Source organism: Pleurodeles waltl, chromosome 4_2, assembly GCF_031143425.1.
Source record: "Pleurodeles waltl isolate 20211129_DDA chromosome 4_2, aPleWal1.hap1.20221129, whole genome shotgun sequence".
Classification (NCBI taxonomy): domain Eukaryota; kingdom Metazoa; phylum Chordata; class Amphibia; order Caudata; family Salamandridae; genus Pleurodeles; species Pleurodeles waltl.
The window spans coordinates 355165883-355237971 of NC_090443.1; positions in this window are offsets into that span (position 1 = coordinate 355165883).

The window sequence follows — 72089 nt, forward strand, 5'->3', positions numbered from 1 at the left end:
CTATTCAGCAACAAGCTCAGGAATTGCAACAACTATGCAATGAAAATGCTGCGTTACGACAGGCTTTGGCTTTCCGCAGTGGCGATGTTCCGACTATCTCCGCCTCTACTCCTCGTTTCTCCGGTGAACCAACTAAACTACGTGAATTCCTTGATGCATTAACGGTGTATTTCGCCTTCCGACCTACCCAATTCTCCCATGACAGGACAAAGGTGGGTTATCTTATCAGTGCATTATCCGGTCCTGCCTTGGCCTGGGCAACCCCGATGGTATCATCCAACGACCCTGTATTGTCGGACTATTCCGCCTTCGTAAATCGCTTCAAACAAATGTTTAGTCGTCCAGGATTGGAGGCCTCTGCGGAAGAAGCCTTATGTGACATCCAACAAGGCTCACAAGATGTCCTTCAATATATTACGCGTTTTCGTCAGCTAGCGGCAGAGACCACCTGGGTGGAACATACTCTGGTGACTTTGTTTCGCAGAGGACTTAAAGAAGAAATAAAAGATGAGTTAGTACACTCCACCAGAGTTGAAGATCTTCGTGGTCTGATGGAAAAAGCACTTTCCATCGAGTACCGTCTTCAACAACGACGATTGGAAAAGAGAAAGAATAGAGGATCTTCCCAGCGAAGCACCTCACGGGTTTATCTGCATCGTTCTGAGGAACCTCGCCCTCCTGCTAGAGACATAGAGGGAGAACCCATGCAAGTGGATACTACTCGAGGCCCGCTCTCCGTTAGCGAGCAGGAAGACAGACGTAAGAAAGGATTGTGTCTGTACTGTGGAGCTGCTGGCCACATGCTTCGTACCTGCCCTGTACGTCCTCAAAGGCCATCGGGAAACGCCACTTCCCATCCTCTGTAAGAAGGGAGGGGACGGGATCATCAGCTATACCTTCCATCAGTTAATTTAAGGACAATACCACGTCCTTGTTCATGTTACCTGTCATGTTACAGCTACCTGACGGCCGTCAAGAAGGAACTATGGCCTTACTAGATTGTGGTGCTAGTGGTATTTACATGGATAAGACTTGGGCCACTACTCAACAAATTCCAACACAACCCAAAGAAATTCCAGGACAAGTGCACACAGTGGATGGATCCTTGATATCCTCTGGTCCAGTCGATACTACTACCCTGTCGTTAAGTTTACAGTTTGGTAACCATTAAGAACACATCTCCTTTGATCTCATATCATCCCCCAACCATACCATCATTCTAGGAATTCCGTGGTTCATAAGACATAATCCGTATGTGAATTGGGAATCCCGGACTATTTCCTTGTCTTCACAGTTTTGTCATGAGAACTGTTTTGCTTCCGACAAATATTGGTCACCTAAAAGAATGACACCTACTGAAAGTACTACCGGATATTCCATCAATACTGTCCAAGGAGTCCCTGAACACTATTTAGAATTTCAAGATGTGTTCCAAAAACCATCCAGACCTGTGTTACCTCCACATCGAGATTACGATTGTGCTATTCCCTTGGAACCTGGAACTGTCGTTCCCTTTGGGAGGATGTATTCCCTCACGGAACCCGAAAAGAAAGTTCTCAAGGAGTATCTGGAAGAGAATTTACAGAGTGGTCTTATTATTCCATCGTCTTCTCCGGCAGGGGCTCCCCTCTTTTTTGTACCCGAGAAGACAAAGGATCTTCATCCTTGCCTGGATTTTCGAGGCCTGAATAAGATAACTATAAAGGATCGTTATCCTTTGCCTCTCATCAAGGATATTCTAGAGGCAGTCAGAGGGGCTCAACGTTTTACCAAACTGGATCTACGGGGAGCTTACCACCTTTTACGTATTAAAGAAGGAGACGAGTGGAAAACAGCTTTCAGGACCCCATTTGGTCACTTTGAGTACAAGGTTATGCCTTTTGGTCTCACTAATGCCCCCGCTATCTTCCAAAGATTTATGGACTCTGTGTTTTCTGACCTTTTGAACCAGACATTTGTAATCTACTTAGACGATATTCTTATTTATTCTAGACGTCCCGAACTCCATTCTTCTCACGTGAAACAAGACCTTCAAAGACTCAAGGAACATCAACTATCTTGCAAACCAGAAAAGTGTGAGTTTGACAAGACGGAACTCAAATATCTGAGTTACCATTTAAGTCCCACCGGCATAGCTATGGACCAAGAAAAGGTACAAGCCATCCTAGATTGGCCTTCTCCTTCTTCTATTAAGGAAACACAATGGCCCTCATTCTGACCCTGGCGGTCTTTTCGCAAGACCGCCGAGTTACCGCCGCGGTGAAGACCGCCGACCGCGGCGGTATGCCGCTGTGCGCATTCTGACCGCTGGGAGCGTTCCGCCGGAAAACCGCCAGCAGCCACACTGGCGGTCGGCGGAAAAGTGGAGACTGGTCAACCTCCACCGCCACGCCAGCAGAACACCGCCCACAGAATTACGACCCACATTTCTGTGTGGCGGTCTTCTGTTGGCGGTCTTCTGTTGGCGGTCACCTCCCCATGGCTCCCGTCGCCTCCCGGAGGACCAACGCACAAGGTAAGTTGATCGTCCGTGAGGGGAGGGGGTGGGGGGGTGTTGTGTGATGTGGGCGTGCATGGGGGTGTGCGTGTGAGTGTGTAGAGGGGGTGTGTGAGTGCGTGTATGCGGGCGGGGGGTGCTGCTGTGTCTATGGGTAATGTGTGCTGTTCGGCAGGTGCGCATGTCTGCATGTATGTGTGCGGGTATGTGTCCCCGTTGTGTATGTGTGTGTAGGGGGTGTGTATATGTGCATGTTGGGGGTGTGTGCATGTCGGGGTGCATGTATGTGCATGTCGGGCTGGGGGTGGGGAGGGGGTTCGTACCACCTCTGGGGGGTGGCAGGGGGGTGGAGGGTGTGGGGGGAGGACTCGGGTGGGTAGTGGGGGGTGGGGGAGACCCCTATCAGTGCCAGGGAAGGAATTCCCTGGCCCCGATAGTGCTTGCCGCCATGGTTCGCACGGCGGTTCCCGCCCGCAAGAAACCGCGGCGGTAGGCAGGGTCATAATACCCTTGGCGGTCTTGGGACGACCGCCGGGCCGGAGTGCGCAAACTCCAGCCCGGCGGTCATGACCGCCGTGGCGGTCGGAGTGGAGAAGTGGCGGTAGGTCGCGGCGGGGACCGCCGCGGTCAGAATGCCATTTTTAATACCGCCGGTCTGTTCGCGGTCAGACCGCCGTCTCTCCGCCGACCGCCAGGGTCAGAATGAGGGCCAATGTTTTCTAGGATTAGTAAACTTTTATCGGCAGTTTATCTTAGACTTTGCGAAACAAACCAGCCACATAACCCACACTTTAAAGAAGGAAAATGTAACTAAAGGTTTTGTCTGGACCAAGGCGGCTGAAACAGCTTTTCAAGGTTTAAAGAAGGCTTTCACTCAAGCCCCCATCTTGAGACACCCAGATACCAACAAACAATTTATTGTAGTTACCGATGCTTCCGAAAGAGCCATCGGAGCTGTCTTACTCCAACAACAAGAAGATGATGGTCTTGAACATCCTGTTTTCTATTTGTCCCATGTACTCTCTACATCGGAACAACATTACTCAGTACTAGAAAGGGAGTTATTAGCTCTGAAAACAGCCTGCCTAGAATGGAGACAGTTTCTTCTTGGTTCCAAGGAGCCTTTTGAGGTGAGAACAGACCATCGTAATCTACAATGTTTACGTAATTTTGTATGCCAGAATAGTCGCCAGGCTCGTTGGGCCTTTTTCTTCAGTCAGTATGATTTTTACATCACCTATATTCCTGGATCCCAAAACATTCTGGCTGATGCTCTGTCTCGCCGTTATCCAGATTGTACTCCTACCCCATCTCAGTATCTACTTGAACCTAGTAAGATCATCGGAGTAGCTCAGTCTTTCCTGGATGAGGTACAACTGGAATACTCCAGCCTGTCTGACCAAGAAGTAGAGAAACTAAAACCCCTTATATGTAAAAAGCAAGGATATTATTATTATCAGAATCTGTTGTTCCTTCCTACTAACAGAGTTAGAGAAAAGGCATTACAAATGTGCCATGATTCGCCGGTTGCTGGTCATAGAGGCATCAAGGCCACACAAGAACTTCTCTCGCGATTTTTCTGGTGGCCTACCTGGAAATCGGATGTTGAAAGATACGTTCAGGCTTGTCCCATTTGTGCCCAAGTCAAGATTCCCCGTACCAGACCTGCAGGATAACTACAGCCATTGCCTGTTCCACCAGCTCCCTGGCACACCATTTCTACTGACTTCATGTGTTCGCTCCCTCCATCAGCAGGAAACAGGGTTATCATGGTCACTGTTGATTCCTTTACTAAATGGCTCACTTTACTGCCCTGAAAAGATTACCTACGTCCCAAGAACGAAGCCAGATATTTATCTATCATATTTTCCGTCTCCATGGACTTCCACATACCATTGTCTCTGACAGAGGACCTCAGTACATTTCCCGGTTTTGGAAATATTTTTGTAGGACACTAAATATCAATATAGCACTGTCATCGGGTTTCCATCCTCAGACCAATGGACAGACCGAGCGTCTGAACCAAGGATTAGAGCAATACCTTTGTTGTTTTTGTAATTCTACCCAGAGCAACTGGAACACTTATCTCCCTATTGCTGAATTCTCCTACAATAATACTGTCCATAGTGCCTCCAAGGTCACTCCTTTTTTCTGTTCTTATGGCTATCATCCTACTTCTTTTCCTACTTCTCCTCAGTCTACCTCTCCTCTGCCTGCGGTTACTTCCCTTTCCAGACGACTTCTACAAATCCATAGACTAATTCGATCCAATTTGTTGAACACCAAGAGATATATGAAGAAAATAGCAGACAAGAAACGTAGGAACATTCCAGACTATCACCTTCAGGATAAAGTCTGGCTTTCATCCAAATTCTTGCCCTTACGCCTTTCTAAGAATAAGTTCACACCCGCTACTACGGGCCTTTCCGTATCCTTCAGCTTATTAATCCTGTCACTGTCCGTCTTCACTTGCCTCGTACATGGAAAATTAATCCGGTCTTTCATGTTTCCCAGCTCAAACCTTATGTACATGACCCTTACTCTCGTCAGTTTCCTTGTCCTCCTCCTGTGTTAGTGGATGATGTACCTGAATATGAGGTACAAGAAATTTGTGACTCTCGTATTTTTCACAAACGTCTTCAGTATCTGATTCATTGGAAGTGTTATCCTCTCAGTGAATGCTCTTGGGAAGATGCATCTTCTGTTCACGCACCTCTTCTGATTCGTCGTTTTCACCGCTTATTTCCACACAAACCGGGGCCTTCGGGGGGGGACCTACTGTCGCGCTGCGTACTGCAGCGCGAGGCGAACATTCGGCTCGGGCCGCACAACGCGTCTACAGGACGCGGCGCGCCTCCAGTCTGCTGTGTACCTTGCGAGGCCCCAGATTGGGCATGGGGCCTCGCTCTGTTTATGTGCACCGCGTTTGTCATGCCCCCTGACCCCTCTTACCTGTTCTTTCCTTTTCTGTTCTTTTCTTCTTTTTCTGGGACATCTGGTTGAACCTTCCTTTATGTTTTTTCCCCTTTCCCATGTTACCTTTTTCTTCCCAGCATTCCTTGTTCCCTATTCTCTATGGTTCCTAGTCTATTCTATTCGATGGACTTTTCCCTATCTAAGATGTTGTCCTTTAACTTCCTGTTGGTCGTTTCCTGTTTAGTGGTATTTAAGGGATGTGTTTTCTTTCTTTCCTTGCGCTGCAACACTTTCTGTTTTGATGGTGTCTTCGCTCCTGATTCTTAGCCTATCGGTTCTGGATCTCGTCAATTCTGTGTATTACTTATATTTTGCCTCTGTTGTTTCCTGTTCTTTTGTTCCTGTTTCAGGACTCTATCTGTTTGGAGATTTTTTCCCCTTTTCAGTTTTTTTTTCCCTCTGGCGCTATTTCTGAAGGGCACGGTCTGTTCTTGGCGTTTCCATTGCCTACAGCACAGTGGCTACCAGAAAGAGTCGCCCCTTTCTGGGCCAAAGCCGAACATTCAAGACCCACGCCACTCGATCTGCGGATTCCAGGCGTAAGCAGCACGTGAGTCGGGACAATGAGTCCAAGGACAATATTTATCAGAGGTATTTACAAAGTACTTTTTTGGATGAATAGATATAGAAATTCTCAACAATGGCCAGTCTCCTGCGAACTCCTGCTGCTGTGTTTGGTTGTCCCCCTCAAGGTCTTCAGCTCCATCATCCTCATTGTGGACATCAACTTGTCCATCCCAGGGGACATTGTTTGTAACACAAATCTTGTGCAGGATAGCACATACCAGTATAATCTTGCATACCAGTGGGTGAGCATACAGGAGGCTTCCTCCTGATTTGAGAAGGCCAAATGTCCTCTCCACCACATTGCATGTTTTCCTGTGCCCTTCATTGAAGACACACTGTTCATTGGTTGTTGGATGTGCAAATGGTGCCATGACCCATGGCTGTATGCCATAACCTTGGCCACCTGCAAAGATAAGAGGGTGAAATTTAGTAAGGACTTGTGAGGAATCTGGAATGTTCCATGGTAGTATTTGGTTGCAGTTTGAGTTAGAGAATCAGAGGTGGTTGTGGTGTTGTATATGTTCCTAGTCTTATAATATGGTTCAATTTGACTGTGTTGATGTACATGATAATCTTGGGTACTGACTCAAGGACCTGTATATGACATTCTGGATTCCAATAAGTATGCTCATCATGTATGTAACATGTTATGTGTAGTCCATATTAGTGGCAGTGTCCTAATGTTAGATGGAGGCTAGCACCTCCTTGCAGCACAATGGTGTCAGATGTGGACCCCGTATAGTAGCGCTACAAAGCAAGGCTATTCCATTGATGTTGGCATGTAGCATTACGCATGCAGTGCACTTAGTGGGCCTTAGTGGCAGATGATGGTTGTGTCAGCCATCTTGGCCCTCACTACAAATCTGGCGGTCTCAAGACCGCCAGACTTACAGTGGCGGTTGGCCCGGCGCGGTTGTGGCATTATGACCGCCACATAATGACTGTGGTTGGACCGCCAACATTGTCAGGTTTCCAGCAGCCTGGCTGTCCCAGTGGTCTTATTCCACCAGGGCAGAGCGGATTTCGACTCCCCAATCTGCCAGCCTTTGCATGGCAGTTTCACCGCCATGCAAGTGCTGGCGGAATGGGGGTGTCGGATGCCCCCTGGAGGTCCCTCCACTGGCCATGAACTTGGCATGGGGAGTGCTGGGGCCGCCATGGACAGTCCTGTAGTGCTTTCCACTGCACGAATTAGAGCCAGTAGAAAGTGCAACCGGTGCTGCTGCATCAGACGCAATGCCACCCTGCAGCCAACTCAATAACCAATCAGCTGCAATGTTTAGGTCCTCAACCCAGCTGGGCCTGTATTGAGCTAGGCCAGCGGGTGGAAACACTGATTCTGCCTAAAGGCCCAGCAGTGAACTCCTAATAGGGCTGACAGTGTTTATACCGCAATGGCAGTCTAACGGTGGTAGAAATTTGCCAATCGGCCTCCGCCGGCCAACAAACTCATGATGAGTGCCCAGGTGTCCAAGGGTGTGTATCACATATTAGTATGATGATCACATTTGATACATGTGTATGTCCTAACTTCTTAGTAATTGGATTTTCAGCCAGACTTACTACACATGCACAGTGCAGACTTTGGGAGGGAACCCAGCTATATTTTTAAAGTGTCACATCCATTTACATTACAGTTTAGCAGTGAATCAGCACCATGGTGAACTATTGATAGTCTCCAGTACAGGCATGATGGGGTTAAGGGGTGCTAAGTGGGGCATGTGAGGTGTCAGTTGAGTAGTTGTGGCACCATTTCTCATGATTCTACCCCATAGTCTTTAATGATAGGTACATTAGTCTTCCTATGTGTGCAATATAATGCATTCAACAGATGTATGTGCAGACTACAGGTATGTCAGGTATGTGTAGATGAGATGTGGTTGTTGTTGGCACCACTTGGATGGCATTTGATGTAGATTGTGCCTGAGTCTTGCACACCATGAAAGTGGTGGGGATGTGCCTATGTGTGACTTTCTTTAGCCATGCCATATTCCACTGACATTTTTCGGGCACTCCAACTAACTATTGATGGTTTCCGTGCATCCAAAACCTAAAGCTGCATTGGGTCCTAAGCAGATGCAAGCACTTAAGACTGCGCTTTTGGGATCAGTGAGTACTGGAGCTCGAATAAGATGAAGTGGACAGGCCTCACAGGACATTCATTTATTGACTGATGATTCCTTTTGTATTACTTACAGCTTATTCATGTAATGCAAGAATTTCTTCACATTGATCGGAGTATTAAAAACTATCCCGCTTTAGGGTGAGTTTAGTTTTGGGTACAAAATAGGTTTTGGTGTGTTTGCGGTTTTCAGTATTGAGACTGAAATAAAAAAAATTAAGCATGTGACTCAAGGGTTTTCTAGGTAGACCTGTGGAACACTTTTTGAGTATGAATAGCATCTTTCAACACTCTAGTGAGATTATGGGTAGTTCTGAACTTCTATGTCGTTTGTACATTTCATTTTTATTTAAACTTTGTACATGTGGTGCTTTTAAGGTGATAGTAAGTTACATTTTTATGATTCAGAGTCATGCAGTCTATATTTATGTTTGTATTTATTATGTGTGGCTCTCTCCATTAGTCTTGAGGAGGCCCATAGTTGAAGGGGCCGAAACGCGTTGACTACATATTATTGGGAGGTTGCAAGCAAGATTGAATTTTGCCTTTAAGGACTTTACACCACAGGCCTTTCCATTTTTTCTCCTTTGAAAATAAGGATGTTTTAGGTCTGGGACAGATTAGGCAACCATCCCTTACATGTGGATTTTATAAACAGGTGTCAATGAATACCACATGCTTTCTGGAACAAGGAGAGGATTGTTGGACTAATCATTAATGTTCTATGCTTAATGTTCAGTGTTTTATGTTTAAGTGTTTTATGTATGTGATGCACAAACTAAAAGGTTTGGAAGTGCATATTTTTGTTGATATATACATAAAAGACTGATGTAATCAGAACGGTTGTCCTAGTTGGCGGGATGTGTAAAGATGTTTTGATAAAAAAGCAATTAAATTGCATGCTCAATGATTGATTTATTGCTTCATTGAATGTGACTTATGATTGTATTTTTCCCTACTATTTGACCATTCCTTTTTAGATATTAATATTCCATTGACACGGCAGAGCTATTGTTGGTTTGGTCTAATGTGTGTGAAGTATATTTAGTAGTCAACCAGTGGACACTTGTAGTGGTTTGTGGTCTTCTTCTGTATGCAAAGGGGACATAGCTCCACCTGTCCTTCACAAGGTGTGGCTGTTAGTTTGTGGGTATGTTAAGTACATGTGGGTGTCTGCGTTTATGATGTGCAATCATTGCGGTGTACTGCGGCATGTTGCATATGTGTTGTTGCCAGTACACCTGTGATCCCATACCCATGTATATTTATTGTGGTGTAGATTTTGCTTGTCCTACAGGGTTGGTGTGTTGTGTGTGTTTTGATTGGTTGGTTGACTTATCGACAAGTAGGCCATTGCCATATTTTCCATCGTGGAACGCTCATTGATGATGGATTGCCGGAATCTGAATGCATCATGGATGCTGCCAGGATACTTGGCTGAGATGTTCGTGAAGAGCCCACAGTGGTCCACAATGGCCTGCACATTAATCAAATGGGTATGCTTTCAGTTCCTATAGAGATGTTCTGTGTCAGCAGGTGGCACCAGTTGTACATGGGTGCAGTCCATTGCACCCAGCACATGCAGAAACACAGCAATTAGATAGAAACCTTGCTTGGTCTCCTTCTGCAGTTGCTGGATGTTTGGGAAGCAGATGTGGCGGGATGTGAGGCAGATGATGGAATCTAGAACCTTAGGCAGGAAAACTGATATTGATGGCTGGGAGACAACAGCCACTAGTGCCCCTGTTGTCTGAAAGGATCCAGAAGCTAGCATGTGCAGAACAGTGAGGAGCTTTATGATAGGTGGTATGTTATTGGGAGATTGCAGCCTGGCTGTGGTGTCTAGCACAATCTGGTTCAGCAGGTGTAGAATGGACCCTTGTTTGAGACTGTAAGTCCTGATGATGTCTTGCTCCCAGAGGCTAAGGAGGGGTGTCCTCTGCTGAAATATCCTCTCCTGCCTTCTGCATTGCCTTTGTGGATGCTGTGGTGGTGTTTGGGGTTGGTGTTGTGGAGGTGCAGGGAGTTGCTGTTGTTGAAGACGTCTGCAGCGTGTACCTAGCTGGAGCAGTATGACTTCCATGTTGCCCTGGAGGTAGCAAATGTTCCTTCTGTGAATTTTCCTTAAGTAGTGGTATATGTGCCTCATTTTAACACCTGGTCAGACCTAGGCATTACAATTATCCACAAAACTGGCTTAATGCCATTTTTTGAGTCTGCCTCCCACCGTGCTTCATTTTTGCACAGGGTGGATAAATATGGCGCTACGGGCTCAGATTCATTTTTTGGATGGGAACCCCTAACTTGCATCTCATTAACGCAAGGTGGGTTCACGTATCCAAAAGAAGATGTTAACTCCTATATTTTGATGCTAGAAGGGATCTAGAGTCAAATTATAAATATGGAGTTAGATTTGCACCATTTTTGCGTCAAAATTAATGACGCACAAATGGCACAGTCAGAGTATAAAAATGGCACTTATTGTTTTCATTGGGCCTCTGGGTGCTTTGCAGGATTAGCGTCCAAATTTTAGACGCTAATCCTGAAAAGCGCCGGACAAGCATAAAAAATTAGACACTAATACCCCTGAGTAGTGCCATAGTGCACCGAATTTTAAATACGGCACACACATGGTGGCATTAGGGGGGTACGAAGGGGTGCAAGAAAAGTGGCGCTGCACTAGGTGCAGAACCACTTTTCATAAATCTGCACCTTTGTTTTTAATCAAATTCTGTTTCTGTCTCTTTTCATCTATTGACTGGATTTACTATGAGTGATAGCATTCTGCTCTTCCAGAAGGAGCATATTGGCACACAAAGTAGTTTTGTTCAGTGCCAGGAACTACTGTAGCAATGTGTGCTTTTTGAACCCCAAAAACTTTTTTTTCTTTTTGCCAATGTTTGTTAAAATAGAGAGGCCCTGGCAGCTCTCACAACAATAAAGTGTTGCAAAAGCCATGTCAAGGTAAGACACGCATTCGCAAAACCAAGGCCCATATTTATACTTTTTTTGCGCTGCATTTGTGTCATTTTCGATGCAAAAGCGGCACAAACTTAAAAAATGTTGTAAGTTTGTGCCGCTTTTGCATCGAAAAATGACACGAATGCGGCACAAAAAAAGTATAACTATGGGCCCAAATGACTGAGAACCAGTGTTGGATCAGATGGTTTGCCAATGGTTGTTTATTTTCCATAATCTTGTTATAAATGGTTAAAATGATTTTCTATTATGAATATTTTTTTGGAATACTAGCATGCAACAACACATTTTAGTAAATGCTGCTTCAAAGAAATAGTACCTAAAATTTCACAATAATTTAGCAAAACTTTTTTTCCTCCTTCCAATTTTTTTCTGAACATTTTATTTAAAAAAAAAACATTCTTGCTTACAAGCTTCTGCAAACATTTGCATCTAATCAGAGGGCATTCTGGGAGGTTTCTACGTAGCCTTATATTGTTAAAATTTTCAAACGTGTACACTATTTTCTTTTACTGGAACCAATGGAAGTAGTGCATTGTGATCTTACAACATTTATTTATAGCACTCACCCTAATAATAAAGGCTTTGCACAAATGAGCCATAAATACAAGATTGATCACACTCAGTACACAGATTCAAATGTTATCTCAACTGAAGACAGTTCCCTTGCCTGTAAACTAACAGCTGGAGAGTTTGTGCTGCAGTGGTCAGGCTTACTTGTCTTAAAGACAAAATAATCATGAAAACTTGTTATCCTGGGGGTCAGACTAAAGGAATTTAACCCCCTCACATCTACTGAATTTGTGTTATTAGTTTCCACTAGAATCATATCTTCTGTGTACATTTCTACTTATGCAAATGGCAAAACAAAGTACATGCGATGTGCAATGGAGTTATTTATCAAATCTTTGTGAGTCTTCCTTAGCCCTACTCCATACTCTTCTAAATGACACTCTTATGCTCCTTCTGCAGCCGTAGGTATGGGAACTCTTTTTAATTATTTTTAAACAATAACCTGTTGATTATTTACAAATCAAGTTCTGTTCAGATAATCATATCGAGATTTTTCAAATCAGTCGTTCAATGAGAGGACAATCTTAAACTCATTTCAGGTTGCAGCTCACATTTGCGGAGGCTCAACTGGAGTTTCACTTTGGGCTTTCAAATCACAGGCACAGAATCAACCTTAAAAGATGATTTGCTCTTTCTATGTGTGCTGCAGAACGCAGCACACATAGAAAAAGCAAAAAACAAGGAGAAATGAAAGCATTTCTCCTCGTTACACCCTGCTAACGCCACCCCAACAGTGGTGTTAGATTTTTGCACTGCCTCAGGCTCACGAAAGCTTGTAAATCTGGGGCAGCATCAAAATGCAATGGGTGTTGCTGTGGCACGCCCACAGCAACACTCATTGCATGCCCCATCAACGCAAAGTGCTGTGTGTGAAGGGGCTGTACTTACAAGGTGGCGTTAAGCCATTTAAAGTGGCTCAGCGACACCTTGTAAATATGGTGCAGTGCATAGTACCACCGTGATGCTCCTGTGGCACTAAGGAGCTCTTAAATATGCCCCTTAATCTCACTCTTTCTTGCCTTCCCGGCCAACTGTCCTCAGTCTCAACACAAAATCTTTATAATGCCCTAGCGCCACCTTGTGCCACATTAATGTCATCATTTTTTACGTTAATGTGGCCCAACGAGGCTGAAATCCCAGCATAATATTTACAATGTGGCACAGTGCATGCATTGCCATAGTCTGTAACCCTTTGCGTTACATTATGCCTGCACCAGGCATAATGAATGCCAAGGTGGCGTTCCCCCGTAAGGGGAGCCGGAAAATGGCGTAAGGAAATCTATGTGATTTCCTTTCTCCATTTTTCATAGCACTTGTAATGCCTGCTCAAGAGTAGGCGTTAAAAGGGGGCTTCCATTCTTTAGAATGGGACCTTATGTACTCTGCGGGGGTAGCACCAATATTTTGGCGCTACTCCTGCAGAGTACACCAATAGCGTCATGAGAAATTATGCTATTGCCCCCTGCACCATGGTGCACCATAGTTAAAATTTAGTTCACACATGGTGGCAGTAGAGGGGCGCTAAGGGGTGCAGGGAAAGTGGTGTGGCACTCAATGCAGCACCACTTTCCATAAATCTGCCCCTGAGTTGTTCATCAGGGTCTGAGTATGGCTCAAGTAGCGGTTCAGGCCAAGTCTCCTCAAGTATCAGCTCATCAAGACCCCCCTCAGACTGAGGATGTGCTGTTACAGACTCATGCTCAGTCTTAGTAATGTGTGCACCCTATGTGGTCTCTCAGTTGTGGGTTGCACTTCAGGAAGAAGTACTGTCACATCATCACCAAGGCCCAGTTATCAGGACTGAGGTCATGGCACTGCTCCATACTTGGGCCCATATTTATACTTTGCGTCAAAAAGTATAGTGCCAGCTGTGTCATTCCAGAGTGACAGCCGGGCTCCAAATTTATGGAATCCTGCAAGTCGGCACAAAGGGTGGGTTAGCTTCTGGGAAAATTATGTTACCCGGGTGGGGGTAGGGGTGGGGGTGGCGGTATGGTGGAAGGGGGTTTTGCACCAAGAAATGACATTAGGCTGGTTAGAGGCAACAAAATGCCTTTAACCAGCTTAGCATAATTTCCTAACGCAAAACCATCCATTCCACATGACTCCTGTCTTACAAATGACAGTAGTCATGCCCATCACCCCAATGCCCATGGCCACTGCACCCAGTGGCATGCAAGGTGGCCCATTTCAGAGCCCCCAATGGCACTTACAATTAAAAAAAAAATACTTACCTCTACTTAACCTATTTACCTGGGATGGGGTCCCCATTCTCTGGTGTCCCTATGGTGTGGGTGGGGGTGTTCCTGGGGCTTGGGTGGGCACCTGTGGGCTCTCTCCATGGTGTTTCACCAAGCAAATGGGTCAACAGGTCCCCTAACGCCTGCCCTGACTCAGGCGTTAAATAATGGCGCTAACCAGGCTTAGCGCCATTATTTAGGCCTGCCTCCCCCTGCACCTTTTTTGCACGGAAGAATAAATAAGGCGCTAGGGGCTTTGAGTCATTTTTTGGACAGGAACACCCACCTTGTATCTCACTGGCGCAAGGTGGTTTCACACATCCAAAAAATACCTTTAACTCCAATATTTTGACACTGGATGGGTCTAGCGTCAAAATATAAATATGGAGTTAACTTTGCACTAAATTAGTGTACAAAAAATGACTCTAATTCAGCGGAAAGAAAGTATAAATATGACCCTCGGAGTGAATAGCTTCAACCGAGAAAGGACCACATCAGCTAGTCCCTTGCAATTGCCAAAACCATGGCAGTCGTAATGTTCACAAGTGCATTTGTAGGCACTGCATACAGTCTCATGGCTCTCCCATGATTAGCTCATAAGGGGACAACCTTGTTTTCTGTTAGGAACACTGAAAAGACTCATCAGCACAAAGGGTAAAGCATCTCGCTACTTCAGCGATGCAAATGCACACATGCTTTGGCTAATCTGGCTTCAATGTGCCATTCACTTGCTTAATGATGCCCGAAGCCTCTGGCCGATAATTGCAAGGTAGTTTCTGATCCATTTGTATTGCCACACACAACATTCACAGGACATCATTATTGAAATTAGTTCCTTGGACTCCAGCGAATTCAGGAAACTGAACCTAGGAATCAATTTCCTCAACTGCAATTTGGTTACTGTGACACTGCCATTTCCCCTAGGCAGCAAGTCTTTCATCCAACGCAAGAAGATGCATACAATCACCAGGACATATCTCAGCCTGTTACACACAGATATTTTGATAAAGTCTAGCTGCATTCAATAGAACTGCTCTCCTTATCTTCCTGTGGCTCAATGTCACTGATAGTCCTTTCCCTAAGTTCATCTGTTGACACACAACACACCTGTAACACAACTTTTCAGTCACCAACATAATTGTGGGTTAAACAAATGTAGCTTAAACAACCACACCATGCAGTCCCTTCCAGTATGAGTAGGTTCATGGAAATGCCTTGCCACTGGAGATAGAATGCTGTCTGGTAAACTGGTCTGCCATCTATAGAAGCTCATCTACATAAACCCATAAACCCATATATCATCATTTCTTTTCACACATCCAGCTCTGATCCTACCTTGTTGTGTTGCTCTGTCATTTCGTCCTGCAATCTCTTCACTTCCTCACAGGAATCAGTTGTTGAATACAAATTGTTATAATTGGTCTCACCTTTAGATTCATTTACATATTCACCACTGAATTTCCATGACCCATGTGCACAGTATCAAGCAACTTCATCAACATAATGGTTGCCCAGTCTTACATAATCATCACCACTGCAATACCTCAAGGAGTTTCATGGCATACTCTCCATTACAAAACAAGGAAAGAGAAGTGGTCATTAATCGCCATTGTGACCATACCTGTCCGAAGTTGTGAACGACATCAAAGCCGTACTCACTACCTGAAAATATAGTCACTTACAGCTGGTCAGAGACACAGAAAGCTCTAGTTAGAGTTATCAATTCAGCCACTTGCCCAGAGAATACCCCTCGAAGGGAGGAGGCTTTGACTACTCCAGAGACAGTGCAGACTGCATAGGCAGCTCTCAAGTTTCCCATATTGTCTCTCAAACAGGACCCATCCACAAACAGTATGTAATCAGACTCTACCAGTGGCTCAACCTGTATATTTGATCTCAGCTTGGTGCATAGTCCAGTCCAGTGAAATTGAGACAATCATGCTCAACTTCCCCATCATCATCACCATCATTTAATTCTCTGGAAGGAGAAAGAGTGTGGCAGGGTTTAAAGTAGCACATCGTCTGTAAGTGACTTTGTCTTCACGCAATATAATCTGTTCATGCTTCGTCAAGTGGCTGTTGGTAAGGTGCTGTGTACAAGTATGTATCAACAATATCCCAATTGAATGTGGGACAAGAACAGTTAAAGTATGTCCCATCACAATGCTTTCACAACATTCGATGCTAACAACTACAGCTGCCACGTCTTTAAGCCGGGCAGTACCGCGCCACAGGGTCAAGAGAAGCACAGAAGTAGGCTGCAGAGCACCTCACATCCCCATGAATCTGTTTAAGCACTCAAGCACATATTTATAATCTGTTTGCACTGGATTTGCATCATTTTATTTTATGCAAATCCGGCGCAAACTTAACTCCATAGTTATATTTGGGCGTTAGACATGTCTAGCGACAAAATATTGGAGTTAACATCATTTTTTGCCTGCAGAAAACTGCCTTGTGTCAATGAGATGCAAGGTAGGCGTTCCTGGGCAAAAAATGCCTCAAAGGCCCTAGCGCCTTATTTATCCTCCCGTGCAAAAATCACACACGGGAGGAGAAGGGTCTTAAATAATGGCGCAAAACCTGCTTAGCACCATAATTTAACGCCTGGGTATGGGCTGGTGTAAAGGGACCCGGAGGCAGATTTCCATGGTCAGAGACCATGGAAATTGCCCACAGGTGCCCTTCCCTATCCCCAGGGACACCCCCACCCACCCTTACCCGCAACAGAAGGTCACCCACGGATGGGGGACCCATCCGAAGGTAAGTCCAGGTAGGTATTTTTTTTTGCTGTCCAACGCTCCTTGGGGGCCATGACTTTGGGGCCCCTGCAAGGCGCTGGCACCAATGGCCAAGGGGACATTTGTTCTCTGGGCATGGCCATTGGGGTGGTGGGCATGGCTCCTGTCTCCAGGGGGTTTGTGCTCCAGAAATTGGCGCTACACTGCTTAGAGGCAATTTTTTTGCCTCTAAATAGTGTAGCGCCATAATTTGGCACACAAGCCCCGGTTCCCCATATGACTCCCAGGCCTTGTTAGCATCCTTTCAAAGGATGCTAACAGGGCCTTAGCGCCACACTTGAACCCCTTCCCTGCCAGGCCTTTTTTCGGCTATTTGGGACAGTTCGCGCTTCGGCCCTCATAACTTTTTGTCCATATATTCAACCCACATCAAATTTGCGTCCTTTTTTTCCAACATCCTAGGGATTCTACAGGTATTGAGAGTTTGTGGGTTCCCCTGAAGGAGACCAAGGAATTAGCCAAAATACAGTAAAAATTTAATTTTTTAAACAAAATGTGAAAAAAGGGCTACAGAAGAAGGCTTGTGGTTTTTTCTTCAGAAATGGCATCAACAAAGGGTTTGTGGTGCTAAAATCACCTTCTTCCCAGCTTTCAGGAACAGCAGGCTTGAATCAGAAAACCCAATTTTTCAACACAATTGTAGCATTTTACTGGGACATACCCCTTTTTCAGTATTTTTTGTGCTTTCAGCCTCCTTCCAGTTAGTGACAGAAATGGGTATGAAACCAATACTGGATCCCAGAAAGCTAAACATTTCTGAAAAGTAGAGAAAATTCTGAATTCAGCAAGGAGTAATTTGTGTCAATCCTACAAGGATTTCCTGCAGAAAATAACAGCTGAAATAAAAATATATCGAAATTAAGGTGAAAGAAACAGCCATTTTTCTCCACCTTTTACTCTTTCCTGCGATGTCAGATTTTTGAAAGCAATATACCATTCCGTCTGCTGGTCTCTTCTGGTTGCGGGGAGATATAGGGCTAGTAGGTTCATCAAGAACCCTAGATACCCAGAGCCAATAAATGATCTGCACCTTGCAATGGGTTTTCATTCTGTACCGGGTAGACACCAATTAATTTGCTAAATATAAAGAGTGAAAAATAGGTATCAAGAAAACCTTTGTATTTCCAAAATGGGCACAAGATAAGGTGTTGAAAAGCAGTGGTTATTTGCACATCTTTGAATTCCGGGGGACCCATACTAGCATGTGAATTACAGGGCATTTCTCAAATAGACTTCTTTTTTACACAATGTCTTACATTTGGAAGGAAAAAGTGTAGAGAAAGACAAGGGGCAATAACACATGTTTTGCTATTCCCTGTTTCCCCAAGTCTCCCGATAACAATGGTACCTCACTTGCGAGGGTAGGCCTAATGCTCCAAAACACAATGTGGACAGATCACATTTTCCCAAAGAAAACAGAGCTGTTTTTTGCAAAGTGCCTAGCTGTGGATTTTGGCCTCTAGCTAAGCTGGCACCTAGGGAAACCTACCAAACCTGCACATTTTTTAAAACTAGACACCTAGGGAACTCCAAGATGGGGTGACTTGTGGGGCTCTCACCAGGTTCTGTTACCCAGAATCATTTGCAAACCTCAAATCTGGCCAAAAAACACTTTTTCCTCACAGTTCAGTGACAGCAAGTCCTGGAATCTGAGCGGAGCCTCAAATTTCCTTCCACCCAGCGTTCCCCCCGAGTCTCCCAATTTAAAATTGTACCTCACTTGTGTGGGTAGGCCTAGTGCCAGCAAAAGGAAATGCCCCAAAACACTATGTGGACACATTAAAATGATCAAATACTAAACTACCTGTTATTGCGGGGGGCCTGTGTTTTTGGTCCTGGGCTCAGCAGCAATATAGGGAAACCTACTAAACCCAAACACTTCTGAAAACTAGACACCCGAGGGCATCCAGGGAGGTGTGACTTGAGTGGATCCCCCAATGTTTTCTTAATAACCTCAACAAACCTCAAATATAGCTAAAAAAATCACATTTGTTCCTCATTTCTGTGTGGGATCACTGCACCAGGACAAATTTCCTACCACTCAACGTCCCCCTCAGTCTCCCGGTAAAAATTATACCTCACTTGTCTAGGTGGGCCAAGTGCCTGTGACAGGGAAGAGCCACAAACCTGTCAAAAGTGAGGGGGAACCAAAGTGGGTCCAAAAGAGCAGTTTGAAAAAAAAAAATGTTTAGGCTGACAAGTGGGGCAAAATTTGTATTGATATAGATGAGACAATGTTGGGTGGTAGGAAGTTTGTGGATTCCTGAAGATACTGGAAGGTTCCATCACAAAAATGTGGGAAAAACTTGTGATTTCCACCAAAGTTGGAGGTTTGTAGGGCATTGTGGGTAAGAAAATGGTACGGGTGTATGTGAAGCACACCACCATGGAATCAACCAGATGTTTAGTTTTCAGATGTGTCTAGGTCTTGTGGGTTTTTCTACATGGCAGTGTCCCAAAGTCCAAAAAGTGCAGCCCTCACCATTCCAAGTGGGACGATTTTGAGAGTTACCAAGCTTGCATGGCCCAATGGTAAAACCAGAACCCCCAATAATCAAATGTCCTCTTGCTTGCCGTGGGATAAGATGTATTAGTGTGTGGGGGAGAGCTGAAAGACTGTTACCCCCTTCAGTTGGGGTGGGGGCAGAACCATGCCCATACTGGTTGGTAGCCACCACTACACTATTTTTTTTTTATTCCCTGGCATCTAGTAGACTTTTTGCCCCCCCCGGGGTGTGGATTGGGGGTAATTGCCCCATCTCCCCATTAGTGGGCAGAACAACTGTGGCCCCGTTTATTTGGGCTGGGGGAATGGCCATACCCCACCCTTCTATTTTGAAAAAAATCCTCCCTGGTCTCTGATGGGCTTTCTACCCTCCTTGGGGGCAGATGGGCCTTCCAAAAATAGGCTGATCTGCTCCCAATGTGCCCCTAGGGGAGCAACCCTTGCCCAAGGAACTGCCCCCCAAAGAAAACACACACATATACACATACCAATCCTTGGTGCCTAATAGAAATAGGATGATCTACCCACAAGGTGAGCAGAAATGGCCTAAAATAGATTTGCCCCCCCCAGGGGGTCACTCCCCTTGCGTGAAATTGGTGCAAAACAAAAATACCCAGTGCCTAGTGGTTTCTGCCCCTCTTGGGGTCAGATCGGCCTAATGAAAATAGCCCGATCAGCCTCCAAGGTGTGCAGAAATGGCCTAAATACAATTGGCCCCCCAGGGGAGCGACCCTTGTCTAAGGGGTCCCTCCCCATACATAAAAACATAAAGTAAATAAAACAATATATATATCTCTGGTGTCTAGGGGTTTCTGCCCCCACCTGGGGGCAGATCGGCCTAATTAAAATAGGCCGATCTGCCAGAGGGGGGGCAGAAAAGGCCTAAAAATATTTTGCCCCCCTCGGGAGCAGCCCTTACCCAAGGGGCCGCTCCCCTTATGTGTAAGTATAAAAGAAAAAAAATCCCTGGTGTCTAGTGGTTTCTGCCCCCCCGGAGGCACTAATAAAAATAGGCCGATCTGCCCCCAAGGGGGGCATAAATGGCCTAAATACAATTTGTCCCCCAGGGGAGTAACCCTTGCCTAATGGTTTGCTCCCCATACATGAATACATAAAGTAAACCAAAAAAATATATCCCTGGTGTTTAGGGGTTCCTGTCCCCCCTGGGGGCAGATAGGCCTAATTATAATAGGCCGATCTGCCCCCGGGGGGGCATAAAAGGCCTAAAAATATTTTACCTCTCTGGGGAGCGGCCCTTGCCCAAGGGGCCGCTCCCCTTATGTGTAAGTATAAAAAAAAAATCCCTGGCTTCTAGTCGACATTTCTGCTGCCCGATCGCATCGCGATCGGGCAACAGAAATGTTGCAGAGACAGAAAAGGAAAGGAAAGGAAAGGCCTTTCCTTTCCTTTCATGCCTCTGCCTGCCCCCTCCTCCTGAGCATTTCTCAGCGCGATAGGAGGTGACCTCTGATGAGGTCAGCACGCAATGGTGTTCTATTGTCATCAGAGGTCACTGGGGGAATCGGGGGAGTTGGGGGTGGAAAGGGAAGTGATTCCCCTTCCATCCCTGATGGGGGGTATGGGTGGGAGGCCCTTAGGGGAGTGCTAGCGCTCCTCCCGTGGGCTGGTGCAGGACAAGCTGGGCTCGTCCTCAGCAACCGTGGCTGAGGGCGAGCCCAGCTCGTCCAAGGCACCCGAGGGGTTAAATATGGCACCCGGCCAGCATCTAGGAATGGCGCTAGCTGCCACTATAATTTTTGCCTCAAACCTGTGCTAACACAGGTTTGCAGCAAAAAGTATAAATCTGCCCCTAAGAGAGCACAGCCCTCCCTCTCCATGCAGAAAAGAGTAAAATCTTTATTTGTAATCAGGCACTCCCAGGAAAGGATGCGTGGGTGGGTGAAAGACTACGTGGGTGAGTATTAGGTAAATTAATTAATGGGTGAAAGGATGATTGAAAGAAAGGGTGGATAGTGGATGCTGAATTGATGGATAATGGATTGTGAATTTTGGTGAAAGACTGGGTGAGAGAAAGTAAAGCTTAAATCATGGTGGCTATGGGAGAATATAGTAGAAGGAATGAAAGGAAGATTGAATAGTTGCTTGGATGAATAAACAAGGGAGGTCTTCTGTAGAGGGGCATGCTGCTCACCTATTTTGCTTACTTTGTGATTTATGGTTATCAAAGATATGGTTCAAATTGGGGGGTATTTTAATTAGAGTTTTAATCCCTTGACTCACTGTATTTGTTAAACAAGGCAGATATATATTCCAACCATCATCTTCATTCATCAAACCCCTTACTGCCCTTGACATTTCGCTACCCATGACTACAGAAGTGCATTATGGTTCAACTCATGCATGCAGTGTTGTCTGTGCAAGTGAAAGACATTTAGGGAAGAGCAGGGCTATTGGAATTAAAGATAGATAATTGTCAACTACAGCTGCCCCAGCTCCAGACAGTAGCGAAGTACTCAAAGCGCTGGCTAGCATGCCTCCTCTAATTTGGCACAGCAACTTGTACTCCATAGTGCATAATGCTTTACTCATAAATGAGAGGCAATTCATTTATATTTTTCCACAAAAAAGTGTCTGTTTAGTTACTAAAAAAGCCTGTAAAAGAAAAACAAATCACTGTTTATTTTAATCTGATGTTATTCTGTCCTAATTCTTTTCTACCAGACTGCAATTGCTTTTTATGTGAGGCCTGCGTGGTTACAGAAATAAAATTGGCCCTGTGACTCTCCTAATCATAATCATATCAAATTCCAATGTCCCTAGGAAACTAACAATGTAGTGCTACTGTGTCACCCACTACCTACTTTTGAAGAAGTGTTTGTTCAGAGCATTGTTTACAATTTCTCTTTTTTATTTTTGTTTTTCTCAATATAACTACTCCTGCTGGATGACCACCAATCAGGCAGGAGAGAGCGGCCTGTCTGTGATGGCAGAAGCTGAAGAGCATCTAGGCCGAATACCGGCAGCTGGTAGTCCTGGAGGAGGAAGAGGGTGGAATAGCTGCTTCGGACCTAGGACACAGCTCAGCGGCATGCCAGCCCCAGCCTCGAACCTCCTGGCCACTATATCGCCAGCCCTACCACCACTACCAGCTGTCACGGTCCCTGAATGCACCTGCTGCAGCCCCCTTCCACTATGACAGGGCGTACCGTATCCAGCAGCAGATGGACCTGATGGAGAGCCAGCTCGCCATGATCAAGCAGAGCCTGGACGAGCTATGGACCCACATAGACAAGTGCTCTCTTCTGAGTCCTTTTTCAATTTTTTGTTTCAGTGGGATAGACTTGATGTGGGTGGAGAGGGTGGAAGGGAATCGGGATGGGTTTTCATATTGGACTTTTCATTGAACTTTTTGGGGATGGGGCTATTTGTTCAGGGAAAGGATTGGACCTGTTGTTGGTAGAAAGGGTGTTTTTTTTTATTTGGTAAAAATGAAAAGGGCATAATTTATTTTACTTGATTTATTCCTCAAATGTTTATTTTGGTGTTTTAGTTTGCACTGCTATCTTTTAGTGTAGCCTGTTTTTTAAATCTTCAAAAAAAGTGTAAAACAAGTGTACTACATTTACTTATAACATTGCTCTATTGCCCTCTGCAACTATATTGACCACTATGGGATGATTGCTATTGTCTTTTTTACCTACAAAAACCTAGACACACACAGACAACACCTTCTTCAGTAAGAGTTAATTACTCACTAAACAAGTACACTTCAATCCAGAGTTCTTCTCTTACCTGAATAGATGAAGTAAATGAGTCTTCTTACTGCAGGGTTTTCCCAAGGTGGCATCTTACGGGGTTTTTAAGTAGTAGTAGTAGGGCAAGCTGGCTTGCTAACAGGGAGGACAGAAGGTGCCACTCCCATCTATGAGAACTCCAACTGCCGGATTAATAAAAGGGTTATCCATCACTGTCAACTAGACTGAAAAAAACAGAGAGGTTGTGGGTCATATATTATAACTTTAGGAAGACAGAGACCATACTATCACAATAACAGTATTTGACACACAACAAAGAAGACATGCTATGGTAATAAAAACTAGCAATATCAACTTCTTCTGAGCAATGGTGGGGAGCTAGTATTTAAAAAGTAAACTTAGGAAATGAAATACTTGTGTCTGTAGAAGTAGGCTCAGAGTCAAGAGTGGTTCGGCAAGTCTAACGCATTTATGCAACACACAACACAAAGCATGAATGATGATGTTGATGGGGCCAGTGTGGAATATTGTTCAGGCAATAGAAGGTCGTGCAGTGAGTCGGTGTTGCTTTCACCACGTCTGCCCCACCAAGCGTATGATCCATTTATGGTGTAAAATTAGGTTGCAGCTTAATAAATCCCAGGGGAAGAGGGTTAGGGGCTCGATGAATGTATGAGAAAGGGGATTTGGAGAAAGGTGAGACAAAGACAATCACTACATGAAAAAAGCATGAAAATATTCATCAGAGTGCTGCGCAGCACACCATCATCAATCTGTTGTGGAAGGAAATGATGAAAGTATAAGTATGACACAGCTCAGTTAAATGCACTGCAAACAGTCCTTCTGCCCCAGAGAGACCTACGATAGTATGGCCCTGATTTATATGTTTTGCACCATAAATTTTTGCTCCGGCTTGCACCATTTCTGTGCACCACCCAGGCACCATATTTATGGAATGGTGCAAGCCAGTGCAAAGGCTAGGAGAGCGTTAAAAAAAAAATTACGCCAGTCGGGTGGGGCTGGCGGTATGGAAGAAGGGATTTTTGAACCAAAAAATGACGTTAGGCAGGTTACAGTAAAACAAATGACTATAACCTGCCTAGAGTCATTTTCTGGTGCAAAACCATCCATACCACATGACGCCTGTCTTAGAAAAGACAGGAGTCATGCCCACCACCCCAATGGCCAGCACAGGGGACAAGGGTCCCCTGGGCATGCCATTGCACCCTGTGTCATGGATGGGGGCCCATTTCAGGGCCCCCAATGGCACTTAAAAAATAAAAGACTTACCTGTACTTACCTATACTTACCTGGGATGGGGTCTCCTATCATCCGCTGTTCCTCTGGTGCAGGTGGAGGTGTCCTTGGGGCCTGGGGAGAGCACCTGTGGGCTTACTCCATGGTGTTCCACCATGGAAATTGTCTCACAGGTCCCCTCATACCTGCCCTGACCCAGGCGTTAAAGAATGGTGCAAAGCAAGCTTTGCACCACTTTTTGACCCCACCTCCCTCCTGTGCCTGATTATAGCACAGGGGGATAAATATGGCGCTAAGGCCATAGAGTTATTTTTTGCATGGGAACGCCTACTTTGCATCTCATTGACGCAAAGTAGGTTTTCACATCCCCAAAATTACTTTAACTCCATAAATTTAGCACTAGACGGGTCTCTAACATTCACAGAAAACACTCACTCATACGTAGGGCATATTTCTTAGAATGTCAGCTGTTTTATTATAAAAACCCTCCTCTGTCTTAGACACCTTAGAGGGAGATTCAAGCCAGACGACCACGAATGTATGCTGATTGCTGATTGCTTTGCTGCAGCTACCTGCTTAGATGGCCGGACCCCTGATCCACATGGGGACAGTGTTTTTCTAGACTACAGGCTTCTTCCTCAAGGTATGAGGGATGATGTACCCCCAGGGGGGAAACCCGAAGGGCAGATTAGGCTTATTACCCTGTGCTCAGACATACTGTAGGTATATACATCATTCTTAGTGACAGTATGGTAGGACTATTCTAGTGCTTTACTCGGTTAGTTTCCTGCTTGCTTTTATTGTGTTTTATCATCCTAATTATTGCAATACACACCTTTTTTTCTAAGATAGAGTTACTTCAATAAATCCTTAATGAACTATATTCTGCCTCTGTTGTCTTTGCCTGTATGAGGCTTTTTGGTAACTGAGAGAAAGGGATGGGATCTGATCGACCACGATTCCCCTGAGGAGTCTTCTTGTCATGCACCCGGTTGCCACAATCATCTCGGCCAGAGATGAGGCGCTGCTAGTTAGCCAGAGAACCCGGATTAGGCCGACAGGCATTTTGTGGTGTGGAATCATACTTAGTAGCCAGAGTCCATGTGATCCTGTTTCCCAAATGCAGTAGCCCCATTAGCACAATGAGAACCTACTAGACAATTTGAAGTTAACCTACACAGTTCTAAAAATTATGACTGTTAAAAGAAAAATGATATTGTATTGGCAAATTAGGTGGTGCATTTCCATTCTTCTTAGAATGTTTGTCATTCTTGGGTGCCTGGCAGATAAACTGGACTCTTGAGCTTTCATCACATTTCGTACATGCAGGAGAGGATAAGGAGGAGGCCTGTGTATTGAAAAAACAGTAACTATACTATAGAGTAAAGAAGAAGGACAAAAGAGCAAGAACATAAGAGGAGTTTGATGTTAGAGCCAGAAATGCATTAAAAACATACTCAGCAGCATTTCCCAAATTAACGCACCTCTGTCCAGTCCACAGAGCTGAGTGAGTACTAGGCCTCAGAGTCATCACCATCATCATGGTTTCTCTCTGAAGTCGATAACTTTCTCCTTGTAACTGAAGAGGAAGTCCCGCCCTGAGTCTTTCCATCTGTTTCCTCCTGATTCTGAGTAACTCAGTCCCATTCCCAAAACTGGGCAAGATAGACCTATATAGTTCACTGCTTTTGAAGAATAAATAGAGAAATAGAACTGGATTATTTTGTGTAGATTCATGTTTGGTAACTAAAGTGACTGGTCTGTTTTGAGAAGGTAAATTTCATTAAGTTTGAAAAACCAATCATTGTCAGGAAAAAATGATCACCCATCATCCCAGAAACATTGCAAGTCATCAAAATCAAGTATACAAATTTGTTGAACTCCTTCCCTCACTATCAGCCACCACATACATCATCAATCATCACACACAATCACTCATATATCACCACTAATGTTTGCAATAGTCAGGAATTACCTTTTCCAATCCAAGCATGTCAGTTAACCCCTTCGCTGCCATGCCTCTTCCCCCTCAGGTGCCAGGCCTTTTTTGGCTATTTGGGGCAGTTTGTGCATAGGCCGTCATAACATTTTGTCCACATAAGCTACCCACGCCAAATTTGAGTATTTATTTTTCAACATCCTAGGGATTCTAGAGGTACCCAGAGTTTGTGGGTTCACCTGAAGGAGACCAAGAAATTAGCCAAAAGACAGCGATAAATTAGTTTTTTTTAAAGTTTTTTGAAAAAGGGCTGCAGAAGAAAGCTTGTGGTTTTTCCCCTGAAAATTGCATCAACAAAGGGTTTACGGTGATAAAATCACCATCTTCCCAGCTTTGAGGAACAGGCAGACTTGAATCAGAAAACCCCACTTTTCAACACCATTTTGGCACTTTACTGGGACATACCCCATTTTCATTATTTTTTGTGCTTTCAGCCTCCTTCCAGTTAGTGACAGAAATGGGTATGAAACCAATACTGGATCCCAGAAAGCTAAACATTTCTGAAAAAGTAGAGAAAATTCTGAATTCAGCAAGGGGTAATTTGTGTTGAACCTACAAGGGTTTCCTACAGAAAATAACAGCTGAAATTAAAAGAATATTGAAATTGAGGTAAAAAAACAGCCATTTTTCTTCACGTTTTACTCTGTAACTTTTTCCTGTGATGTCAGATTTTTGAAAGCAATATACCATTACACCTGCTGGACTCTTCTTATTGTGGGATGTATAGGGCTTGTAGGTTCATCAAGAACCCTAGGTACCCACAGCCAATAAATATAAATGAGCTGCACCTTGCAATGGGTTTTCATTCTATACCGGTTATACATCAATTAATTTGCTGGAAATATAAAGAGTGAAAAATAGGTATCAAGAAAACCTTTGTATTTCCAAAATGGGCACAAGATAAGGTGTTGAGAAGTAGTGGTTATTTGCACATCTCTGAATTCTGGGGTGTCCATACTAGCATGTGAATTACAGGGCATTTCTCGAATAGACATCTTTTTTGCACACTGTATTACATTTGGAAGGAAACAACTGAAGAGAACGACAAGGGGCAATAACACTTATTTGTGCTATTCTGTGTTTCCCCATGTCTCCCAATAAAAATGGTATCTCACTTGCATGGGTAGGCCTAATGCTCGCGACAGGAAACGCAACATGGACACATCACATTTTTACATTGAAATCTGACTTGTTTTTTGCAATCTGCATAGCTGTAGATTTTGGCCTCTAGCTCAGCCGGCGCCTAGGGAAACCTACCAAACCAGCACATTTTTTTAAACTAGACACCTTAGGGGAATCCACGATGGGGTGACTTGTGGGGCTCTCACCAGGTTCAGTTACCCAGAATCCTTTGCAAACCTCAAAATTGGGCCAAAAAACACTTTTTCCTCTAATTTCGGTGACAGAAAGTTCTGGAATCTGAGAGGAGACAAAAATGTCCTTCTACCCAGCGTTCCCCCCAGTCTCCCGATAAAAATGGTACCTCACTTGTGTGGGTAGGCCTAGTGCTCGCGACAGGAAACGCCCCCAAAACATTATCTGGACTCATCAAAATTATCAAATACAAAACTTCCTGTTTTTATGGGGGGCACCTGCGTTTTTAGTCCTGTGTTCATCAGCCATCTAGGGAAACCTACCAAACCCAGACATTTCTGAAAACTAGACACCCGTGGAAGTCCAGGGAGGTGTGACTTGAGTGGATCCCCCAATGTTTTCTTACCCAGAATCCTCAGGAAACCTCAAATTTAGCTAAAAAATCTAATTTTTCCCACATTTCTGGGTGGGATCACCGCACCAGGACAAATTCCGTACCACCTAACGTTCCCCTCAGTCTCCCGGTAAAAATTATACCTCACTTGTGTAGGTGGGCCAAGTGCCTGTGACAGGGAAGAGCCAAAAACATGTTGAAATTGAGGGGGAACCAAAGCAGGTCCAAAAGGCAGTTTGAAAAAAAAAAACATTTTTAGGCTGACAAGTGCAGCAGAATTTTTATCGGTATAGATGAGACAATGTTGGGTGGTAGGAAGTTTGTGGATTTCTGCAGATTCCGGAAGGTTCCATTATAAACATATTGGAAAAATGTGTGATTTCCAGCAAAGTTGGAGGTTTTCAGGGCATTGTGGGTAAGAAAATGGTGTCGGTGCATGTGAAGCACACCACCCTGGAATCAACCAGATGTTTAGTTTTCAGATCTGTCTAGCTCTTGAGGGTTTTTCTACATGGCAACGTCCCAAAGTCCAAAAATTGCAGCCCTCACCATTCCAAGTGGGACGATTTTGAGAGTTACCAAGCTCTCATGGCCCAAATGTGAAACCCAAACCCAAAATAATCAAATGTCCTGTTTCTTGCCATGGGATACAATGTTTTAGTGTGCGAGGGAGAGCTGAAAGACTGTTACTCCCTTCAGTCGGGGTAGTCACCACCCCACTATTTTTTGTTTTTAATTCCCTGGCATCTAGTAGATTTTCTGTCCCCCCCCCCCCCGGGTGTGGATCGATAGTAATTGCCCAGTCCGCCCACTGGTGGGCAGAACAACTTTGGCCCCATTTACTTAATCTGCCCTGATCTCTGCTGGGCTTTCTTCCCCCCTTGGGGGCAGATGGGCCTTCCAAAAATAGGCCTATCTGCCCTCAAAGGGGGCAGATATAGCCAACGATAATGTTTCCCCATGGGGAGCGACCCTTGACCAGGGGGCTACCCGCTCAAACAAAACACACACACCAATCCCTGGTGTCTTGTGGTTTCTGCCCCCCCGGGGGCAGATTGGCCTAACAAAATTTCCCTGGTGTCTAGTGGCCTGAAAATAATTTGGACCCCCAGGGAGCGACCCTTGCCTAAGGGGTCGCTCCCCACATATTAAAAAAAAAAGACAAAAAAAAAATAATAATTATCCCTGGTGTCTAGGGGTTTTCTGCCCCCCTGGGAGCAGATCGGCCTAATTATATTAGGCCAATCTGCCCCCAAAGGGGCAGAAATGGCCTAAAAATAATATGGGCCCCTAGATAGCGACCCTTGCCCAAGGGGCCACTCCCCTTATGTGTCAGCATGATAAAAAAGGAAATTCCCTGGTGTCTAGTGGTTTATGTCCCCAGGAGGGGCAGAAATAGCCTAAAAATAATATGGCCCACGAGGTAGCGACCCTTGCCCAATGGGCCACTCCCTTTATTGAAAATACCTAAAAACAAAAAATCCCTGGTGTCTAGTGGGCATTCCTCGCGATCGGGCAGCAGAAATGCTGTGAGAGACTTCCTTTCCTTTCTTGTTCCTCCGCCCCACCTCCCAGTCAGAAGAGAAATGCAAAAGCATTTCACTTCCGGTATTGTGTTGGAAGCATCAGACGTCACTGGGGCACTGGGGGATGGTCAAGGGTGGAAGGGAAGCGATTCCCCTTCCATCCCTGACTGGGGGGTGGGAGGGAGGCCCAAAGGGGCGTTAGCGCTACCACCTTGGGCCGGGTGCAGGACGAACTGGTCTCATCCCAGGCACACAGCAACTGTGTGCCTGGGACGAGACCAGCTCGTCCTGGGTATGGGAGGGGTTAAACAAAATATTATCTCCTCTTTGATGGTAGCAAGTAGCAACATATTGAAATTTGGGAGTGGTACTGGCAGTCTTTTAATCAATGAGCTTCTGAGGCAGCTCTGCTAGGTGATGGAAAAAAAAAAGGATAGGCAATCGAATGCGAGGGAGGCAGGCATCCACTCCAATGTCCTAAAGGGAATATAGGGGCTTCTTCACTGCACCCAGGTCCAACTCTAATCTGGCCATATAGTATGCGACCAAAAATGTTGGGACAACATAAATCCGACACATACATAATGTTCCACTGGCATTTTTTTAAGGATAAAATGAAGTTCAACAAGAAATAATTAAAAAGTTCTATGGTGGCACTGGCATACTCAGTCCGGGAAGTAGAGTTTGTCCTCAAACTCCAGTGGTTCACCCAAACGTTGGTCAGCAAACACACTTGATTCTGACCAATCATCCTCATCCTCCTCCTCCTCCTGTGTAATCAGGTGGTATAAAATGCTGGTTCATTTTGAGCATGGTTTATCTCCCTATGTTTTGAGGTCACAGACTGGTCCTTCTCACAACTGTACCAGCTGCACTGAAAACACATTCGGCAGGCAGGCTGGCTATTAGAAATGTTTTTTTTGGTTGGCAGTCAGGCTACCCTCTGTCCAAGCAAGAACCCTCACACTAGTCAGGGTAAGTCACACACAATCCAAAATTATCCTGTGCCCACTCTCTGGTAGCTTGGCACGAGCAGTCAGGCTTAACTTAGAAGGCAATGTGTAAAGTATTTGTGCAATAAATCATACAATAACACAATATAGCACTACAAAAATACACCACACAGTGTTTAGAAAAATATATAATATTTATCAGGATAATTGTAGGTCAAAACGAATAAAGATGCAATGTGAAATTGTAGAGATATCACTGAAAAGTGATGTAAAGTGTCTTAAGTCTTTAAAAAGTAAACAAAGGCGGTCATTCCTACCCTGGCGGTCCGAGACCACCAGGGTAGGGGACCGCGGATGCACCGCCAACAGGCTGGCGGTACATCCAGGCCCATTCTGACCGCGGCGGTAAAGCCGCGGTCAGAAAAGGGAAACCAGCGTTTTCCTGCCGGTTTTCCCCTGGGCTGCAGAATCCTCCATGGCGGCGCTGCAGGCAGCGCCGCCATGAGGATTCTGACCCCCTTCCCGCCAGCCTGGTTCTGGCGGTTTTGACCGCCAGAACCAGGCTGGCGGGAACGGGTGTCGTGGGGCCCCTGGGGGTCCCTGCAGTGCCCATGCCAATGGCATGGGCACTGCAGGGGCCCCCTAACAGGGCCCCACTTAGAATTTCAGTGTCTGCTTAGCAGACACTGAAATTCGCGACGGGTGCTACTGCACCCGTCGCACCCCTTCCACTCCGCCGGCTCCATTCGGAGCCGGCTTCCTCGTGGAAGGGTGTTTCCCGCTGGGATGGAGGGCGGCCTTTTGGCGGTCGCCCGCCAGCCCAGTGGGAAACCCAGAATGACCGCCGCGGTATTTTGACCGCGGTACGGTCTTTTGACCGCGGTACGGTCTTCTGGCGGTTCCCGCTTGGCGGGCGGCTCCCGCCGCCCGCCAAGCTTAGAATCACCCCCAAAGTCTCTTTCAATCACAAAGTACCTGGTTTAAAGTGGAAAATCTCCGCAAAGGGCCGCAGAATAAGAGATATGTGAAAAAATGGTGTGTGCGTCGATTTCTCCCCTGCACACACAGACTTGCATTGTTATTTTTCACGCAGGGAAGTCGTGTGTCATTTTCCGGCGCGCATACAGTCTCTTTCTGTGGGTCGCGAAATTACCAGATGTCCCGGGGTCTGTGCATGGATTCTCCTGCTTGTTTTCCGGCTACGCGTCGTTCCGCAGGGCTGTGCGTCGAAGTTTGGCTCTCATGGCAGGCGTCACGTCGATTTCCTCTCTGGAAGTCGGGGTGCGTTGTCCTTGCGAGGCCGTGCGTCGAAGTTCCGGTCGTCCCGAAGGCGTTGCGTCGATCAGCGTCGGTGTACGGCATTTTTCTCGCCGCTGAGCAAGCTATGCGTTGACATTTTCAGAGCACAAAGAGTCCAAATGAAAAAGAGAAGTCTTTTTTTGGTTCTGAGACTTCAGGGAACAGGAGGCAAGCTCTATCCAAGCCCTTGGAGAGCACTTTAACAGCCAGACAAGAGTTCAGCAAGGCAGCAGGGCAACAGCAAGGCAGCAGTCCTTTGTAGAAAGCAGTCAGGTGAGTCCTTTAGGCAGCCAGGCAGTTCTTCTTGGCAGGATGCAGGATCTGGTTCAGGTTTCTTCTCCAGCAAGTATCTGATGAGGTAGGGCAGAGGCCCTGTTTTATACCCAAATGTGCCTTTGAAGTGGGGGAGGCTTCAAAGAGTGGCTAATAAGTGCACCAGGTCCCCTTTCAGTTCAATCCTGTCTGCCAGGGTCCCAGTAGGGGGGGTGGCAGTCCTTTGTGTGAGAGCAGGCCCTCCATCCTCCCAGCCCAGGAAGACCCATTCAAAATGCAGATGTATGCAAGTGAGGCTGAGTACCCTGTGTTTGGGGTGTGTCTGAGTGAATGCACAAGGAGCTGTCAACTAAGCCCAGTCAGACATGGATTGTAAGGCACAGAAAGATTTAAGTGCAAAGAAATGCTCACTTTCTAAAAGTGGCATTTCTAGAATAGTAATATTAAATCCAACTTCACCAGTCAGCAGGATTTGGTATTACCATTCTGGCCATACTAAATATGGCCTTCCTACTCCTTTCAGATCAGCAGCTACCACTTCAATACTGTATGAGGGCAGCCCCAATGTTAGCCTATGAAGGGAGCAGGCCTCACAGTAGTGCAAAACGAATTTAGGAGTTTTACACTACCAGGACATATAAACTACACAGGTACATGTCCTGCCTTTCACCCACACAGCAACCTGCTCTAGGGGTTACCTAGGGCACACATTAGGGGTGACTTATATGTGGAGAAAGGGGAGGTTTAGGCTTGGCAAGTACTTTTAAATGCCAAGTCGAGGTGACAGTGAAACTGCACACACAGGCCTTGCAATGGCAGGCCTGAGACAAGGTAAAGGTGCTACTTGAGTGGGTGGCACAACCAGTGCTGCAGGCCCACTAGTGGCATTTAATCTACAGGCCCTAGGCACATATAGTGCACATTACTATGGACTTATAAGTAAATTAAATAGTCCAATCAGGTATGATCCAAGGTTACCATGTTTAAAGGGAAAGAGCATATGCACTTTAGCACTGGTTAGCAGTGATAAAGTGTGCAGAGTCTAAAAGCCACCCTAAGGCTGTCAGGTCTAACACTGGCTATAGGACAAGCCAGATACTTTATTGCCAGCCTACTTTCCTCTGGCTATTGGTGCATCTTCCTATACCAATACAACAATGGGTTTCGATCCACATGCACCTCTTTTGGGTCATCCAGATACTTCTGGAACATTCTCTGAATGGCCATTGGTGATGCCCTTGCTCAACCTCTTTTGCCTTTGCCGCTGCACTGGACTTAAGACCTGCCACTTGAAACCAAGTCAGTGTAAGGGTCGGGTCGAATTCCACTGATGCTGTTGTTGTCGATTTTGATTTTGGCTGCTATGAGACAAGGCTGCCCTTTCTGGAAGTTGAAGGTGGCACAAAAGAACTACAGAGTGGGACTCCAGACGTTCTTCTTCCAGTTTTCTGGCAACAATCCAATTCTCATACTTTGAAACATCTGCGTCAGAAAAAGGAATGAAAGTGGGCAGAATATTTTTGTAGCATGGATCAAGCAGAGTGGCACAGATGTACTCTTTGGATGAGATAATGTCATTTTGCAACCTTGCATTACAAGCCAAGTGAAGGATTAAGCTTGCAACTAAGGCATGAACTTCTGGGTTTTCGTTCACACCTGTGACTGCGAACCTTTCAGACACTTTCTTTAGCTGGTCCTGTAGCAGATACAACAATGGGATAGCTTGCCCCATTGTATTGTCCTCCTTGCTCGGGTCCTGCTTGAAACCCTCAAAATGGAGCAGCATCTGTGTCAGGCATTTGACTAGGCCTCAATTTTGTGCATCCATGGTAATAGCTTTCCCAATGACATCCCCTCTTAGAATAATGTAGTCATTGATCTGTATGTACTGCTCAAACATTCTTTACAACATTTAATAGATTGAGTTCCAGCATGCTGGCATCTCCTGTATCAGGGCTTTAACTGGTACTGTTATCATGATGAATAATCCGCAACACATCCAGGCCCATATTTATACTTTTTTACAGAAACCAACGCTGGCTTGCATCAAAACATTTACCGCCGGCTAACGCCATTCCTACGTGCCATGCGGGCGCCTTATTTAAGGAATGTCATTAGCCGGTCTGAGTAAAAAAAAAATTACTTAAACCAGGCAGCGCCGGCTTAGAGGAAAATGGGGGTTGTGCGTAAAAAAATGGTGCAAGTCAGGTTTGAGGCAAAAATCATGCCTCAAACCGGACTTGCGCCATTTTTTGACGCACAACCCCCATTGAAATGACTTCTGTCTTAGCAAAGAAAGGAGTCATGCCCCTTGCCCAATGGCCATGCCCAGGGGACTTCTGTCCCCTGGGCATGGTCATTGGGCACAGTGGCATGTAGGGGGGGACAAATTAGGCCTCCCATGCCACTTAAAAAAAAAAAAATACTTACCTCAACTTACCTGTACTTAACTGGGATGGGTCCCCCCATCCATGGGTGTCCTCCAGGGGTGGGCAAGGGTGGCAAGGGGTGTCCCTGGGGGCAGGGAAGGGCACCTCTGGACTCCACAGGTCCCTTAACGCCTGCCCTGACCCAGGCGTTAAAAAACGGCGCACATCAAGCTGTGCGCCTTTTTTTAAGGCCTGCCCCCTCCTGTGCGTCAAAATGACGCAGGAGTATAAATAAGGCGCACATGCCTTAAAGTCATTTTTTGGGCGGGAACGCCTACCTTGCATGTCATTAACGCAAGGCAGTTTCCCACATCCAAAAAATGACGCACACGGAGGAATGTTGACGTCCGCGGGCTCGGGATTCAAAGTTTAAATATGGTGCACAGTTTGTGCTGAATGTGCGTCAAAACTTTTGACACACATTTGCCGCAAACAGAGTATGAAGATGCCCCCAAGGCTTTAAAAGAATGGCTGAAATGAGTGCAGATTTGTCTTCTTTTTTTAGAAAGTCTTGCACAACCAGGTTGATGCAGTGCGCCAAACACAGGACCCTAAAAAAGCCACCATCTGCCCTGGCATTGACTATGTTACTACCATTGTCTGTGGCAACAATTTGGAGACCTTTGGGTCGCAGCCATTTAGACACCTTGAAATGATCTTGCTATTATCTTTGTCCAGGATGTTTGCAGCTGTATGTGATTTCTCCATGTCAAACCTGGCTACTGTTGCATGCCGCCAAATGCTCTTAAAAATGTCTTCAGGGACAAGACCCGTAGATAACTTTTGCTTTATCCCCCCCCCCGCATAAGAGATCCAGTGTGTAGTGATGCACAAGTAATCAGCAGCCTGACAACTGGTTCACATGTCTGTCATCTGGTGGATAGTGTAAAAACACTTTACTGCAAAGCTTGTCCAACTAATTGTAGCACATTGTGAAGCAGCAGTGGAACAGCAACTCTTGCAAGTCGGTCCGACTTGGAGCCTTCCATTTTGGGCAGATGGCTGTCACCAATTTTAAGAATCCCACTCCTTCCACACAAAAAAAAAGGAGGAGGTCCAGCGCTAACATTTTTGCCAGCTTCCCATTGCACAACCATGCCATTGGGTAGTTACGATCATATTTCTTGCCTAAAAACAGCCGTAACTGTAGTCTGGATTTTTTTCTTTTCTGAGGCCACTGACGCAGGTGACTTTTTTGAGATGTAGGTGGTGGTAGACGCAATGTGCTTCATTTTGCACTGCATGTAGTAGTGTCTCCATCTAATACTGAGTCTTCCCGTGGCATTCTGAGGTCTCTGAGGTGGCTGATTCAGGTGCACTGCTGGGAACAGGGCGGCCTCATGTGAGGATGTCACCCTCTTCTTCCTTACCTTCCATTGTGGTTTGACCAGTTGTAGCTGATGTTTCCCAGCTCTCCTTACCTTCAGTACTGCAACTGCATTCAGCAATTATTTTAGGTGCTTCCTCCCACCCAATTGCATAATGTTTTTTCATATGGGTCACCTGGTTTCCAGTACCATAATATGCATCAGTCTTACCTCGTCCCAAACTGAGAAGAAGTACTTTCTTACTGGGCTACTGCCAATACCTGAAGAAGAACTTGAGGTAGGTGGGTGTGTTGATTGCCTCTCTGTAGTGCATACTTCTACTAAGGTACAGGTTGGTGCAGGTCTCTGCTGGAGCTGTACAAATATGGGAGATGGCGGTGCTGTCTCTTCCACATCCCTTGGAGCAGGTTGGATAGTAATTTCAGAGTCCTCTATGCCAGCTTTCACAATTACTTGCTTGTCATCGTCAACCACCTCATCGTCCCCTTCAATGATTCTAAGGCTTTTCTGGAACTTTTCTTTTCCCTTGCCTCTCGTGGCATCTCCCAGAGACTGCCATGGTGCACTCCATGTCCCTATCATTCTCATCGGAAGTGGTGCTTGGAGAAGATGATGGAATAGTACCCTTCCTTTTTCTTGCTGGAGATCTGGGAGCCATTGATTCTAAAAGAGGAGGTTCTTGCTCAGCAGGGAACTCACCTCCTGATCCACTCAAGTTTAGGAAAGATCTGCTATGGCTGGCTGTGGCTGCTGTCCACTTGACTCTGTTTCCTGGAAAAATTAGGTACTACTTTGCGCAAGGTATGAATCCAATTTAACGTCACTGCTTGTCGGTGTTGCCATGACTGAAGTGGCTGCCTCACTGACAGGCATGGTCTTGGGCTTAGGTTGGGGTGGGGCTCTAGATGCGGGAGTACTGATTCCAGGTTCCGCCAGTATGGAAGGCACACATCTCCTAAAAAGGTTGTTGTCGGGACACCACTGGTGGAAAGCTGCTTCTTCTCACTGACCACTTTCTTGGGAGCAACTTTCTTTGAGGGCACTTTAAAACTCCCAGTTGGTAGTGGTACAAAGCTGCAGAAGATATTTGAAGACATAACTGTACAGGCCTTCTCCTTGATTGCACTGCAGGTGATGTCTCTTCTCTTCTTGTGCACCTAAAAGCAACTCAGCAGGAAAAACATGAAGTTAGTGAAACATGGCAATGTTGCAGGTTGAAATGGTACAGACAAATGCAATCTTAGGGGCATATTTATACTTGTTTTGCGACTAATTTGTGTCATTTGTTTTAGGCAAATTTGGTGCAAAACCAACCCTGTATTTATACTTTGGTGCTACATCCGTCTAACGCCAAATTTATGGAGTTTAAGGGATTTTTTGAACGTGGAAACCTACTTTGCGTCCATAAGATGCAAAGTAGGCGTTCCCATAGAAACAATGACTCTATGACCTTAAATCCATATTCATACCCCCATGCTAAAATCATGCATGGGAGGGCAGAGGGGTCAATACTTTTTTAACGCCTGGGTCAGGGCAGGCGTTAGGGGACCTGTGGGCCTATTTCCATGGTGGAACACCATAGAATAAGCCCACAGGTGCCCTCCCCAGACCCCAGGGACATCCCCACCCACACCAGAGGGATAGCGAAGGATGGGTAAGTACATGTAAGTATATATTTTTTAAAGTGCCATTGGGGGCCCTGATATGGGCCCCCGTACATGGCACTGGGTGCAATGGCCATGCCCAGGGGACCCTTGTCTCTGTGCTGGCCATTGGGGTGGTGGGCATGAATACTGTCTTTTCTAAGACAAGAGTCATGTGGTATGGATGGTTTTGCGTCAGAAAATTACTGTAGGTAGGATAGAGTCATTTTTTTTACTCTAACCTGCCTAATGTCATTTTTTGGTGCAAAACCCCTTTCTTCCATACCGCCAGCGCCACCCGACTAACGTCATTTTGTTTTTATGCTAGCCTACCCTTAGCAACGGCTTGCACCAAATATGGTGCCCGGCTGGTGCACAGAAATGGTGGAAGCCGATGCTAAACGTTTTGGTGCAAAACTGCGTTAGTGCAGTTTTGCACCCAAAAGTATAAATCAGGACATTAGTGTGGATGGTTACTTATGTAATGAATACCAATTTAATCAAACTGTATAAAATCAAACCACACCATAAAATTTGATTTGATTTCAAATAAGGCAGTACACCATGCAGATATGGCTCTTTGCTTTATCTCGATCTTTTTCAAAGGAGACACCTGTGTTAGTCAGAGAGAGGTGCATGTGTAAATGGAATAAGCATTAAAAACCCTATGGTGGCAAGTTGGTCCAGGAAAAACTGAATAATCATTAAAAAAGGAATAATGCTGCAGTGATTTGTCTGCAGTGCATCGCAGCCAGGGTGTCCAGGAGGAAATGGAATTATTATACAGCTAAAGAAACTGAATACTGCAGTGCAGCTGTGCGCCTTTCATGGATGGACGGATGTAGGAATGGTTATGGATGATTGGATGGATCAAGGCAAAATGCAGAATTAAATCAAATGAAGTAAAAAAATGAAAAAATGAAGAAAAAAAATCATCAAAATCTAGAAATTAAAATATGAAGACAAATAAAAAAGGAAATAAAAAAATAAAAAATATAAAAAATTACATTAAAATACAAAAGTAAAATAAAAAAACTATAATAAAATAAAACATGCAAATAAAAAATGAAATAAAAAAGTACATTAAAAATAAAAGAAAGACACACTGGCTGAATGCACAAAATGGCTAACACCAACAAGGAGCAAGCAGGCATGGCATACAAAGAACACATGCAAGCCTACGGCAAAGGGATGGACACTGGCTGGATGGACAAAATGGCCACTAGCCACATGGTCAAAAAACAACAACAAGGAGCAAGGAGGCATAGGGAACAAAGAACATATGCAAGCCTATTACAAGGGGACACTGGCTGGATGTGCAAATTGGCCGCCGCCAACACGATCAAACAACAACAAGAAGGAGCAAGGAGGCATTGGGAACAAAGATTACATGCAAGACTATGCAAAATGACACTGGCTGAATGGACAAAATAGCCACCAGCCACATGGTTAAATAACAACAACAAGGAGCAAGAAAACATGGGGAACAAATGCAAGCCTATGGCAAAGGAACACTGGTTGCATGCACAAAATGGCAGACAGCCACATGGTCAAAAACAACAAGGCGCAAGGTGGCATGAGGAACAAAGACCACATGCAAGCCTATGGCAAAGGGACACAGGCTGGATGGACAAAATGGCTGTCAGCCATTTAGTCAAACAACAACAATAAGGAGCAAGGAGGCATCGGGAACAAGAAAAGAAAACATGCAAGCCTATAGCAAAGGAACACTGGTTGCATGCACAAAATGGCCACCATCAACATGGTCAAAAAACAACAACAAGGAACAAGGAGGCATGAGGAACAAAGAACACATGCAAGCCTATGGCAAAGGAATGTTGGCTGCATGCACAAAATGGCCACATGATAAAACAACAACAAGGATCAGGGAGACATGGAGAATAAAGAAAGAAAACTTGAAAACCTATGGCAAAGGGACGCTTGTTGCATGCACAAGATGGCTGCCAGCCACATGGTCAAACAACAGCAACAAGGAGCAAGAAGAACAAAGAAGAACACATGCAAACCTATAGCAAAAACTTACTGGTTGGATGCAGAAAATGGCTGCCAGCCACATGGTCAAACAGCAACTTCAAATAAAAAGGCATGGAGAACAAATAACATTTCCAAGCCTATGCACATAGACTATCCAACATGGCCCATGGCCACATGGCATGGAGAACAAAGACAAATGGTAGATGATGACAAACACACATGCACTCACACATACACTGGCCATAAAGAGGCATGGTGGTAACACTGGAGACAACACTAACATTAATTCAGCAGTACAAACTGCGAAAGTTAACTGAGCTATAATAATTTCACAACAACAGTGCATACATCCTTCTTTGCCATCAAATATTACCACAGAACATATACACTTTTTACAACAACAAAAAATACAAAAAATATCCAACATTTTTAATTTATTCCGAATCCATCCCTGCCCTAAATTAAGTTTTAGAAACAGACAACACAGAAATATTTATTTAATGCACTGAGGTCTGCGAGTACTGGGCCTACAGGCTAGATGGCCCTTTGAAAATCTAGGTCACATAATAAAATAATATTGCAGATGTAATAAGCATGTAGAAAAGGATAGGTACTCAGCTGTGCAACAAATGTCCTTTAAAAAGGATAAAAATGAATGAAATGCAAGATAAATAATTAGGTCAGTACTCAAACTCCACGCCACCCACCACTATACATTTTAAAAATCAAATTAAAATACAAAGAAATTTTGGTGCATGCCCATGCAAACAAACAGCAATCTTATTCGATAGCATTGGAAACAAATAAAGTCCTTAAATCCAAAGGCATATCCAGGAGATAAAGAGAGTGATCCTTCCACTTTGAAATCCAAATGTAAGGTGATCAGGAGATGTACACAGCACTGAGAGGAGCCTGCTGAACAGGAACAGGAAGTTGGAGTCTCTAGGGCACTTCCTTCCTGTTTGAAAAAAAGGCTTCTCAATCAAAAAACAACTTGAAGGGTCTATTGGAAAAAGAAAATCCACTCAAAAAACACTTTTGGACTAGATTTAGATCATCTGGAGTAGAAAATCTACCCAGGTGCATTTGCTCGCGCGAGCTGGACTGTTTTGGCCTCCGTCGAGGCCAGGAGCAGCGAGAGTAAACAGTACAGACGAATGCAAATTCTTGCACATGCTCTGTAGTGGCCTGGAAGTATTATGGTGCTCCCGAGAGAATGCCAAAACCCAACCTCGCATGCATGAACGAACTCTGCTCCACGCTGAATTGTGGAATTCTGGAACTCCACGCTACTCCTCACAGCGCGAAGTGCTTGAATTTTAACAAACTCTTCTGGCGAAGCAGAGTTCTGCACCTGGGCCTACTCGGGAAACCCTCCAGCAAGGTGTTGGAACATTGACAGAGGGAGCAGTTGCCAGTCATCACTACATCTATTCTGATAAGAAAACTATGGGGTGAAGTGAACTACTTCAGTTAGTATGTAACTAACTTCTATTACAGAAGAGATAAGTAGTTGTTTATCTAGATTTCTGTAGTCAATTTAGGGAATCGCAGTGAGAAAGCGTAGTATAAATATCATATATTATAGATGTGAAACACTTACACTTGGCAAAGCAATATTAATAAATAATAATTAAAATGCATTAATAAACGTGAAGATTTACTCATTTATGAACACTAATGTTGAATAATAATAATAATAATAATAAGATATATGCATTATTACAATCATAACTGTATTCATTAAAACGTGTATGTCTTAAGTTAGCATGAGTTGCGAACTAGCCGTGCAACTCTCATTTAAAGCTTATTTTTCCTACTTTTCTGTGTGCGGACTCGCAAATGACTATGACCCAGCTATTGTTCTTTTTGTATTAATTTGAAACATGAAGAAATCTTCCCATCCGCATGCTAGCAGTTTTTAGTATAAAAGATATGTGCTTCGAAACAGTAATGGACACTCTCAAGGACGATGAGACGAGGGGAAAAGAACTCCTGACCCGAGACGTGTGCCAAGATGGTGAAGTAACCCCGGTCGTACCACCTACAAAAAATGCTGATTATGAAGACCAATTGAAAGACAATTCAATATCAAGAAATAACAAATGCATTACTTAATGAATAATTTGATTGGTTACCAATGATGGGGTGTAGTTAATAACCAATAGAATTTTAGGGGAATGTATTAGGGAAAAAGGGATAAAAACTCATGACACAAGAGGCGAAGCTCAGTTAGGAAGGGATGACATCAATTGCATCCAGAAACTCTGTCACTCTATTTGGTGATTTGAGACTTAGACAAAATTATCATAGCCCATAACCCGCCCTATTATACTTTCCTCCATATGAGGAGAGTGTCCCTTGATTCCATTTAGATAGATTGACGGTGAACCATCTGATGTCCTGAAGACGAAGACTGATCTTGTATGCTGACTTTACTCGAGGAGGGTAATTATTATGCTAACAGAATCTATATGCCTTTATTTCTAGGTACCAACTGCTGTATGTTTATTTAGGTATCTTAGTTAGATGTTTTTCCAAATTGATGTTCTAAATTGTTTTTGCATGAAGCCCAACATGCTAATGCTAATCTGAGGTTAGATGAGGTATTCATTTGACGGACGGAACTGACGTGACTGACATGTAGCTATGCTGAACTGATATTCTGTTGTTTATCATGCACTATGGTCTATTCTCTTCTAACATGTCTATTCTATGATTCTGATCATCGCATTGTTGAAAGTTCATCATGATTGCCACTTTGTGATTATGCTTTTATGCTTCTTGGTTTTAAGAATAAGACGTTTATTATTAGATTGTAAGCAATAGGGAATAAATTCACAAATTCTTCCTTTAAGGTGTGGTTATTTGAGTCAGAAAACAAATGAATGCGTCGAAGATTCTTTAATGGGTTTTGTGAAATATATGTTGATGGTTGGTAATTTCGTCTTACGGAGACTCACCACTGGGTCAAAAGGTTCATCGACCTAAAACGAGTCCTGATGTGTATAATTTAACATAGACGGACGCGTTAACAGCAGCATACCCTCCTAGCTCACATACACTTTGCGAAGTGGATTAAAAAGGCAGGCTTTGTGAAAAGACATCAGCACAAAGTTAAAGTAAAACAGAAAACAAGTCTTCAGACATAAAGTAGATTAGAAAGATGTTCCCTTTACTAACAGATAAAAATAAACCCACTGTCTCCTCTCACAACAGGCCCACCCCTCTCCTGCTTTCTACCCATCCCCAACCAATGTTCAATATAAATATAAATGTCAAATGTCCTTTAAGTAAAATCATCTGCCCAAATTCCCACATTCTCCACCCACAACAAAACTCCCTCCCACCAAAACAAAATTTTTAAAGAAGGGCTAGTAGAAAGAATTCTTGATGAGGGTTCTCAGATGTTGGATCTGGGCCTCAAGGTGTGCCATCCTATGGCCCAAGTGCACCAAATCGTTCAGCACTTAGCGATGGTGTAGCTGCTACCTGCCTGTGGCTTTGGGACGGTTTAGAGGTTGGGGGCCCAGGTGGTTGGCTGGTAAAACTGGACCCTACTTATCCACTAGCTACAGGTAGTGGGTCCTGTTACCTCTTCTACTGGAGCTGGGCTACTATATCCTGCTGGGTAAGTGAGTAGCTATATCAAGAAAGAAAAAAAGAAAAAAGGCAAATATGTAAATAATACTCTTTTTTAAATCATGTAGTAGCACAGTATAAGTACATTGCTGGTCCCCTAGAGGCTTTGGAATTTTGTATGTGATTAGGAAAGTCACAGGGACATGATTTCACCAAAACATTCCTCACAGCACTGACTTGCTGAAAGGAGGCAGCATACGATTAAAAAAACATATTTATTTGTTTTCTTATAAAGGATTTGCTAAACAATTGAACCACACAGACACTTTATGTGGAAAAAGGACAATTAACTCTGATTAATGAGGAAGGCATCATTCACTATGGAATACAAGTATCCCATTCTTGTTGTGCTAAATGTCTGGAACCGTACTAGCTATCACATCAGGCATATTTTTTCTACTCTATGCAGTCTGCAGTTGGGGCAGCTGCAATGGACTAAAAATGTACTTTGGTTCGAACGGTGTTGCTCTTTTTCAAATGCCTTTCAATTCTACCCTGAGTCCTGAGGTAGATGATTAATAAGTTAAACACGTCATGCATAACATGCGGGTAATGCATATCCTGTCTGTAGTATGTAGATGGTAGGACAAACAATGTACTGCAGTATAGGGAAAGGAATGGGATATAGATTTTAATGGGCATGTTCATTATAGAGTATCCCATACACAAAACACAAAATCACAGTCATCTAATTCCACTTTACTTCCTGGCCTCACCCTCAAACACAAATTATTTCAAACAAACACATTTGCTTGGTAGTAAGGGAAAGAAACACGACTTAAGGCTTGATTTAGAATGTAATGGGGTTTATATTTCGGCGGAATGATATCCGCAACCTTTGTGACGGACTAACCCAATGTCCAAATCAGAGCCTTAGTCTGCTGCAGCAGGGCGAGGTACTGAGAAATGGCCAGGTAAGTAAAGAATAGTAGGGGGGGTCATTGATGATGTTGCTAGGCTTAGGCTTAGTCAATCACTGCAGTTGAAACTGAAAGTTGATAAAAGTCAAAAGGGAAACATTTCAACAGGGATAAATCCATTATGAAAACCATATGAACCATTTGTACCGTAACATGGGGCATATGCCCAAAAAATAGTTTTCAATGTTTTTAGTAGGCTGGGACATAATGTAGGAACAAATAAAGGAGTGCGGTACTTGGGGCGACTGAGTAGGTACTGGGATGGAGGGAAAAGACACCTTGTTTTAATTTCGGTTTGCAATCCATTGAAAGCTTGGCAAATGACATATTAACAGAACAAGTGCATATTGCACAGCCAAAACTGTAGTGCCGGATTGAACCATGCTGCAGTTAGGTGGGGCCATGGCCTATGGGTCACGAAGTGCCATGGGCAGGGAAGTCATGGATGATGATGGGTGGGATTTGCCTCACTTAACAAATACAGTGGGTATATTAGTAATTGTCATTAACCAAGCTATGTGACTTACCATTGCCTGTCCCTGCCACCATAGAGAGTCCTCCTTAAGCTGCTGCATCATCTGGCACACTGATGTTGGCCTCTGCATTGGTGGTCTGTACGACTAGAATTTGTTTTACACATTTTAGATGGCAGATACACTTCCCCCTTATTATTTTTTTTAACAAAATACAACTGCTATACATGACTACAGTTCAGTTTGCTGTATCATCTCTCCCACCTAAAATGTCACTTTGAGCATTTTGTTGGTTGACAATGTTAGGAAAGTCAGTAGTCAAGCGAACCCTAATGGAGATGCAGAGATAAGATGATGAATGTGAGTCACTTGAAGTGCAATGCAGGGGTAGATTACATTGATCAATGAAGGATGTATGGTTTTGGTTGGCAAATGCAATGAGACCATCCTTCTACTAATTTCCTGCCATGCTACACTGTCATGGAAACTGCTGGGATAATGAACAGTAATACATACAAAACAGCTTGGGGGGGTCACCATAATCCTGGTCACTCTCTCGTCATTTGGGCATCAGCAAAAAATAGAAAGCCTTCTCAACATAACAAGCGTGGAAGAGGTTGCTTGAGTCTGCAAACTCTACAATCTTTACAGCAGCCTACCTAATCTATAGTCCTAGTCTTACAGTACCAATCCATAAGGTACAAAGGTTAGAGGAGATGGACAGCATTAAAAACAAGCAAAAGAAAGCTTAAGATACAGGTTATTACAGATAGGAGGAAGTCAGCAACAGAAACAAGAAAAATAGAAATAATTATATATTAGGGAGGGATGACAAGAATAAACATTAAATAGAATGAAGAGAGTTTCAAAAAAACATCAAACTATACGAGAAAAGAGAAAAAGTGATTCTAACGGGGAAAGGTATAAGTCAGAGAAATAAATATTAGTAACAAGAATTTACCAGGTCAAGCAGTGCCGTCAGCAATGGCCGTGACCCTGTTGGTACTAATAAAACTTACACCCATCACAGCACTGGTGGTGGTACCCTTCCTGGCCCGACCATTGGAAACCTTCTTCTTGTCCTTGAATGCTGATGTAAGAAATAAAGAAGATAAAAATAGATTAGTTGTACAATTAATCTGCTACAAAATATTTTGACAGGGAAAGGTAAATGCAGTAACATATTGACTATGTACTTTTCTAAATTAGATTAAGTTGACATATTCCTAATTTTCCAAACCTTACCTAAGCCCCATTCCAAATTTCCTAAATTGCATTTGGACATACTAATGCATTGCAACAAATGATCTTTGCTTCACAGATCGCAACCCCCTTTGATGGGCCAACTCAGTCAGTTTCCCTTTTCATGCACAGATGCATGCTACACAATGCTGGGAGACTGCTTGGGACAGTCCGAGCTACATAAAAAGATACAGAGAATGCTAACTCACTGATATTATATTACTACTACTACCAGAATACCACTATCTTCATGACAGATGGACAGAGGAGTCAGGATAACTTCTTAAATAATCAGACCAAGTGAGTGCCTACATCAACGGGCAGAACTAGGAAGCACCGAACACCTGGCTTGCTCAAATTGGATCACATAATCGCAATATTATATGAACTTAACTTACCTCTGATTGTGAGCAGCATGCTATTTGAAAAAAAAACACTATAGGACACAACAAAATTAACAATAATTTCTAGTACTCAACAAGCCCCGGAACCTTGAAGCCCAGAGGTTGAGCAGGTCCTGCTCCCAGTCCAGGATATCCCCCCAGCAGCATATCAGTGTAACCTCAGTATGTCATCAAACGCAATGGCGCACCCTTCCCCGTAGCAGCTGATGATCCTGCAGACCATACACACTCCTGGGCCTTCCGCCTGCGTCCAGCACCGAGGGGAGGTGGCCCCATTGTTTACGCTAATTCATCGCAAACCTAAATCCATATTTATACTATGGTGCTACACACGTCTAGCGCCTAAGTTATGGAGTTTACGTCGTTTTCTGGAGGGGAAAAGTTACCTTGCGTCAATGAGATACAAGGTAGGTGTTCCCATCCAGAAAAGGACAAAATGGCCTTTGCGCCATATTTATACCCTGTGCTAAATTTCAGCAAGGGGGATGGGTGCCTTAAATAATGGGGATAAGCTCCATCATCTCCAAAAACATCCTGCCTTCTCTATGAGTGGTTGGCAAATTCATTTTAAGAACCGCTGAAATTCTTTCTTCCTTGCACCCTTCTCAATATGATGTCCAAGATACATAACAACTTCTTGACAACAACTGCAATTTACTTGGGGACACTTTGGGGGTCATTATGGCCCTGGCAGTAGGTGATAATGTGGCGGTAGTACCACCAACAGGCTGGTGGCACAAACCACCACATTATGACATTGGCGGGTTGGCTGCAGCCAACCCATCAATTTACCATTCCTACTGCCATGGTGGTGTCAGCCGCTGGGCCGGAGATAACAATCTCCAGCCCAGCGGCCGCTATTGCACCGCTGGCTGCATTTTGAGCCTGCCTACCGCAACGGCAGTAGGCCCTACCAGTGACCAGAAATTCCTTCTCTGTCACTGGTAGATGGCTCACCCACCCCCACAAACACTCCCCAGATGCCCCCCCCTCCTTCATCCACTGTCCCCCCTTCTGATCATCCATTCACGCACACTCGAAGACATGCACCACACATACACACACTCATTCACATTGGCATATACGCATTTTTTCACGTATGCATCGATTCATTCTCGCACACATCCATACACACATTCACACTGACTTACAGATACGCATTCACATTTCCATTTGTACACGCATTCTCACACATGCATACACCCAGGCAAACACAACTACACACACAATTACACACTCACACATTCATGCACCCAACCCCAACACACACAACACCCCCACCCCCTCCCCTGTCAGAAGCACAACTTACCTGCATCCAGGGGGTCTTCCGGCAGGAAACGGGATGGGGCGCTGATACTGCCAGCAGAACACCGCCAGGCTGTATCATCTGTCATGATATAGCTGGCGACGGTCTACTGGTGTGGCGCTGCTGGTGGTAGCAGTGCCAACTTACCACCATCCGCAAGTATCGCCACAGCTGGATTTCCGCCCTTCTTGTGGCAGAAATCCGGCTGTGGTCATAATTTGGCGAACGGATGGTAGCCACAGTGACAGTCTTTTGGCGGCTGTCACCGCGGCGGTAGGCGGCATTTACCGCTATTGTCATAATGAGGACCTTTATGTCTATTCTCAGCCACGTAGTTTAGAAATGCAATGGTATCTCCGTTGCATACTTCCTGAGTATCAGGCACCACCAACAGGTAGTCGATATATTGCATCAGGATAGAATTAAAGGGCATGCTGAGATTCTCCAGGTTCTTTTTGAGAATCTGATTAAACATTGAGGGACTCTCTGTATACCCTTGTGGGATTCAGCACCATGCCAAAACATGGTTCTGAAACCGAAAAGCAAAAAGGCACTGGCTGTCCTCATGCAAAGGGACAGAGAAAAAGACTTTGCACAAATTGATGACAGTGAACTACTCAGTCTCACATGGAATCTGAAACAAAATCACAGCTGGATTTGGTACCACGGGACACCGGGGAACAATGGTAGTGTTGATCCTTTTCAGGTCCTGCATAATGTGGTAATTACCTCTACAGTTCTGCAAACTTATAATGGGTGAGCTACACGGGCTCCCTATTATTTTCTTCCAAATGCCTTGTTGTATCACTGACTCAATCACAGGGGTAATCACAGCTAATTATTTTAGGGTCAGGTTGCATTGTGGTGTTCTTCAGTACTCAACAATGGCCTTTACTTTTATGCAAACTGGTTCAACTCCCTTTCTGAGGCCAATTTCTAGTCCTGAGAAGTCCCAGACCTCAGGCTTCATCATATCCTTATGGTCTGGGGGCAAATCTTCAGATGTCATAACAGGATACAACACAATCTCTGGCCCTTGACCCATCAATTTAAAACTTACATTCTCATTGTGTGCTTGAAATTTGATACCCTTTGGGGTGTAATAAATAGAGCAGTTCAATTTGCATAGCAAATCGTGCCCTGGTGAACTTGCGGAACTCGAATCACACACCACAAACTGATGATTCTCCTCAAAACACCCAATTTTAACAGGTACTTCTTATGTCACATGATTTGTCATCTGCTTGTTTGCAACTCCTACAACAAGGATTTTTTCCCCAAGGGTTAGGTTTGGAACCTCCTCTTTTCTAACAGAAGAGTGGGTAGCAGCAGTAATGATCAGAAACAGTACAAGATGGCCATCCACCTCACCTTCTATGAGCGGACCCCTTTAGTTTTAGTCTATGACTGCACCAAGTCTTGGTACCCTCAGGCACCCTGTTCGTGACTCATCAGAGGTGTAGCCTTCAAAGGCATTGAACACAGGGAACTGCTAGAATTAATTCTGATTTTGGAAAGAGTTTTGGTTTAAATTTGGGACTTGATTTGAATTAAATCTGAAACTATTTGTTTTTTATTTGCAGCAATGAGCTTGTGGAACTTGCATCACTGGCGCTCGGGCGCATTAGTATTTAGCATTCTCGGTCTTGGTACATTCTGTGGCTGTACAAGATATACTTGCTCAGGAGCTGTGCAAACCCTGTATTCTGAACCTGGTTCTCATTCACCATTCTTTTGGGTCCTCTTCCTCACTGCGTTGCGGGTGGCTGCTTTGGCATGCGGCTGCAAATTTAGCAAATTTAGCAATGGCGCAGGGCGAAACACAGGGGTGAGCCATATTTTAGTAAATACGGCGCATCCCTAAGTTTTGAAAATGACAGTGCACGACCCTGCCAAATTTGGCGCAATGCCGCACATCATCATTTTCTATTAAATATGGCCCATAGTATCCCCTTTCAGGTGAACTCAGACATACTTTGTTAAGAGGCCTCAGTAGGTTGAAGTTTCCCTGTGTACTACCTGTAGGTCGTACATCTTCATCATAGCATGATGAAGCACTTAAAAGACTTGTGTCAAAAATGTGTGTACTTCCAGAAGGCCACACATTTGTGTTTCAATACAAGGTAATTACCATGGTGATTTAATCACCCCCCTGCAGAGTTTCAACTATGTATAAACTTAGGGGCATATTTAGTAAAAAATTACTTGCCACAGCAAGTCACCTTCTCATGCTGCCTGATAGGAAACGGGCAGGAATGCACCATACTTAACACTGTATGGTGCATTCCTGTCTTTTCCCTGTGCTGGGGCACAATGTGCTGCCTAGCACCAACACAGGCACCCCTGCACAATGGTAAAGATATTTCTTCTTGTCACGTCTCACTGTGGGAGGCATAGCATTTTGACTCATTCCCAGGTCTGCCAGTAATGGTAATATGGAAATGCACCAAAATCCATGGGTGGATGTTTGGGAACACCCACGCTCCACCCATGGAATGCCTTCTCATGACTGAGTAACGCAACGCAACAACTTGCGCTGCATTGCATTACTCTATATTTATCAAGCCAGGCAAGGAAATGCTTGGTGGTCTTGTGTGGCTGGATGAATCTAACTTGAGAGTTGCATCACACCCGTTGTTTGGCGCAAAAGTGATGCAACTCTTTGGTAAGTTGTGGCCAATAAGTTATAGGTTCTAATTGCCATGGGGTTGAAGAAGTCCCTTATCAACCCATGGCTGACACATGAAAACATTCTATTTTCGAAGTGGCTATTGTGTCAAACAGCACCCAGAGACAACTACGTAGTGAATGTAGCATTTTATACAGTCTCTAAAGCATAATGTATTACTAGTGTTTGTCTAGACCAACCTAGCAAGGATTTTTCTGCCTGCTTTATATGCGTAGACTATGCTTAGTCTATTAATTTACCCCAAATGACTAAGTATTTTTAATTTGTGGTCGCTATACACACCTCTCTAGAACCACTTGCACAATAACTCACCTAGGCCCATGTTTATATTTTTGTTGCACTGCATTTGCATAATTTTTTGGTGCAAAAGTGGCACAAATTAACAAAAAGCTATTATATTTTGTTAGTTTGAACCGCTTTTGTGTGAAAAAATGGCGCAAATGTGGCACAAAAAAAGTATAAATATGGACCCTACTTTCTATGATAGGGCAATAGCCATTTCATGCAGCATGAAGTCTGACAAGCCTACAAATGATGCACCACATCACACCAGCTAACACATTCTATTTCACTTGGAATCTGAAATGCATTCCTCGTTTGCCTCGCTCCAAAAACGTGCACCTAATGGTTTAATGCAATTACCTGTAATGAGGCTCAGTTTTGAATACAATAAGCTCAACATTGTACATATGAAAGTAATTGCTTAGGCCCAGATTTACCAGGGTGTTGCATTGCCCTTGCACAGCGCAAGAGGGCGTAAGGATGACACAACACTAAAGTCATATTTATTAAGGCACGCAAGGCCACCTTGTGTGGCCCTGTTTGGCTTGACAAATCTTACCGAAAGGCGGGCAAATCTCTGGCTTGTGTTACTCTGCCCCAGGGAGCCATTCCATGGGTGGAGGGTGGGCATTATCACACATTCACCCATGGATTTTGGTGCATTCCCAGATTAGTGGTAGACCAGGGAATGGATCAAAATGCTATGCCTCCACAGGGGAGGTGTAACAAGGAGAAATATATTTTTCTCCTAGTTTCTTTCCTCTTTCTATGTGTGCTGCATTCTGCGCCACCCATAGAAAAAGAAAATACCTCTGAGGATTGTTTTTGTGCAAGAAGTTATCCCTTCCTCCTCAAAAACAATCCTGACTGCAAAACAAGCACTGTTGTACGATGACACAAGGGTGTCTAATTTAGTGCTTAACAGCCAAAAGTGCACCAGAGTAGGAAAAGGACAGGAATGCACCATTTAATGTTAAGTATGGCGCATTCCTTCCCATTCCCTTTCACGCAATGCAGTGCAGCAAAGTGGCTTGCGTTGTTGCTCTGCGTCATAGTATGATAAACCTGGGACTTAATTTTCAGCAGCCTCCATAGAACGTAATGAGAGTCCCCTAAGTATTGCAACACAAAATGATGAAGGACGGAGTACTGAAACTTTTCAAACACCCCCCTCCCCCCAGTCACAGATCTGGGTTTAATCCATCGTACTTTTGCTCACCATGCCACCCTACTTTGGACCTAACCATATGAAAATCAGTCTTGACCCATTTCCCCATAGTACCAGTCCAGCCCGAAACAGCCTGTTTTTGCTGGTTTGTAGATCTTGGCAATACATGGCGATCGTAGAGCCAATGTTTATCTTTGTTTCGTTTTGTTTTTCTTGGCTGTATTTTGTTTATTTAGGTTTGTTATAAAGGCAATATTAAGCAAAAAAAAAAAAAGAGAAAGACTAAGGGGCATATTTATACTTTCTTTGTGCTGAATTAGCATCATTTTTTTTTTTTACGCTAATTCAGCGCAAACTTAACTCCATATTTATAATTTGATGCTAGATCCGTCTAGCATCAAAATATTGGAGTTAAAGTATTTTTTTGGATGCGTGATCCTATCTTGTGTCAATGAGTTGCAAGGTGGGCGTTCCAGTCCAAAAAATGACTTAAAGCCCCTAGCGCCTTATTTATCCTCCCGTGCAAAAATGGTGGTGCACACGGGGAGGCTGGCCTAAATAATGGCACTAAGCCTGCTTACCACTATTATTTAACGCCTGGGTCAGGGCAGGTGTTAGGGGACGTGTGGATCCATTTTAATGGTCAAACACCATGGAAAGAGATCCCAGAGGTGCCCTCCCCAAGCCCCAGGAACACCCTCACCCCCACCAGAGGAACACCAGAGGATTGGGGACCCAATCCCAGGTAAGTAGGGTAAGTATGTTTTTTTTTTGCCATCAGGGGCCCTGGCTTGGGGGGCCCTGCAGGGCAAAGGGTGCAATGGCCATGCCCTGGGGACACTTGTCCCCTATGCTGGCCATTGGGGTGATGGGCATGACTCCTGTCTTTCCTAAGACAGGAGTCATATTTTTGGTGGTTGTGTGCCAGAAAATGGTGCTAGTCTGGCTAGAGGCATTTTGTTTGCCTCTAACCAGGCTAGCATAATTTTTTGATGCACAACCCCCTCCTTTCCTACCACCACCACCACCCGGCTAGTGACTTCTTTTAAGACGCTAGCCCAAGTTGAGTGCTGGTTTGCACCATGCCTTTAATGTGGCGAACGGCAGACGCTGTGGAATGACGCAAGCTGACGCTATACTTTTTGCTGCAAAACTGTGGGGCACATTTATACTCCATTTACACCAAATTAGCATTCTTTGTTTTTATGCAAATTCGTCGCAAAGCTAACTCTATATTTATATTTTGACACTAGACACGTCCACTGCTGAAAATATTGGACATTGCACACTTTTTTAGATGCGTGAACCTACCTGGCATCAATGAGATGCAAGTTAGGCATTTTCATCTAAAAAATGGTGCTAACCCTATAGCCCATATTTATCCCCCCATGCTAAAGTGACGCATGGGTGAGAGGAGGGGCTAAATAATGGTGCAAAGCTTGCTTTGCACCATTAGTTAATGCCTGGGTCAGACCAGGCATTAAGGGCCCTGTGTACCCATTTCCATGGTTAAACACCATGGAATGGGTCAATGGGTGCCCTCCTCAGGCCCCAGGAACACCCCCACCCACACCAGAGGGACACCATAGAATGGGGGACCCCCATCCGATGTAAGTAGGATAAGTACAGGTAAGTATTTTTATTTTAAAATTAAAGTGCCATTGGGGGCCCAACTTGGGGCACCCTGCATGGCACAGGGTGCAATGACCATTCCCAGGGGACACTGGTCCCCTGTGCTGGCCACTGGGGTGGTGAGCATGACTCCTGTCTTTACTACGACAGGAGTCATGTGGAATGGATGGTTTTGAGTCAGAAAATTTTGCTAGGCTGGTTAGAGGCATTTTGTTTGCCTCTAACCAGCCTAATGTCATTTTTTGGTGCAAAACCCCCTTCTCCCATATCGCCAGCCCCACCCAGCTAACATCATTATTTTATGCTAACCTACCCTTTGCACTAGCTTGCACCATTCCATAAATATGGCACCTGTCTAGCGCTCAGGAATGCTAAATGTTTGATGTAAAACTGCATTAGTGTAGTTTTGCATCAAAAAATATAAACAGGCCCCTGTGTTTGAGCAGTTAAATCTGGGCCTTTCATTTCAAAGGCTAGTGGCTTGCCATCACACAATGGACTGCCAAACCCCCTACTGGGACCCTGGTAGACAAACCTGTGCTGAAAGGGGAGCTTATGCACTTCAAAACCACTCTTTGACATCTCCCCCACTTCAAAGGCTTTTTTAGGTATGTAAACTGGGTCTCTGACCCCACCAACTCAGACACTTCTGGATCTGAACCTGCAACATATCAAGAGGAACTGACTGACTGCCCAAAGGACTCATTTGGACTGTTTTACTGAGAAGGACTGTTGTCCTGCTGTTGCCCTGCTGCCCTGCTGCCTTCTGACTTCGCTGAGAAGTGCTCTCCAAAGGCTTGAATTGAGCTTGCCTCCTGTTTTCTGAAGTCTGAGGGACAAAAAGACTTCATCTCTTGAGGAAACTCCTTGTGCGCTGAAAAAATCAACACACAGTCTGACGGAAATGACACACAGCCATTTTGCAACCGATAATTTGCCGCACAGCCGAGCCAGAACGAAGTAAAACAACTTCTCAAGTGAAGATTTGACGCAGCGCCTGCCTTGCTACCTGAAATTTGACACAAAGCCCTACCGGATAGAGGCACAGCCGAACTGGAATGAGGCAGCCGATTCCCTGAATGGAAAATCAACACAGCGCCTGCCATGCAACAGAAAATTCGATGCATCGCCACACCGGATCGATGCAACATCTGTGACTTCTTCCGACACGCTGAGGGTATCCTGCATCGTCCCTGGGCATCAAAAAGATCCCCACATTGCAGTGAGGAACCAAGACTGAGCGCCAAAAAAAATGCAAAGCCCCTTGCAGCATGGAAAGAAACAACACATCATCTGTGCCGTGCCGGAAAAATCCAAACACACATCCTATTTTCCCACGCATCTCCTCTTCTGTGATCACTGTGTGTGTTATTTTAGACTGTGTAAACAAGAGACAACTGTTGATTTCTAAGATTTAAGACTCTTTTTAAACTTGCAAAAGTGATATTTCAACTTGTGCTTATTGAATCTTTATAGTTTTTTACCTTAATTTGACCAGATAAATATCCTATATTTTTCTAAACCTGTGTGGTGTTTTTTGTGTGGTGTTTTCACTGTGTTACTGTACAATTTATTGCACAAATACTTTACACATTGCCTTCTAAGTTAAGCCTGACTGCTCACTGCCAAGCTACCAGAGGGTGGGCAAAGGTTATTTGGGTTGTGTGTGACTTACCCTGACTAGGATTGTGGTCCTTATTTGGACAAAGGTGTATACCTCTGCCAACTAGAGACCCCATTTCTAACATTGGTGATCAGCGGTGAGGATAGGACTTGTGTTTGTGCAATGACATACAATAGTAACAGGTACACTACCTACCAACATTTAAAGGTCAATTTTATTTGATCTTTTGCTGCAATTTTTTCTGCTTGACATTTTAACCTAATCCTATACAACTTGTCTGTGGCTGGGTCTCAAGGAGGAGCTGGAGAGTTTGACCTTGCCAAGCTGGAGGCATACACTGTCAGCCAGCTGAAAGGGTTCTGCAAGGGGATGGGGGTACCTACCCGGGGTGCCTCCAGGAAGCAGGATTACCAAAAGGCACTGAGGGCCTGGACAGAAGCCCGTTCACAAGAGAATGTTGAAGTGGAAGAGCCAGAGAATGGCTCTCCAGAGTATTTGCCAACAGCAGTGGGGGATGACACCCCTTGATCTGTGCCCCCTGCTAAACCAGGGAGCAGTATCTCAGGTCACGTCCTGACTGCAGAGGAAAGGAGGGATGAGAGAGAGTTTCAACTGCAATTGACAAGGTTAAACATGGAGGCAGAGGAGAGGGAAGCTGAGAGAGAAGCCAAACAAGCTGAGGTTGCATCTGAGAGGGCCTTGGCTGAAAAGAAACTACTTGTGGCTCATGAACTGAGTCTAAAAGAGCTGGACCTCAAGTCTAGACAGTCTGAGTCGAGCAGTGATGGTGGCAGCATACATTCAGGATCACCTGGAGACAAAAAGGTTTGTATACCCAAGGATGTGGTGCCACGTTATGTGGTGGGAGATGACATTGATAAGTGATTTGTTGCATATGAAGTTGCACTAAGAGCTGATGGGGTTGACGAGGAGCAATGGGGGATGGGCTTGTGGAAGCACATGCCAATACTTTGGAGGGACACACTTCTTACACTAGAGGTTGGGGATCTGAACTAGCATGCCCCTATGAAAGGCATTTTGACTGCCGAATTTGGACTGACCCCTGAAAAGTATCACCAAAGATTCAGGGACAGTACCAAGCTCCCCAGCCAAACCTGGATGGACTTTTTTGACTTTTCTAATAAGGCACTGAATGGTTGTGTGTGGGGCAGTAAAGTAAATGATTACATGGGTTTATACAATTTGATCCTGAGAGAGGATATGCTCAGTATTTGCTTTACAGAGTTGCTGAGGAGGCAGACCTCTGGGCTAGCACCAGAGTGTTCAAAAAGGTATCTGGGTGGGGACATCCACAAAAGTGGTCAGGGTTACCAACAGAAGAAAGAGGACGGAGAAAAACTTAAACATAAGGAGTTCTCAAAAGACCCCCAAAATAAATCCCAAGGGAATAGTGGTAACCAGTCTCAGTCTGAGTCTAAAAAGAAAGGGTTCTTTGAAAGTAATACAGGGAGTTTTGTACCCCACTGCATAGAGTGCACTAAGTATGGTCACTGAAAGGGCAACTCCAAGTGTCCCAAGAGGTCACAGTTCCCCACTGGAGGGTATACATCTGGGTTGGCTAGTGTAGTGATCGGAGAGGAGGTGCCCCAGCTAGCTTTGGGGAACAGATAGAAGTAACCCTAGTGTTCCTGGGGGATGCAGAGATGGTGCCAAGAGCCTACATGTATGAAAATACTTCCAAGTATAGGCAGTGGGTCACCATCAATGGGCAACGGGTGGAGGTTCTGTGAGACACAGGAGCCAGCATGACTACTGTCAGGGGTCAGCTGGTGTCAGCAGAGCAGGTCCTCCTGAACACATTCCGCCAAGTCATAGTCGCTGACAATCATGAGAGCCATCTACAAGTAGCTCTGGTTCCTTTTGAGAGGGTGGGGTCTCTGATACTCTAAAAGTAGATGTGAGTCCTGCCATGCCTGTAGATTGTCTGTTAGGCAACTACCTTGAGCACACTACCTCGAAAGAGGTAGAGATAAGGTCTCACTTGGAAATGATGGGATTGCTTGAGTGGGTCTCCATAACCACAAGGTCTATGGCTGCCCGGGAGGAGAGTCAAGGGTGTCTGGAGCCTGGAAGAATGGCCCAGACAGCTGCCAAGGAAAGGGGAAAGGAGTGCAGGAAACCAGTCCCAGAAGTTCCCCGGGTGGTACATGGGGTCCCTGAGGAGGAGGACCCTGAGCCAATCAGGGAGGACATTGCTGCCCTAGGTGACCTACCTGAGCTTCCTGGCTGGCAAGTTGAGGGTGGGCCCACAAGGGAAGAATTTGACAAAGCGCAGAAAGATTGCCCGACTCTTGAGGGTTTGAGGCAACAGGCCTCAGCTCAAGCAGCAGGTGAAGCCTGTGGTGATCACCTTCTATATTGGGAGAATGCTCTCCTTTACAATGAGTTTAAGGCACTGGAGGCTGGGGCAGAACATATGCTGGTGGTCCCCCAGTGTTACCGGACCTTCCTACTGGACCTGGCTGCCGACATTCCCCTGGCAAGACATTCATGGCAAGACAAGACCTTTGCTAGGCTTGTCATCCAGTTTTCTCGGCCCCGAATGCAGACAGCCTCAGGTTCTGTCCTACCTGCCAGGCCAGTGGGAAGACAGGGAAAAGGCTCAAGGGACCCCTGATCCCAATCTTCATCATTGGCTCCTCCTTTGAAAGGGTGGGCATCAACATTATTGGTCCATTGGACCCCCCAAAACAGCCCTAGGCAACAGGTTTATCCTGGTTTTGGTGGGCCATGACACCTGCTACCCAGAGGTAATCCCTCTGAGGATGGTGACTCAACCGGTAGTGAAAAGAACTCTGATGGGGATATTTACCCATGTGGGATTTCCCAAGGAGATTGTATCTGACAGAGGCACAAACGTCATGTCTGCATACAGGAAGTACATGTGGGATGCATGTGGGGTGACCTACAAGTTCACTACACCCTATCATCCTCAGTCCAATGGTCTTGTGGAGATATTCAACAAGACCTTGAAAGGCATGATCACAGGCTTCCCTGTGCCATGCCTTCTTTTTGCTTACAAAAAGATACCCCAGAAGGGGGTAGGGTTCAGTCCCTTTGAGCTTCTCTATCGGTACCATGCCAGGGGACCCTTGAGCATTGTGAAAGAGGGGTGGGAGAAAGCTCTCAAGGCACCCCTTCAGGATATGGTCAGACACATGCTGGCCCTCCGCAACCAGATGCAACGCTTCTGGAAAAAGACCAAGAGCAACCTTAAGGCCAGTCAAGAGGTGATGAAATGCTGGAACGACCAGAAGACCACCCTGGTGGAGTTTCAGCCTGGAGACAAAGTTTGGGTAATGGAGCCAGTAGAGCCTAAAGTTCTCCAGGACCACTGGACTGGCCCATTTGGGATCAAGTAGTGTAAAGGGGAGGCCACTTACTTAGTGGACCCTCAGTCCCCTAGGAACCCCTTAACCCCTTCTGTGCCAGGGACGTAGTTGGTTACATCCACCGGCACAGTGCTCATGTGCCGAGGACGTAACCATTACGTCCTCGCCACTGAGCTCAGAGGGAGCGCTAGAGCTACCTCTGTGGGTTTCCCTCCCACCCAGCCAAGGCAGGGATGGAAGGCGAAGCCCTTCCCCTTCCACCCCCCATCACCCCTAACCCCCACCAGTGAGGTCTGATGACGTCACCGCACATTTGCGCGCTGACCTCATCAGAGGTCACTTCCCCATTGTGCTGGAAGCTGAGCTTCCAGCGCAATCGGAAGAGAAATGCAAAGCAGGGGGGGCAGAAACCTCTAGGTGCCAGGGATACTTTTTTTTTTTTTTTTGTAGAGGTGGGGAGCGACCCCTTAGGCAAGGGTGGCTCTCCGGGGGGGGGGACATTGTATTTAGACCATTTCTGCCCCCATTGGGGGCAGATCGGCTGATTTTTGTTAGGCCAATCTGCCCAAACGGGGATCTTTTTTTTGGTGCCAATTTCACACAAGGGGAGCGACCCCTTAGGCAAGGGTCACTCCCTGGGGGAGGGGAGGGCAAATTTATTTTAGGCCATTTCTATTGTTATTAGGATGATCTGCCCCCAGGAGTGGCAGAAACCTCTAGGCACCAGGGATAAAAAAAAAAAAAATGTTTTGTTTTTTTAGAGGTGGGGAGTGACCCCTTAGGCAAGGGTCACTCCCCTGGGGGGCAAATTGAATTTAGACCATTTCTGCCCCCATTGGGGGCAGATCGGCTGATTTTTGTTAGGCCAATCTGCCCCAAAGGGTGGCAGAAACCACTTAGGCACCAGGGATTGGTGTGTGGGTATGTGTTTGCTTTCTTTAGGGGGGCAGCCCCTTGGGTAAGAGTAGCTTCCCATGGGGGCACATTACTGTTGGCCAAATCTGCCCCCCTTGGGCCTATTTTTGGAAGGCACTTCTGCCCCCAAGGGGGGGCAGAAAGACCACCAGAGACCAGGGAAGTTTTGTTTCCAAAATAATAGGGTGGTGGTATGGCCATACCCCCACCCCAAATAAATGGGGCCAAAGTTGTTCTGCCCACCAGTGGGCAGATGGGGCAAATACCCCTGATCCACACCCCAGGGGGGCAGAAAGTCTACTAGATGCCAGTGAATTTAAAAAAACAAAAGATATTGGGGTGGTGGCTACCAACCAGTATGGGCCTGGTTATGCCCCCGCCCCAAATGAAGGAGGTAACAGTCTTTCAGTTCTCCCCCGCACTCTAAAACATCTTATCCCACAGCAAGCAAGAAGACATTTGATTAGTTTGGGTTTCGATTTTACATTTGGGCCATGAGAGCTTGCTAACTCTCAAAATCGTCCCACTTGGAATGGTGAGGGCTGCACTTTATGGACTTTGGGATGCTGCCCTGTAGGAAAATCCACAAGACCTAGACACATCTGAGTGATTCCAGGGTGGTGTTTCACATGCACCCTGCACCATTTTTGTACCCACAATTCCCTGCAAACCTCCAACTTTGCTGGAAAGCACACATTTTCCCCATGTTTTTGTGATGGAACCTTCCGGAATCTGCAGGAATCCACAAAATTCCTACCACCCAGCATTGTCTCATCTATACCAATTAAAATTCTGCTGCCTTGTCAGCCTAAAAATGTTTTTTTGCAAACTGCCCTTTTGGACCCCATTTGGTTCCCCCTCAATATCGACATGTTTTTGGCTCTTCCCTTTCACAAGCACTTGGCCCACCTACACAAATGAGGTATCATTTTTACCGGGAGACTGAGGGGAACAATGGGTGGTATGAAATGTGTCCCAGTGCAGTGACCCCATACAAAAATATGGGAAAAATTAGATTTTTTAGCTAAATTTGAGGTTTGCTGAGGATTCTGGGTAAGAAAACATCGGGGGATCCACGCAAGTCACACCTCACTGGACTCCCTTGGGTGTCTAGTTTTCAGAAATGTCTGGGTTTGGTAGGTTTCCCTAGAAGGCTGCTGAGCCCAGGACCAAAAACGCAGGTGCCCCCCGGCAAAAACAGGTGGTTTGGTATGTGATAATTTTGATGTGTCCAGATAGTGTTTTGGGGCATTTCCTTTCGCCGGGAGTAGGCCCACCCACAAAAGTGAGGTACCATTTTTTTCGGGAGACTTGGGGGAACGCTGGGTGGAAGGAAATTTGTGATTTCTCTCTGATTCCAGAACTTTCTGTCACTGAAAAGAGAGAAAAAAGTGTTTTTGGGCCCAAGTTTGAGGTTTGCAAAGGATTCTGGGTAACAGAACCTGGTCAGAGCCCCACAAGTCACCCCATTTTGGATTCCCATAGGTGTTTAGTTTTCAAAACTGTGCAGGTTTGCCAGGTTTCCCTAGAGCTAGAGTCCAAAATCCACAGCCAGGCACTTTGCAAAAAACAGCTCTGTTTTCTTTGTGAAAATGTGGTGTGTCACGTTGTGCTTCGGGGCATTTCCTGTTGTGGGCGCTAGGTCTTCCCACGGAAGTGAGGTACCATTTTTATCGGGAGACTTAGGGGAACACAGAATATCAAAACAAGTGTTATTGCACCTTGTCTTTCTCTACATTTCTTCCTTCCAAATGTAAGACAGTGTGTAAAAAAGACATCTATTTGAGAAATGCCCTTTAATTCACATGCTAATATGGGCACCCTGGAATTCAGAGATGTGCAAATAACCACTGCTTCTCAACACCTTATCTTGTGGCCATTTTGGAAATACAAAGGTTTTCTTGATACCTATTTTTCACTTTTTATATTTCAGCAAATTAATTGCTGTATACCCGCTATAGAATGAAAACCCATTGCAAGGTGCAGCTCATTTATTGGCTCTGGGTACCTAGGGTTTTTGGTGAACCTACAAGCCCTATATATCCCTGCAACCAGAAGCGTCCAGCAGACGTAACGGTGTATTGCTTTAAAAAATCTGACATTGCAGAAAAAAGTTGCAGAGTAAAACATGGAGAAAAATTGCTGTTTTTTTCACCTCAATTTCAATATTCTTTTATTTTAGCTGTTATTTTCTGTAGGAAACACTTGTAGGATCTACACAAATTACCCCTTGCTGAATTTAGAATTTTGTCTTCTTTTTGGAAATGTTTAGCTTACTGGGATCCAGCATTGGTTTCTCACCCATTTATGTCACTAACTGGAAGGAGGCTGAAAGCACACAAAATAGTAAAATTGGGGTATGTCCCAGTAAAATGTCACAATTGTGTTGAAAAATTGTGTTTTCTAATTCAAGTCTGCCTGTTCCTGAAAGCTGGGAAGATGGTGATTTTACCACCGCAAATCCTTTGTTGATGCCATTTTCAGGGAAAAAACACAAGCCTTCTTCTGCAGCCCTTTTTTCCCATGTTTAAAAAAAAAAAAAAAAAATTGCTGTCTTTTGGCTAATTTCTTGGTCTCCTTCAGGGGAACCCACAAAGTCTGGGTACCTTTAAAATCCCTAGGATGTTGGAAAAATAGGACGCAAATTTAGCATGGGTAGCTTATGTGAACAAAAAGTTATGAGGGCCTAAGCGCGAACTGCCCCAAATAGCCAAAAAAAGGCTCTGCACAGGAGAGGAAAAGGCCTGTCAGCGAAGGGGTTAAGGTTGCTCCATGTAAACCGACTGGATCCTCATTTTGAGAGGACTGAGGTCAACATGCTTCTGGTGACACATGAGGGTGTTGAGGAGCAGAGTGAACTTCTCCCCGAACTCCTCTGCCAAATAAGGTGATGGGTCAGTGGAGGGTGTCATTTTCTCTGACTCCCTGAACCTGGTCCAGCAAGGGGACTGCTACCAGTTACTGGAACAGTACCCCTCTCTGTTTTTCCTCACTCCTGGACCCTAGCATCAAGGAGGAAGTTGCCAAGATGCTGGCACTTGGGGTGATTGAGAAGGCCAGCAGTCCCTGGTCCAGGCCTGTGGTGCTGGTACCAAAGACTGCCACACCAAGTGTGAGCCAGAACTTAGGTACTGAGTGGACTACCGGGGTCTCAGTTCTGTCACAAAGACAGACACTCACCCCATCCCCGAGCTGATGAGCTTGTAGACAGGCTGGGCGCTGCCAAATTCCTCAGTTCTTTTGACCTCACATCAGGTTACCGGCAGATCACCTTGACTGATGGGGCCAAAGAGAGATCCGCTTTTTCTACTCCTGAGGGACATTACCAGTTCAGAGAAATGCCCTTTGGATTCAAAAATGCCCTCATTACCTTCCAACGGTTGGTTAATAGGGTCCTAGCTGGTAAGGATACGTTCTGCACTGCCTACCTAGACGACATTGCTGTCTACAGTTCCAGCTGGGAGGAACACCTGCTCCACCTCCAAGAGGTGCTCCAGGCCCTGCAATATGCAGGCCTGACAATCAAGGCCAGTAAGTGCCAGATTGGGCAGGGTTCCATGGTGTACTTGGGACACCTAGTAGGTGGTGGCAAGGTGCAGCCCCTCCAGGCCAAGATTGAGACAATCACGGCCTGGCAACAACCTACAACCCAAACAGAAGTGAGAGCCCATTTTAGGTCTCACTGGATACTACTGTAGGTTTATTAAGGGTTATGGCACCATAGAGGCCCTCTTAACAGAACTCACATTCAAAAAGCAACCTAGGTTAGTGAATTGGGGCCACATGTACAAAATTTCGGATTTGCGACCCGCAGAGTCGCAAATCCGAATGTAGGATGGTGTCCCTGACACCACCAGCGATTCGCAAGGGGGTCGCAAATGCCCACCTCATGAATAATCATGAGGTGGGTCGCATTTTGCGACCCCCTTGTGAACGGTGGCCCTCACAGGGATGGTGGCCTGCTGCGGACAGCAGACCACCATGTCTGTGACTGCCTTTCAATAAAGCTGGTTTTTTTTTGTAACGCAGCCCGTTTTGCTTAAAGGAAAACAAGATGCATTACAAAAACAAAAAATGACGGACCACTGCCTGCTCTGAATAAATGTTCACAGTGACATTCACAACGGGGAAGGGGTCCATGGGGACCTCTTCCCTTTTGTGAATGGGTTAGCACCCATTTGAAATGGGTGCAAACTGCGATTCGTTTGCGACCACATTCGCGGTCACAAAACAATCCTACATTGCACTGTGAGTTGCAATTAGGAAGGGAATACCCCTTCCTAATTGCGAGTCGCAAACCCGTTTTGCGATTCGGTAACCAGGTTACCGAATCGCAAAACTGGGTTTGTGCATCACGATGTGCTTTTTGCACATCGCAAACAGCGAAATTCACTGTTTGCAAAGCGCAAAAAGCTACCTACATGTGGCCCTTGGACAAAGGCTTGTCAGAAAGCCTTTGACTCTCTAAAGGAAGCCATGTGCACAGCACCAGTGCTCAGGCCCCATGACTCCTCCAAGGAGTTTATCGTGCAGATGAACGATTCAGAGAATGGGAGAGGCGCGGTTCTAACACAGCTAAATGAGGAGGGGCTAGACCAACCAGTAACCTTTATTATCAGAAAGCTATTACCAGGGGATCAGAGGTGGAATGCCATTGAAAGAGAAGCATTTGCTGTGGTGTGGGCACTGAAGAAGCTGAGACCATACCTGTTTGGGACTCACTTCTGGGTTCAGACAGACCATAGGCCCCTCAGATGGCTCATGCAGATGAAGGGGGGGGGGGGGGAAATCCTAAACTCTTGAGGTGGTCCATTTCCCTAAAGGGGATGGACTTTACAGTGAAGCATTGCACGCGGACTGACCATGCACACGCTGATTGTCTCTCCAGATTCTTCCTCCTTAGCTATGAGAGCTCCTAAGGGGTTGGGTAGCTCTGCACACTTTCAGCTGGGGGGGACACATGTTAGACCTCACAGCCTTAAGGTGGTCATCCCCCAACTTTTTGCCTGCCTCCCTCCACTTTTCTAACACTGTTTTTGCTGATTTTAGGACTCTGCACACTTTAGCACTGCCAACGAGTGCTAAAGTGCATATGCTCTCTCCCTTAAACATGGTAACATTGGTTCATTCCCAATTGGCCTATTTGATTTACTTGAAAGTCCCTAGTAAAGTTCACTACATGTGCCTAGGGCCTGTAAACTGAATGCTACTAGTGGGTCTGCAGCACTGATTGTGTCACCCACATAAGTAGCCCCTTGACCAAGTCTCAGGCCTGCCATTGCAAGGCCTGTGTGTACAGTTTCTCTGCCACTTCTTCTTGGAATTTAAAAGTACTTGCCAAGCTTTAAACTCCCCTTTTTCTACATATGTCACCCACAAATGTAGACCCTATGTAACCTAAAGGGCAGGGTGCTATGTAGGTAAAAGGCAGGGCATGCACATGTGTGTTTTATATGTTCTGGTAGTGGAAAACTCCTAAATTTGTTTTTCAATACTGTGAGACCTTTTCCTTTCATAGGATAGCATTAGGACTACCCTCATATACTGTTTGAGTGGTAGATTCAGATCAGAAAGGGGTAACCAGGTCATATTTAGTACAGCCAGAATGGTACAGAACCGGCTTTAATCCATCATTCTTTTGCTCACCATGCCACCCCAGTTCGGACACAGACATATGCAAATCAGTCTTTACTCTGTTCACCATTGGAACCGTCTAGCCTGAACTGCCAAGCCAGAACTGATCCTCCTCGGACCACAAACAAGCTTCCTGAGACTGGTTTCAAAGTATCAGCCTGGCTAATTTAAATCCAGTGGCACAATGAGCACAGAACCAATGTCTGGGCATACCCTTCCCACTTAGAGCAACTGTAGCAACATAAAAAGATGATGGGCAGGGTGCTAAAACTTTTCAAACACTAGCCCCAGTCACAGATCTGGGGTTAATCCATTGTTCTTTTGCTCACCATGCTACTCCAGTTTGGAGCAAACCACATGCAAATCAGTCTAGACTCTGTTCCCCATGGGAACATTCAAGCCCGAACTGCCAGACCAGGTCCTCCCCGGACTGGAAGCAAGCATCCTAGGACCAGTTTTAAGGTATTACCCTTCATCAGCCTAACTAGCTTGGATCCAGCAGCGCAATGAGCATGGGACCAGGTCTGGTCATACACTTCCCACTTAGGGCAACTTTAGCAACACGAAAGGATGATGGACAGAGTGCTGAAACTGTACACATACTCACCCACAATCACAGATCTCGGTTTAATCCATTGTTCCTTTGCTCATCATGCCACCCCAGGTTGGACCTAGCCATATGCAAACCAGCCTTGACCCAGTTAACAGTCCAGCCAAAATGCTAGACAAGGTCTTCGTTGGACCAGAAAACCACATACTGTGACTAATTTTAGGATGTCACCCTTCATTAGCCAAGCTAGCCTGAATCCAGTGGGACAGTGAGCACAGGACCCACATCCAGGCATTCCCTTCCCACTTAAGACAACTTTAGCAATACAAAAGAATGATGGACAAAGTGTTGAAACTGTACAAACACTCACCCACAGTCACACATTTGGGTTTAATTCATCGCTCTTTTGGTCACCATGCCTCCCCAGTTCAGACCCAGCCATATGCAAATCAGTCTTGACCCTGTTCTCCATAGGAACAGTCCAGCTTGAACTGCCAGGGCAGGTCCTCTCTGAACAACAAACAAGCATCCTGATGTCGGTTTCAGGGTATCACCCTTCATCAGCCTGGCTAGCTTAAATCCAGTAGCACAGTGAGCACAGGACCAATGTCTGGACATACCCTTCCCACCTAGGGCAACTTCAGCAACATAAAAGGATGATGGACGGAGTGCTGCAACTTTTCAAACATTCACCCCCAGTCACACATCAGGATTTAATACAGAGTTCTTTTACACACCATGCCACCCCAGTTTGGACCCAGCCATATGAAAATTAGTCTTGACTTTGTTGCCCAAGGAAACATTCCAGCTCGAACTGCCAGGCTAGGTCCTCCTTGGTACTGAAACAAGCATCTTGGGACCGAGTCCAGAGCATCACCCTTCTTTAGCCAGGCTAGCATAGATCCAGTGGCACAGTGAGCACATTACCCACATCTGAACATACCCTTTCCACTTAGGGCAACTTTAGCAACAAAAATGGATGATGGACAAAGTACTGACACTTAAACCACTCACCCCCATTCTAAGTTTAATCCATTGCACTATAGTTCACTATGCCACCCCAGTTTAGATCCAATCATGTGAAAATCAGTCTTGACCACATTGCCTATGGGAACAGTCCAGCCTGAACTGCCAGGCCAGGTCTTCCCTGGACTGCAAACAAGCATCCTGGAACCCGTTTCAGGATATCACCATTCATCAGCCTGGCTAGCTTGAATTCAGTGACACAGTGAGCATGGAACTCTGGTCTAGGCATACACTTCCTAGTTAGAGCAACTTTAGCAACACAAAAGAATGATGGACGGAGGATTAAAACCCTAGTCACAGTTCTCAGGTTAATCCATAGATTTCTTGCTTATAGTCACGGGAACAGTCCACCCCAAACTGCCAAGTCAGATCCTTTCTGGGCCAGAAGCATGCATCCTGGGGCCAGTTTTAGAGTATCACTCTTAATTAGCAAGACTTGTTTCAATCCAGTGGCACAGTGAGCACAGGACCCACATCTGGGCATAGCCTTCCCACTTATGACAACTTTAGTAATACAAAAAGATGATGGACAGAGTGCAGAAACTCTACAAACACTCACCCCCAGTTACAGATCTGGGATAAATTCATTGTTCTTTTGCTCATTAGGCCACCCCCATTTGTACACAGCCATATGCAAATCAGTCTTGACACAGTTTTCCATAAGAACAGTCAAGCCTGAACTGACAGACCAGGTTCTCCCTGGACAGCAAACAAGCATCTTGAGACCAGTTTCAGGATATCAGCCAGGCTCACTTGAATCCAGTGACAAAGTGAGCACAGGATCCAAGTCTTGGCATGCACCTTAGACGTAGGGTAACTTTAGCACCACAAAAGGATGATGGAAAGAGGACTGAAACTTTCAAAACACTTACCACAGTCAAAGATCTGGGTTTAATCCACTGTACTTTTGCTCATGACATCACCCCACTTTGGAGCCAGCTATATGCATATGAATCTTTACCCTGTTCCCCCTGGAAATAGTCCAGCCCAAACTGCTAGGCCAGGTCCTCCCTAGAACAAAAACAAGCATCCTAGGAATGGCTTGAAAATATCAGCCTGACTAGCTTGAATACACTGGCTCATTGAGCATGGGACCAAGGGCTGGGTATACACTTCCCACTTAGGGCAACGTTAGCAACACAAAAGAATGATGGACAGGGTGCTAAACCTTTTTAAACACTCACCCCCAGTCAAAGATGTGAGTTTAATCCACTGTTCTTTTGCTCATCATGCCACTACAGTTTGGACCCAGCCATATGGAAATCAGTATTGACCCTGCTGTCTATTGGAACTGTCCAGCCCGAAATGCCAGGCCAGATTCTACCTGAACAAGAAACAAGCACCATGGGATCAGTTTCAGAACATCACCCTGTATCAGCCAGGATAACTTGAATCCAGTAGCACATTGAACACAGGACCCACGTCTGGGTATAGCTTTCTCACTTAGGGAAACTCTACCAGCACAAAAAGATGATGGACAGAGTGCTAGAACCTTTAAAATCCATTGTACTTTTGTTCGTGATGTCACCCCACTTTGGACACAGCCACACGCAAATCAGTCTTCACACTGTTCTCCATAGGAACAGTCCAGACTGAATTACTAGGCCAAGTCCTCTCTAAATGACAAACAAGCATCTTGAGACTGGTTTCAGAGTATCAGCCAGGATCACTTGAATCCAATGGCAAAGTGAGCACAGGATCCAAGTCTTGGGATACACTTCAGACTTAGGGTAACTTTAGCAGCACAAATAGGAGATGGGCAGAGTGCTGAAACTTCTAAAACACTCACCCCCTTTGCAGATCTGGGTTTAATCCACTGTACATTTGCTCACGATGTCACCTCAGTTTGAACCAGCTATATGCAAATCAGTCTTCAACCTGTTCCTCATAGGAACAGTCAAGCCCAAACTGCTTGGCCAGGTACTTCTTGGACCAGAAACGAACATCCTGGGACTGGTTTCGGAGAATCACCCTTCATCAGCCCGGCTAGTTTGAGTGGCACAGTGAGCATGGGACCTACATTTGGGCATACCCTTCCCACTTTAGCAACACAAAAGGAGGATGGACGGAGTGCTGAATTTTTTTAAACACTCCCTCTCAGTCACAGATCTGGGTTTAATCCATTGTACTTTTGCTCATCATGCTACCACAGTTTTGACCCAGCCACATGAAAATCAGACTTGACCATGTTTACCATGGGAATAGTCCAGCCCAAATTTACAGGTGAAGTTCTCCCTTGACCAGAAACATGCATCCTGGTACCAGTTTCAGGATATCGTCCTTTATCAGCCAGACTAGTTTGAATCCAGTGGCATAGTGAGCACTGGACCAATGGTTGAGCATACCCTTCCCACTCAGGGCAACTTTAGCAACACAAGAGAATGATAGATAGAGTGCTTATAAATGTTCAAACACTCAAACCCAGTCAAATACCTGGGTTTAACCCATCACTATTTTGCTCACCATGCCATACCAATTTGGACCCTCCTATATAAAGATCAGTCTTGACATGTTTCCCCATAAAAACAGACCGGCTTGAACTTCAAGGTCTAGACCTCCCTGGAGCACAAACATACATCTTGAGACTAGATTTAGAAAATCACCCTTCATCCACCTGGCTAGCTTAAATCCAATAGCACAGTGAGCACAGGACCAATGTAAGGAGATGCCCTTCCCACTTAGGGCAACTTTAGCAACATAAAAGGATGATTGACAGAGTGCTGAAACTTTTCAAACTCTCACTCCCAGTCACAGATCTGGGTTTAATCCATTGTTCTTTTACTCACCATGCCACCTGAATTTGGACCCAGCCATAAGCAAATCAGTAGTGTCCCTATTACCTATGGGAACAGTACAGCCCATGGTGGCATGGTGAACAAAAGACTGTGGATTAAACCCAGATCTCTGACTAGGGGTGAGTGGTTGAAATGTTTCAGCACTTTGTACATCATTCTTTTGTGTTACTAAAGTTGCCCTAAGTGAGAAGGGTATGCACAGACGTTGATCCAGTGCTCACTGTACTACTGGATTCAAGCTAGCCTCACTGATAAGGGTTGATATCTTGAAACTGGTTGCAGGCTTCTTGTTTCTGTTCCAGTCAGAAGTTTGTCTTGTAGTTCAGGCTAGACTATCTTTGTGGGACACAGGATCAAGAGTGATTTGCATATTGCTGAGACTATACTAGGACAGTATGATAAGCAAAGGAACAATGGATTAACCCAGGTATGTGATGGAGGTTAGTGTTTGAAAAAATTCAGCACTCAATTCACCATTTTTCGTGTTGCGAAGGTTCTATTAAGTATCCTATATCTCACAGATATTCATTGACTCTGGTCTGGATGGTGCTCTCTTGAAGCGTTTCGGTGCCTCTGACGAGCCGGGTGCTCGCTTGCTCCACTGGGACTGCAGGTGCTTGCGTTATGGCCTGATTTTCAGTGTTTTCGACCTTTTCAACATTTTATAAGTTTCTATTTTATTCTAAATCTCTGTTCGTTTTTTTTTTAAAGATTGTGTTGATGTCACCCAACTTAACGGAAACAATGTTCGTGCACATCAATGCTGCACAGGAAGGTATGCTTCGTGCTGGCATTTCCTCATGCCTGAAGGCTTCCACGGAATACTGTGCTTACCCATTAATGAGTGTCAAGTATGAAAACAAACATTTCCATAAAGAAATTCGGATGTGCGTTTGGTATTTATCTCTCCTGTCTTCAGAGCACTGAATTCTTACCTGTTTGTGATGAATTCCCCATATGCCTGTCACTGCAGATATTCAATTCATATCGAGTCACTACAGATGCCCGAGTTCCTCACGATGAGGAAATGCCACCATCATAACAGGATGTCAATGACTTTGAAACATTTTTTAAGTTTACCCCCTGTGATTGAAAATGTGTTTTACCCAAAATCTAGTAAAACAAATGTATTGTCTTTTGTGTGCTATTTCTAAGCGCTTTAAATAACAGGAGTTACTATCATCCAATTTAACGGTATTCAAGTTATTAACCTGGTTCTTTTGAGATCCGTGTTTTTCTTGATATTTTCCTTTGTTTTTTATTTAATTAAATCAGGTCTTCTCCTTCCTCTCTTTGGGCCAGATGTACATAGCTTTTTTGAAGTCGCTAATGGCCCGAATCGCCGAATTGGGAAGTTTGTGATAGCAAAAATGCGTTTTTTCATAGAGAAATGCCTATCTCCGATTCGGTAATGAAACGAGCCAAGTCAGACGAGGATTCGGGGTAAATGTGTTTTATTCAAACATTACACTGGCTCTGTATAATTGCTCCAGCGCATATCGACCTCTCGAACCGTCTCCTCCCGTCCTTTTTTCCTCCTGCGCTCTCCCTGTTCCAGAAAGTTACATTAACATCGTAAACAACATACTTAACATTATGTGAACACTACATTTAGGCCCATATTTATACTTTTTGATGCAAAACTGTGCAAACGCAGTTTTGCGTCAAACAGTAAAGTGCCGGCTTGCGTCATTCCAGAGCACCAGTCGGGTGCCAAATTCATGGAACCCCCAAGCCGGCGCAAAGGGTGGGCTAGCGTCTGGGAAAATGACGTTAGCCGAGTGGGGGAGGCAGTATGGGGGAAGGGATTTTTGCACCCAAAAATGACGCTAGGCTGGTTAGAGCCAAAAAAATGCCTTTAACTACCCTACTGTCATTTCCTGACGCAAAACCATCCACACCACATGACTTCTGTCTTATAAAAGACAGGAGTCATGCACACCACTCCAAAGGCAAGCACAGGGGACAAGGGTACCCTAGGCATGGCCATTGCACCCAATGCCATGTAGGTGGGCCCATTTCAGAGCCCCCAATGGCACTTTACTTTTTTTTGTTTAAATACTTACCTCTACTTACCCTACTTACCTGGGATGGGGTCCCCCCATCCTCTGGTGTCCCTCTGGTGTGGGTGTTTCTGGGTGTGGAGTGGGCACCTGTGGGCTCTTTCCATGGTATTTGAACATGAAAATAAGTCCACACATCCCCTGATGCCTGCCCAGACCCAGGCATTAAATGATGGTGCTAAGCAGGCTTAGCGATATTATTTAGGCTGCCTCCCCCGCGTGCACCAGTTTTGCATGGGAGGATAAATAAGGTGCTAGTGGCTTTGAGTAATTTTTTTGACAGGAACCCCTACTTTGCATCTCTTTGACACAAGATAGGTTCATGCATCCAAAAAAAATGACTTTAACTCCAATATTTTGATGCTAGACAGGTCTAGCGTCAAACTATAAATATGGAGTTAAGTTTTGCGCTGAATTAGCGTAAAAAAATGACGCTAATTCAGCACAAAGAAAGTATAAATATGCCCCTTAGTCTAAGATCTCCATGTGTGCGTTTGTGTATTACCAAAATCTGATGTTGATACTTGCTGTTTGTTGGCTGTGATTTGCTCACCCACTTCTGCACTCTTACTAACAGTAGAGATCTTGGCAACCTTTCTTACATTCTACCAATGTTTTCCATTAACTTGTGTAGCAGTGCCACACACTTTGCCAACTTGTACTGGATCATAGTATTTAGATTCACCTTTCCTGGCATTACTAGATTTCTTTATGCATACCCAAGCACCCACTGCTACTTCAATATTTTTCACTCTTCCGCTCACATCATAATATGTTTTTTGTCTGGTCTAAGCCTTCTTGACTTTGGAACACAACAGCACATTAATACCTTCCCTAGGTGAAGGATTAATCAAGAATTTGGACAACCAAGCAGGCCTGAATGCAGTGGCCAGTTTCCTCCCTTTGAGGGCTTCAAACGGGGATATCCCTGTGCTTGAACAACGAGGTGTGGTTCGGTAGAACCACAACATGCTTTGAACAGCA